Genomic DNA, 60,948 nt, shown 5'->3' on the forward strand with positions numbered 1-60,948 from the left:
ACTGTAGTTGTGAACTCCTCCAGAATCTTAGATGTCCTTCTTTAACACATTTTCGTTGGTATAAAGATGCGTTCTTGATGAAGGTCATGTAGTGACCTGATGCTAACAGTGACCATTGGAAAACGAAATTTATTGACGGTCTTCGTACCATTTTTGCAGAAAAGGTCCGAAAAAAATTTAGAGATCATCATAATCGTATGGACATACCTTATGACCAGTATACCTATGGTCAACTTATAGGCCTTATCATCGAAGAAGGTCTTTCTTTATGTAATGACCTTAAACTTCAATACCAGGGGAAAAAACAGAATCTTACCAGTAAAAAAGAATTAGTTGAATTTTGTGATCAATTTGCTTGTGACACCAAAATCCAGTATACATCTAAGGCCAAAAAATCTAATCATAAAAGGCTTTCCAAACAGTATTGTAAAAACTATAAAAAAAGAAGGGTATAAAAAAGAATTAGTTGTATTTAGCGCTTACACTATGATCTTGCTTTGGCTTGGTGCTCCTTATTTTGAGCTTGGTCTCATCGATTTGGTGTCGGGGTTACTTCTGGAGGTTACTGCATACGCTCAACACCCCTTCATGCGAGTGATTGCGATTCTGATGTTTATGTTCCTTGTTATGCTTCGGGCACTGGTTCGTTGGCGTGAAGAGAGGGCTGAATGAAAAGGTTTCTTACTTACTACACATACATACATACATACATACATACATACATACATACATGTATGTATGTATATATATATATATATAGAGAGAGAGAGAGAGAAGGGTATAGACTTGTTGATGTTCATATGGTAGGAGGGATGTAAATGCAAAAATTTAATACAAGAATGAAATAAGTTGTACTTATCTTATTTGTGAATAGTATATGAATTTGGGTTTACTTTAACACATGCAGTCATGTCCTGATGCCATCCCAATTGAGTTATTGGATAATGTTTCATCTATGTATTATCATTGTGTATTGATCAGTTTTATTTTTATTATTTATTATTTTTTCATTTTATTTTTGTGTCTGTGTGTTTTAAATACTAAAAAATAATTAAAAATAAAAGTAAAATAGCGGCAAAGAGGTCAAGTGTTTTGATTTTTCAAATGACACTAATTAACTAGATCCAAATAATTATATACTTTTTTTTATAAAGTTACATATCATAAATACATATATATATATATATATATGTATATATATAATAAATTTATTAACAAGATCCAATATCATTGTGTTTGTTGAAAACCAGTCAGCTTGTTCATATTAATTTCATGTATAAAATTTGAACCAGAATGAAACTAGGAGAAAATTATGAGGTTCGTGGCTCTCTTATTTCAGTAAAAAAATTTATTTGTAATAGAATTTTTAAATATATATATATATATATATATATATATATCTTGTTTCATAAATAAAATAGCCTCTTATTATTTTTCTATCTTGCGTTCTCTTTTTACTTTTTTATAAAAAAAAATTTATTCATCCTATTAAAGATTGTTTGTATTGTATTTGAATTTTTTTTATTTGTACATATATAATTGATATATTGTATTGTATATATATGTGTGTGTGTGTGTGTGTGTGTGTGTGTGTGTGTGTGTGTTTGTTTGTATATAAGGTGAAAAAATATTATTCATTTTCTGACCCCTCTAATGAAATTCTGATTTTGTCCCTGAATTTGAAGATTGGTTCGAATCTTTTCAATTAATGAGGAAAGTAAAACTTATTAGCTATTTTCATCCAATTAATAGCAATAATTTTATTAACATCAAGAGATCCATAACATACTATATTTGTTAACTCAGATGTTAATGAGGACAAGATCAATATGAAACTCACATTTGATTGTGAAATGTGAACCACTTTTTGAACCAAAAGAGAAAATGAATGGATCCATCATTTGTCTGTGAGATTTTCTGTAAAATATTTTTTATGAAAGTATAGTTTTTGGGGTTACCCAGGATTAGCCACAATTGAATTATGTATGAAACTTTTTTAGGTGAATAATTATGTATGAAACTTTACATACACGTAGCTGCCTTTCTCTCATAATTCCCTTTTCTTTTTTCTTTTTTATTTTTTGTCAAAGATAGTGTTAGTATGTTAGTATAGTTAGATTACAACTGAAGGGTTCGTGGCTACTCCATCAACTCAAATTGTTGACCTTTCACCCACCACTTCCTAAGGTATGACTACAAGACCATTGGGTCACACCCCAATGTCTCTCATAATTGCATTTCTTATATTCTTTTTTGTAATTTTTATTGTTTGTCAATTTTTGGTGGTTGAACTACGTATGAAAAACTCATACCAAAAAAATGTTAAGAATGTTGTACTAGTGACGCCAATAATTCGTCAAACCCTTGATGGTGTTATTCAGACACAAGGAGATAATGTTTATCTTAAATTTCAAAGATCCCTCAGCAGAAGTCTGTCCAGTATGAGTCATCACTCTTCACATTTGCCTTATCGGGTAGATTTACCAAAATCGTCTAGACACTCTTTGTCTGAACCCATAGAATCCATCAACCAAGGGATATCTTCAGGACCTCCTAGTCAACCTTCTCCTGATCCTCTTCCAGAAACCCTTATCCAGGGCATTCACATATCTGAAAACCAAATTCCTCATGGAGTTGATGAAACCAGAATGCCTGAAAGCCCAACTGCTAGTGATATGAATTTTAAAATTTTATGGATTTTACCAGTAAGTGAAATTAGAAAACAATTAAACTAGGATTTTATACAAGATAATTATCAGGAATTCAGATTATGGTATTTTAATAACCATACTCAATATGAACTTCAGCATTTAAAAAATCAGTATTATTATCATTTAGAGAAATATCAAACTCTTAGGTCTTTTCCAGAATGGTACTATGAGTTTAGTACAGTAATGAACATAATTCCGAAACAGCAAAATAATGTCTTGAAACAAAACCAAAAGATATGGACAACAGTTAGTGGTCAAGCTATAGTTTCTGTTCATCCACCACTACAGTCGTTAGAGTTAGCTCCTAGTAATGTCTCTCATCAACCGTTAGCCATCACAGCTTATGTGGAGACTCCCTCCAGAATAACTCAGAAAGAATCTTTAAAAATTAAAGATATTGTACCATTAATAAAACAGAATAATTATACTAATTTATGTTTTCAAACAGTTGGTAAACAATTAATTAGAATTGAGGAAACCATTAAAACTTTTAAAAATCGTCAATTGGTTGAGTCTTCGGCCTCTCCTCTTCAACCTGTAAACGTAAAACCACCAGTAGAAGTAACCAAATTCCGGCTATGCTCTACTAATCAGGATAATGAATTCATGGATACCTTATTAAGAAAAATGACTGATTTTAACCTGGGAAAATCAGCACCTGGAAGTAGCTCTATTCATATATTGTCTACTCAAAATCCAGAATTAAATCAAAAGGATGAAGAAATTACCACTTCTCTCATTTATGAGATTCAGAATAACTTTCGGGATATGCAATCTGTAAATTGTACTGTCTTCTCCAAATGAACAGAACGAACAACCTTAACAGGATCTAGTCGGTATTATTATCATAGACCCACTCCTCAAGATCTTCTTTATGAAGAAGATTCTTTCATAGCCAGGATTCGTATCACGGAAAAACCATCTATGAATGGAATTTAGATGGTTATTGAATATCAAATATTTGAGTTAATACACAAAATTCTTATGTATGCTACAAAATGTAAACAGAATAATAATATGTTCATCAGATAACTAAATTCGTCGTTAACGGCTTTACAGGCATCCTTAAAAGATGGTGGGATAATGTTATCACCTCTGTTCAACAGAATGAAGTTTTAAATGCTGTTAAAATTGAAATTGATCCGACCACTAATACTGCTGTTCACAAAGAAGATGCAGTATATACTTTAATCCAGACAATTATATATCATTTTATTGGAGCACACTCTGTTAGCAATGATTGTCGTCATGAACTCCTCCAGAATCTTGGATGTCCTCCTTTAACACATTTTTGTTACTATAAAGATGTGTTCCTGATGATGGTCATGCAGCGACCTGATGCTAACAGTGACTATTGGAAAGCCAAATAAGGTCTTCCTACCTTTTTTGCAGAAAAGGCTAAAAAAAACTTAGAGATCGTCATGATCGTATCGACATGCCTTATGACCAGTATACCTATGGTCAATTTATAGGCCTTATCATTAAAGAAGGTCTTTATTTATGTAATGACCTTAAACTTCAATACCAGATGAAAAAATAGAATCTTATCGGTAAAAAAGAATTAGGTGAATTTTGTGATCAATTTGCTCATGACACTCAAATCCAATATCCATCTAAGGCCAAAAAATCTTATAATAAAAGTCTTGCCAAACATTATTGTAAATACTATAACAAAGAAGGGTATAAAAAAGAATTAGTTGTATTTAGCGCTTACACTATGATCTTGCTTTGGCTTTGTGCTCCTTACTGTGAGCTTGGTCTCACCAATTGGTGTCGAGGTTACTTCTGGAGGTTACTGCATACGCTCAACACTCCTCCATATGATCTTGCTTTGGCTTGGTGCTCCTTATTTTAAGCTTGGTCTCGCCGATTTGGTGTCGTGGTTACTTCTGAAGGTTATTGCATACGCTCAACACCCCTTCATGGGAGTGGTTTCAATTCTGATGTTTATGTTCCTTGTTATGCTTTGGGCATTGGTTCATTGGCGTGAAGAAAGGGCTGAATGCAAAGGTTTATTGCTTATTACACATGCATACATACATGTATGTATATATATATATATATATATATAAAGAGAGAGAGAGGGGTATAGACTTGTTGATGTTCATATGGTAGGAGGGATGTGAATGCAAAAATTTAATACAAGAATGAAATAAGTTGTACTTATCTTATTTGTGAATAGTGTATGAATTTGGATTTATTTTAACACATACAGTCATGTCCTGATGCCATCCCAGTTGAGTTATAGGATAATATTTCATCTATGTATTATCATTGTGTATTGATCAGTTTTATTTTTATTATTTTTATTTATTTTTGTGTGTGTGTGTTTTAAATACTAAAAAATAATTAAAAATAAAAATAAAATAGCGGCAAAGAGGTCAAGTGTTTTGATTTTTCAAATGACACTGATTAACTAGCTCCAAATAATTATATACTTTTTTTTATAAAGTTACATATCATAAATATATATATATATATATATATATATTAATTTTATTAACAAGATCCAATATCATTGTGTTTGTTGAAAACCAATCAGCATGTGCATATTAATTTCATGTATAAAATTTGAACAAGAATGAAACTAGGAGAAAATTATGGGGTTCATGGCTCTCTTATTTCAGTAAAAAAATTTATTTGTCATAGCATTTGTAAATATATATATATATATATATATATATATATATATATATATATATATATATATATATATATATATATATCTTGTTTCATAAATAAAATAGCCTCTTAGTATGAAAGGCATCTCATTATTCTTCTATCTTGCGTTTTTTTATAAAAAAAAAATTATTCATCCTACTAAAGATTGTTTGTATGGTATTTGATTTTTTTTATTTGTATATATATAATTGATATACTGTATTGTATATATATATATCTGTGTGTGTGTGTGTGTGTTTGTATATATGGTGAAAGAATATTATTCATTTTCTGACCCCTCTAATGAAATTTTGATTTTGTCCCTGAATTTGAAGATTGGTTCGAAGCTTATCAATTAATGAGGAAAGTAAAACTTATTAGCTATTTTCATCCAATTAATAGCAATAATTTTATTAACATCATGAGATCCATAACATACCATATTTGTTAACTCAGATGTTGATGAGGACATGATCAATATGAAACTCACATTTGATTGTGAAATGTGAACCACTTTTTGAACCAAAAGAGAGGATGGGTGGGTCCATCATTTGTCTATGAGATTTTCTGTAAAATATTTTGTGAAAGTAGAGTTTTCTAGGTTACCTTAGATTAGCCACAATTGAATTATGTATGAAACTTTTTTAGGTGAATAATTATGTATGAAACTTTACATACACATAGCTGCCTTTCTCTCATAATTCCCTTTCTTTTCTTTCTTTCTTTTTTTTTTTTTTTATGTCAAAGATAGCGTTAGTAAGTTAGTATAGTTAGATTACAACTGAAGGGTTCACAGCTACTCCATCAACTCAAACTGTTGACCTTCCACTCACCACTTCCTAAGGTATGACTACAAGACAATTGGGTCACACCCCAATGTCTCTCATAATTGCATTTCTTATATTCCTTTTTGTAATTTTTATTCTTTGTCAATTTTTGGTGTGTGAACTACATATGAAAAACTTATACCAAAAAAATGTTAAGAATGTTGTACTAGTGAGGCCAATTATTCGTCAAATCCTTGTTGATGATATTAAGACATAAGAAGGTAATGTTTATCTTAAATTTCAAAGACACTAAAAAGAAATTTCACTTTTGGCGACTAAAATTTTAGTCGCCAAAAGCCTTGTTTTTAGTCGCCAATCACCTTTGCCGACTAATATATTTGGTCACCCATTTAGTCGCCTATAGTTTGTCGGGGAAACAATCGGCGACTAAAATTTTTTTGGTAGCCAAAAGTGGCCTATTGGCGACTAAAACCTTAGTCGCCATATTTTTTATAAAAAAAATTAAATATATAAATATATTTACTTTTAGCGACTAAATTATTTAGTAGCCAATTGAGCATGTATGTTTAGCGACTAATTATTTGGTAGCCAAAAATTTTACTTTTTGAGAATTGGCGACAAAAATAATAGTAGCCAAAAGTTTTTTTTTTACAATTGGTGACTAACAGTTTAGTAGCTAAAAGTTTCACTTTTTTACAATTGGCGACTAAAGTTTTAGTAGCCAAAAGCCAACCCGTGACATTTGTTTAGTCACCAAAAGGTCTCATTTAGTTTTTATAATTTATTCTGTAATATTTTTTGCGCCATCTATAACCTATGCATATACAAAATTATTCATCTATTCATTCATTCATTCAATTCTTAACCATTCAATAAACATATTTCTCCACAACTTGTACTATTCAATTTTCAACCACATACAAAACTTAACTATTAACCGTACATATCAAACAAAATAAAAATCCATAAATATAGTATAATCCAACAAATACATATACTATCCAATCCAACAGACTCGTGATCGTAACTTGTATTCCCAGCACAAATCTCTCTTTTACTTTGGACAGTTGTGCATGCACAACATAAATTGGTTCTTCAAGTTACTAGAATTAAACACAAGCAAATTTCATTTTTATCTATCAAGGAATCTTTTCTCCAGAACGATTCCATCTCAGGGCAGAAATTTCCTGCAACAACAATACTCAACAATGTTATGCTTTGTTTGGTAGGAAGGAAACGAAAAGAGAAAAAAATAATTGAGAAAGTTATTAAATATTATTCCCACGTGTCATTGAACACAAATTTGGAGGGAATTCAATTTAATTTAGGTACAAACAATACTCAAGGAACAACAAAATAAATATATTTTCCCCTCAACTCTTATCTACTTTGTTCTCAACTAAAACAAAGGAAAATTTACTAATTCATTTTCTCCCATCTCTCTTTTCTTAATCTCTTCTCTTCCCTAATCATTCTCTCCAAATAAACACAACTTCACCAAACTAGGGAAAATCAAATTGGAATATCTCATGCAAAGAAGATTGAAAAAACATAAACAAATGGACGACGTTTCAAATATTATTGCATCAAAAATCTAAAAATACAAAACTGATCTACACCATTTCTAATTAAAGATTAGATGCACCACTTTAGATATAACAGAAAAATATAAGAAATTAACGAAAAACTTTTCAGTTAATAACCAAAATAATAATCCAAGAGTTATAAATAAGTCGTAATTTATATATTACAGAATTTTTTGTTATTTTTATTTATTTTTTAAAAAAAATATTTTAATACAAGTAGAATTCATGTTTTTTGATAAATTTGATTAACACAAATGAGAATTTGATTTAAGTTGAAAATACACATTTTTTTTAATTTTTTTTTGAATATTTTTTATAAACCTTTTACAAAAGATCATACACATAATACAAAAAATTTCATCAATCATTAACAAATATATTTATATTTGTATTTAAGGGGTGGTTTGGCATCCCCTAAATAATCCATCTTTTTATCTTTTTTCCATCACATCACCTCTCTAATTTTCTACATATCTTTTCATAAAAAATCAAAAAATACATTTATTTAGATCATCCCAAACAACTCTTTTAAATTTCAATTATTAAAATTTTCTTCATATCTAAATTAGCCCTCTAGTAATTAATTATATGGTACATACACACACCAATAGTCTCTCCCTTGTATTGAAGCCTTCTCACCAGCAAAACTAAAAGACAACCCAATCAAATAAAAAGAACCTACAAAACAGAAATAAACTTAAAACTAGAGCAGATCAACCAGCCACAAAATGGAGTTAACCTCATGGATTCAAAATGGCAGCAACAGATTAATCAATTTCAGCTAATTTCCATTCATTCATAACATATATAGTGGTTTTTCTAGTGGTGAAACTCATCAAGTTCCATTCATCTTTCTGTTTCTGAAATTAAATTCTGTGAAGCGACAGTTATTGAGAATCCTTATTTAATACCAAATGCTCTAAAACATAATGTTTTCTGTTATTGTACTATTTCTAACTTGGAAACAAAAAACAAAGAACAAAATATTAGCATTCTATGTTTCCTAAGATTTTGTTTGTTTAATTTAAACTCAACATTTAAAAAAAAATGATAACCATATGTGCACTTATTGCATCCAATAAACAAAATTACTAGATGATAACTAGGGCAGAGAATGTAAAAATGTTATCAATTTTTGATGAGTTCATTGCATAGTTCAAAACCTGAAAATTTTATGAAGCTTTCTGCTAAATGATAGGTTGGGAGCTATTAGATTAAGGACATCAAACCTTGGATTAAGAAATCTGAGTTTGCATAGGATAGTAAAAGGAACAATTTTCAAACTTCACCTCAAGCAATTTTCAACTTCAACTCATTTACGTGTGACCAACATATACATATTTATATATAGATCAATATAAGAGAAAGGCCACAAAATTTGATGAATCAAAACAGATCGATAAACAGATATGAAAATAAGATAAAGGCCACTAAAATTGATGAATCAAAACCGATCAACGAACAGATCTGAGGAAAAAAAAATGTGAACAGAAATCTATATCTATCAAATAGATCTAAAAAAATAGAGAGAAGCGGCAGATTAACAAACAATGATATCTAATATAAAACCAGAAAATCATAAACAATAGATCGACGAACAACTAGATCTAATAAAAACAGAAAATCAAAGAGAGAAACGAGATCTAAGTTATAATGTTTATAATCTAAAAAAAAAGGGTGAACAAATTGAAACTCACAAAATCAGGAGAGAGAAGCACAGATCTGATAGAACGCCTTCAAATCCGTACTTGCGAGCCTCAACAGCCTTCAAAATAAATCTGATGGAGAGAGCATAGCGAGAGAGAATTCAAGCGAAAAATTGAACGCACATTCAAAAGAGAGACAGAGTTTGAATTCGAATTATGGTGAGGGTGAAGGTGAGGGTGAATCGATGCTCCGGTTGCCCGCGACGGCGACGAGGAGCGTTGGTGGAGCTGCGGTGAAAGAGGGGGAGAGCCGCAAAGGAGAGGGAGAGTGAGAGAGAGAAACATAAAGAGAGAGACACAGGTGCTGTTTGTGGTATAGAACCATATATATATATATATATATATATATATATATTGCACCATTAGCGACTAACCAATTAGTTTTATAAAATCCCGCCAAAATTTGAAATAAATCCCTCCAAATATTTTAGTTTTTGACGACTAGAATTTCTTTTTGTCGTTGAAAATATGTTTTTGGCAACTAAACTTTTAGTCGCCAAAGATAAAAAATAATTTTTTAATTTTACATTCGACGACTAAATTATTTTAGTAGCCAAAACGCAACATACGGCGACTAAACTAATTTTTTGTTGCTGAAAATATGTTTTTGACGACCAAACTTTTGGTCACCAAAGATAAAAAAATAATTTTTTATTTTACATTCGGCGGCTAAATGATTTTGGTAGCCAAAACTCAATATACAATAACTAAATTTTTTTTTGGTCGCCAATTCTGGTATTTTTAGCGACTAAATTTTTTTTTAGTCGCCAATAATCAATATATCCCGACTAAAAAAAATTAGTAGCTAAATATTGTACTTTTGGCGACTAAAAAAAATTTTAGTCGCCAATTCCATAACTTTTGGCGACTAAATTTTTTTTAGTCGCCAATTTTGGTCGCCAAAGGTGTATTTTGTTGTAGTGAGACCTCTCAACAGAAGTCTGTCCAGTATGAGTCATCACTCTTCACATCTGCTTTATAAGGTAGATTTACCAGAATCGTCTAGACATTCTTTGTCCGAACCCATAGAATCCGTCAACCAAGGGATGCCTTCACGACCTCCTAGTCAACCTTCTCCTGATCCTCTTCTTGAAACCCTTATCCAGGGCATTCACATATCTGAAAACCAAATTCCTCATGGAGTTTATGAAACCAGAAGGCCTGAAAACCCAGCTGCTAGTGATATGAATTTTGAAATTTAATAGATTCTATACCAAGAAGTGAAATTAGAAAACAATTAAACCAGGATTTTGTGCAAGATAAATATCAGGAATTCAGATTATGGTATTTTAATAACCATACTCAATATGAACTTCAACAGTTAAAAAATCAGTATTATTATCATTTAGAGAAATATCAAACTCTTAGGTCTTTTCCAAAATGGTACTATGAGTTTAGTACTGTAATAAACATAATTCCGGAATAGCAGATTAATGTCTTGGAACAAATCCAAAACACATGGACAACAGTTAGTGGTCAAGCTATAGTTTCTGTTCATCCACCACCACAGTCGTTAGAGTTAGCTCTTAGTGATGTCTCTCATCAACCGTTAGCCATCACGGCTTATGTGGAGACTCCCTCCAGAATAACTCAGAAAGAATCTTTACAAATTAAAGATATTGTACCATTAATAAAACAGAATAATTATACTAATTTATGTTGTCAAACAGTTGGTAAATAATTAATCAGAATTGAGGAAACCATTTAAATTTTTAAAAATTGTCAATTGGTTCCGTCTCCAGCCTCTACTCTTCAACCTGTAAACATAAAACCACCAGTAGAAGTAACCAACTTTCGGCTACTCTCTACTAATCAGGATAATAAATTCATAGATACCCTATTAAGAAAATGACTGATTTAAACTTCGGAAAATCAACATCTGGCAGTAGCTCTATTCATATGTTGACTACTCAAAATCCAGAATTAAATCAGAAGGATGAAGAAATTACCCGTTCTCTCATTTATGAGATTCAGAATAACTTTCAGGATATGCAATCTGTAAATCGTACTGTCTTCCCCAAACAAACTGGACGAACAGCCTTTTAACAAGATCTAGTTGGTATTATTATCATAGACTTACTCCTCAAGATCTTCTTTATGAAGAAGATTTCTTTCACAACCAGGATTCGTATCATGGCAAAACCATTTATGAATGGAATTTAGATTGTTATTCTGAATATCAAACATTTGAGTTAATACACAGCATTCTTATGTATGCTACATGATGTAGACAGAATAATAATTCTGATCATCAGATAGCTAAATTCGTCGTTAACGGCTTTACAGGCATCCTTAAAGGATGGTGGGATAATGTTCTCACCTCTGTTCAACAAAATGAAGTTTTAAATGCTGTTAAAATTGAAACTGATCCGACCACGAATATTGTTGTTCACAAAGAAGTGCAGTATATACTTTAATCCAAACCATTATATATCATTTTATTAGAGCACACTCTGTTAACAATGACGGTCGTCGTGAACTCCTCCAGAATCTTAGATGTCCTTCTTTAACACATTTTCATTGGTATAAAGATGTGTTCCTGATGATGGTCATGCAGCGACCTGATGCTAACAGCGACGATTGGAAAGCCAAATACAGTCTTCCTACCTTTTTTGCAAAAAAGGCTGGAAAAAACTTACAGATTGTCATGATCGTATGGACATACCTTATGACCAATATACCTACGGTCAACTTATAGGCCTTATCATCGAAGAAGGTCTTTCTTTACGTAATGACCTTAAACTTCAATACCAGATAAAAAAACAAAATCTTACCGGTAAAAAAGAATTAGTTGAATTTTGTGATCAATTTGCTTATGACACCAAAATCCAATATCCATCTAAGGCCAGAAAATCTTGTCATAAAAGGCTTACCAAATAGTATCGTAAATACTATAAAAAACCTAAACATGTTCCTTTCACTTCTCACCAGAAAAAGTTTTCCCCTCCAAATAGAAAACCTTCTACTAAAAAATCAACATCTAAGAAAGATGTTAAATGCTATAAATGTGGCACCACCAGTCATTATGCTAATCGTTGTAGATAGAAACTAAAACAAAAAATCAATGAAATGTCTTTCGATCCTATTAATAACTCAACAGCTATTACAAACATTTTTAGAAGAAGAAATTTGCACTTGCTCTAAGTCAATTGGACCGTCAGACGAACTTGCTGAGCTTTACTCTTCATCTACCTCTAGTGATGAGCTAGATACACCAGCACCTAATTGTTCTTGTTCTACTAATCTAAATCAGATTTTTGAAATAAATTATTGGAAATCCATCGTTGAGACGAATGGTTTGGACCTTGGGGGTCCTAGTATTCATGTTTTGACAGATGATTAGAAATCTATAATAGATCTTGCTGACCAGATCAAGGATCCAGAAATGAAACTCAAATTTTTAGAAACGTGTTATCAACAACAGAAGGATGCTATTGAACCTCCTTTAGTTCCCCTTCAATCTTACAGTATGAAAGATGTTTTGAATAGAATACAATCTTCACCTGTTATTGAAAAACCAGTTACTATTCAAGATTTAAAAATGGAAATCAATTTTTTAAAAATAGAAATTCGGTATCTTCAAACTGCCAATCAAACCATACAAACCGATATAAGACAGCTTAAAGCTGCACAACCAAAAGGAAAAGGTCCTGCTCCAGAAACTTCTGAACAGAAAGATAATCAATATTTGATGCTTATTAATCAGGTTACATTTCAAAAATGTTATATTCGTATTATTTTTGTTATTCAACCTGATTTTATTTTCAAAGATGCAGTTGCTCTTGTTGATAGCGGTGCTGATATGAATTGTATACAAGAAGGATTAATTCTAACTAGATATTTCCAAAAAACTACCCAGTCACTTACTAGTGCTAGTGGCAATTCTATGCATACCAAGTATAAAATACTTGAAGCTCTCATCTGTAACCTGGGCATATGTTTATCTATATCTTTAGGTTTAGTCCATTAGCAGGGATTGCATATAAGACGTTTATCTTTTAAACCGTTGACAGACGCAACTTAGGTGACATCCTACTTCTCCTAGCTCCAATCTACCCTTATTTGGCACAAACCCAGGAATATAAATACACATAATACAAGCATATAATAAATAAATTACAACATATATGGTCTCACAAGTTACTGTTGAAGTGGAGGTGGCCTATTGGCCGCTGTCTTTCAATGTCTAATATGACCTGATCAAGGGCCTGAAGGGGTTTCTGTAAAGTTTGCCAAACGTTATGATACTGATGAAAATTTAATAATGCTTCTCGTCTCTATTTACACCAAATTAATGCATCAGATAATTCAGCAATTAATTCTGTAGACATACATAATTAAAGAAGGGGGTACTTACAATTACAATCTTCAAAACAGCTAAATTCTTCAACACTCTTAATTTATATATAGGGGAAATGTTTACAAGATGGGAAAGAGAGAGCGCTCACACCGCGAGTAAATAAAAGAGAGAAAGAAATACGGATTGGAAGACATACACCACTATTACATATTTGTCATCATGTAAGAGGGTCTGAATAAGTGGCCGAGTGTTCGAACCCTAATGCATGATAAATGCTAAGTAAACACCATTATTACATATTTGCCATCATGCAAGATGGTCCGAATAAGTGTCTGATTGTTTGAACCTTAATGCATGACAAATGCTAAGTAAACACCATTATTACATATTTGCCATCATGCAAGAGGGTCCGGATATGTGAATAAATAAAAGGGAGAAAGAAATGGGGATTGGAAAACATATACCATTATACCATTATTACATATTTGCCATCACGCAAGAGGGATTGGAAGACATACACCAGCATTCTTAAAAAATGGAACCACTAGCATTATTACATATTTGGGTTCGTCCATACTCTGTATGCATTCCTTAGTTTAGTTCACATCACTATTCATCCATACTCTGTATGCATTCCCTTGAGAATTATATATAATTAAGCTTCAATTTTCATTCAATATTATCAAGAATTATACATAGCAAAAGAAGATAAATTTGGTCATGAACAACTCCAAAAAAAAAAAAAGAAAAAAAAAAAAAAAAGGAGCATTAAGGACAAGAATGAAAATAAAACTTTGAAGAATGTAAGGGGAAAGAGAAGTATATGTTAAAAATGAAAAAATATTGGTTAGTTCAGAAACATCACGTGCCTTACTCTTGGCCAATTACAAACTCTCATGTCTCCTCATGTTTATTAATCATCCAATACAAAATTGTAAGTTTTACCCTCTCCACCAATTAGAATACATATGAGATATCACGTGACGATATCTTAGAACCAACCAATAACTTCTCGTTAAAAAGGATCATATCCATATCCATGTGCCACATTTGATTATATTTATCATTGTTTACCATCTTAACTTAAATAGATATGCCAAGAAAATGAATATTAAATTAAATAAGAAACTATCAATATAAAAAATTATCAAAGCACCGCGGTGAATTTTAAAATAAAATTTTCTTCTTTTTCATAAGTCTAATACTCTGATCTACAACATAATTTGCCTTATCTAAAAAAAAAAACTAATAAGATTATGGAACACAAATTATTAAAGGGAAATAGAAAAATAATGATGAAAGATGGAAAACAATGTGAAGAGGTCATAACGAAAAGTTGCTTAGTTAATAATTAAGCAATACAATAAATATTTCAAAAGAATATGAAGATATGCAATTATCAATTTGCTTGCCTATTGCTTTTCATTTCCACTCATACATGACCAGAGCACACATTTGGAAACTGTTGCAATTATCAATTGTTGTTTATCCACAATTTTGTAACAGTCGCTAACTACAAATGTTGTAAATTACTTTACAGGTTGCTTTCCCCATCTTGGAGGAATTGGTAATTGGAGGAAAGAAATGGAGATCGGAAGATGTACACCAGCATTCTTAAAAAATTGATACTATGATTTAAACTCTCCAAGTAAATTTACTCAGTCATGCTTTCACTCTATTTAAATATTTTATAATAACATTATTCAGATTTTTGTGTTTTGTAAAAAATTGATACTATGATTTAAACTCTCCAAGTAAATTTATTCAATCATGCTTTGACTCCTCGAAAATTAAAATTCAGAATTGGTCTTTTTTTTCCAAAAAAATGTAATAAGAAATAAAAATTTCTAAATCCAAGTGGGGGTTCACCTTGGTTGTGTTAGAATAGTAGAGAGAAAAGAGAAAAAAGAAACTCTATATTGAATTGTATTGAAAGATTGTAGAGTTGAATGTATTCTATACAATAGAAAGTCTGTATATATAGGCTGAGAAAGAGTATCCTACTAGAAACCTAATTATGAGAAATAGTATCCTACTAGAAACCTAACTATGGCTATTCCTAAATATATCTAGGAAATCAATACCTAATATATTTAGGAATACCACATATACATTAACATCCCCCCTCAAACTCAAGGAGGATAAACATCTTGAGTTTGGAGAGAGAAACTAAAACATGAAATAAAACTAAATAAAATAAAAGGCAAATAGATTGCAAAATCTGAACGGGAGCGCAAGAGCGCTTGAGATATATTAGAGGGCAGAGCTAATACCGAGAGACAGTTTAAGGTCATGCCGGACTGTTATAGGAGCTGGCCGGAACTAATGCCGGGACAGTTTAAGGTCATGCCAGACCGTTGTAAAGATTGGATGTTGAACCAGCAAGCGTGGCACACACATAACTTATGACGTTGTGCTGAACGATGATGGCAACGGATAACTGAGTGCGCCAAAGGGAGCGGCTTGGGTGGTGCGCCAAAGGGGGCGGCTTGGATTGTGCGCCAAAGTGGGCGGCTTGGGTTGTACGCCAGAGAAGGCGGCTTGGATTTTGGATTGTGCGCCAGAAGGGGCGACTTGGATGGTGCGCCAAAGGGGGCGGCTTGGGTGGTTCGCATGGTGTATAACCATACTCACCATAACATAGGTATAATACCCCCCCCCCTCAAACTCAAAAAAGGTTGAAGATAGAAACCAATTTGAGGTTGAAGTAGAGGGAAAGAGAGAATGGAGGGAAAAAAAAATCGCGAGTAAAAAATATATATATATATATATATATATATGATAGAGATGTTTGGGTAAGGAATAAATAACGGACAAAAAGAAGATATCACCACGAAGCGATACTAATAGGAAAATATGACAACGGAATAGGTTGAGGTCTGGCGGGCGGCCAAGGCAAGGCTGCCGCCCGCCGATGAAGTGAAATTACTAGGTTCTTAACTTAGCTCTGATACCATGTTAGAATAGTAGAGAGAGAAGAGAAAGAAGAAACTCTATATTGAATTGTATTGAAAGATTGTAGAGTTGAATGTATTCTATACAATAGAAAGTCTGTATATATAGGCTGAGAAAGAGTATCCTACTAGAAACCTAATTATGAGAAATAGTATCCTGCTAGAAACCTAACTATGGCTATTCCTAAATATATCTAGGAAATCAATACCTAATATATTTAGGAATACCACATATACATTAACATCCCCCCTCAAACTCAAGGAGGATAAACATCTTGAGTTTGGAGAGAGAAACTAAAACATGAAATAAAACTAAATAAAATAAAAGGCAAATAGATTGCAAAGTCTGAACGGGAGCGCAAGAGCGCTTGAGATATATTAAAAGGCAGAGCTAATGCCGAGAGACAGTTTAAGGTCATGCCGGACCGTTATAGGAGCTGGCCAGAACTAATGCCGGGACAGTTTAAGGTCATGCCAGACCGTTGTAAAGATTGGATGTTGAACCAGCAAGCGTGGCACACACATAACTTATGACGTGGTGCTGAACGATGATGGCAACGGATAACTGAGTGCGCCAAAGGGGGAGGCTTAGATTGTGCGCCAAAATGGGCGGCTTGGGTTGTGCGCCAGAGCTTGGATGGTGCGCCAAAGGGGGCGGCTTGGGTGGTTCGCATGGTGTATAACCATACTCACCATAATATAGGTATAATACCCCCCCCCTCAAACTCAAATAGGGTTAAAGATAGAAACCAATTTGAGGTTGAAGTAGAGGGAAAGAGAGAATGGAGGGAAAAAAATCGCGAGTAAAAAAAAAATATATATATATATATATATGATAGAGATATCTAGGTAAGGAATAAACAACGGACAAAAGGAAGAGATCACCACGAAGCGATACTAATAGGAAAATATGACAACGGAATAGGTTGAGGTATGGCGGGCTGCCGCCCGCCGATGAAGTGAAATTACTAGGTTCTTAACCTAGCTCTGATACCATGTTAGAATAGTAGAGAGAAAAGAGAAAGAAGAAACTCTATATTGAATTGTATTGAAAGATTGTAGAGTTGAATGTATTCTACATAATAGAAAGCCTGTATATATAGGCTGAGAAAGAGTATCCTACTAGAAACCTAATTATGAGAAATAGTATCCTATTAGAAACCTAGCTATGGCTATTCCTAAATATATCTAGGAAATCAATACCTAATATATTTAGGAATACCACATATACATTAACAGGTTGAGTTCGGTCTAGTACACATTCAATTTTTTAAACACTTTATACAAATAATGCCAATTCATGAAGGTGTGTATACATATATCATATTACAATTGCAAAGCCACATTTCAAGGATTGAATCTTCCCTTATCTAAAACCCCCTCTCAAGAAAAATCAGGCTCATCCGGCTTCGGCCGCGGACTTAAAATGCCTGAATCCGACCTGTACCGCTTACTCCTAATATTCATCATCAACCTTGCCGCATACACCGCTAACCCTGACCCGGTCTGGGGCACCAACACGTTCTCCATGTCCCGGAATAACCCTGGCCCGTATTCTCTCTCATGGAGCTCCGTCATTTCCTTCCGTTTCTTATACCGCTGCCACGAGGCCTGTATATAACACGCGGCCCATGTCCGCCACTGATGAGAGTGAAATCGGAACTTGTGCCTAATCTGCTTGCTGTGGAGCCGCCGAAACTGCGATGCCACGTATTTCAAGTCCTCCGATCCGAGTGCAAATGCCTCGACATCCGAGATAGCTACCACCGTCCTAGTGGACGATGGTAGAATGCCACTCGGATGTGGGTGTAGGGCCCATGTCAGCAATTCTTCGCCACAAAATGCACCGGGACCGATCCGGGAGGAGTTGAAAAACCCAGTTCGGCCACCGTTGGTGGTGTAGGAGTCGAGGTGGCCCCGGATTATGAAGAGCATTTCGTTGACGGGGTCCCCCTCGCGGACTAGGAATGTTCCTTTGGTGCATAGGGTGGGCTTGAGCCTCTCGCATATGGAGTCTAGCATTCGATCGTCCATTTGATCAAATAATGGTACCTGTTTTGGTTTTGTTTAACAAGTCAATGCAACAATGTTAGATGAGTGTTGTAATAGTATAGTCATAATAATCAACATGGCTTTGCTAACTTGTATCTTATGGTCCATAAATTGGTTTTACTTGTGGTCCAGTATGAAGGGGACTACAAGAAAATTTAAAAATTGTGAACCTACTTCATATACTGAATTTAGGAATATGATTATGGAATTAGTGACTCAAATAGAATTACAAAGATTATTAATGAAATACTAGAGAATAAATTGAACTTACTCGTCGAACAAGATTGAGACAGAGGTGGCGTTTGATTTGTCGACGAAGGTCAGTAGGAAGGTCTTTGAGAATAGATTCTTCATCAACTCCTTGAGTAGCTACCCACTTGTATTGATCATACTTTCGGACACAGTGTCTTAGGTCCTGGGGAAGTTGTCTGTGATGCATCCATTGCTCTGTATCAGCTCTCTTTAGCCTCCACTCCTCTAACCGAGCTGTTGCCGATTGTATATACATCTACCAGTTCAAAAAAATTACTACTTTTTTTAGGTGGGTCGTATGTCAAAATTGAAAAACATGAGAATTATTTTAGAATTTTTGAGATATCAAAATGGCTCATAAGACTATCCAACACCTAAATATTTTATGTCAGAATTTTGACAGCATCTTCAATTGTGTACTAAAACACCATCTAAAGTTAAAATTTTGCAAGATTTTTTCCCAAAAACTATCTCAATAGTGTGTAATTCATCTTGTCAAATTATAATTCAAAATTTGACAAAACATGTTCAATCTGCATTGCGTTGCTAATATTGGGATCACAAATAACATTTTATTTGACATTTTTGTAAAAAGATTGAAGGAACTGACACTTTTACCGTCGGAGTAGGATTGTCAAATTTATGGACGTACGTTGTTCTATTTTCTGTTTTCATTTTAAGAACAAACATAGAAAATCTTGTTTGGCGAATTGTTTATGAAAACTATTTTCAAATATTTGTAAAAAATAAAAATAATTAATTTTTTTAGGAAACATGAAAAAGTTGAATAATTATTGAGGGCTCTCCTAGAGCAAAGGTCAATTGGTGCTCCAATTTGATACCTAGTGGTCTAGAAAATATGACTCCGCTTTTGTGTTGAAATTTTAATAATTGGAATGGAACATCACTTTTAATTATCTTGGAAAGAGGAGGTCAGTGACAAACCTGCATATTTCCAATGAGCAATGCAAGGATAATGAGTCCAATAGTTGCAACAAGGGATGCAAAAACAGTCTCTCCAATGTCAATGCTTGTCGACAGATTCTGCCCTGTTGAGCTGCACATATCATTACAAGTTAATACTACTAAACAAACTGATGCTAAACATGTAGACACACATTTATTTATTTATTTTGTACCTGAGATTCCTGAGGCCAAACCAGAGACAGTAGAAGAACTTGTTAAAGAAATGCCCGGACGTAACGCCAAACCTCATAGCATCACCATAGATGCCCCATGTGTAATAGGGGTTACTAGGGTTACAAAGAGTAGTGACATTGCTAGACAAGATCCAAGAATTCCTGTTGCTGTCATCCATGGTGCTGCAGTCGAAGAAGTTGTAATTACATGTGGTGTTATATTGGTCACAAAGGCTCCTCCAGCATGCTTCTTCTCTCTCTATTGATAGAAGGTACCAACATGTTCCCACAACCTATACATATGTCACAAGCACAAGCAAAGTGAGTTGCTCTATGCCTTTTGGTTTTTTAGACTCTGCCCCCTCAATGATAAAATGTTGTGAGAATCTCAAGATTTGATCGTACAATTAAAAATGCATTGGAAAAAAGGGATAAAAATTTTGAGACATAGGATCTTGTGGTGAGAAATATTTTTTTAATGATCGAAACTCATCTAAGACATGGTGATATTGGACACACTCACATCTACAGAGTAAATACTGGATACATGTAACCACTCAAACAATTGTGTATCAACTAATCGCCCACAATTTAACCTTGAACGTCTGAACTTATTACCAATGGGATATCCATGTGGGTTGGTACTAAAATATATTCAAAAGAGATATCTCCGTTTGATAGAGCTGTGAGAAAGTAATTATAACTTATAGCCTAACAAAAAAATTTATTTTTAGATGTGTTTTGATTATATGATTTTAAAATGTTAAAATCAAAAAATAGAAAAAGATATTCTTCAAAAATAGGAGCACTTTTTCATAAATCTCTTTTCACCTACTTGTATTCCATTTAGTCCACATTATTTTCTTATATCTTAATAAGTCCTATGAGTGACATAATTACCGAAATACCCCTAATAATATTCACATTTATAATGTGAATGTTCTGTAATGTAAATGTTCACACTGTCAATGTGAATGTTATGTCAATGTAAATATTCACATTGTAAAATATGAATGTTCATATCACCAAATTGTTAATTGTTCAAAAAATATTTGTAAGGATAGAAATGTCCATAAAATATTTTAAATATGAGAATTAGGATTTGGTAAATCAAATGTTCAAATAATAAGATTTATTAGAATACAAGAATATCTTATAGACTAATTGAGATGCAAATACTTGAAAAATGATTTTCTAATAAATCTCCCTAAAAAATATACCCTCGTTTGGCAAGAGGCTATTTTAGCCAATTAGCCAAAAAGTTACTAAATTAGCCAAAAAGCCAACAACCCATACCAAAAAGTCAAAGATTCTCTTTTCTCTCTACTTTTTGCACATCTTTTCGTAATTAGCCAAAAAGTCATCCCAAACATACAAGTTTTTTTTACCTACCTTTTTAGCCAAATAGCCAAAAAGTTACTAAATTAGCCTGTTCCCAAACGAGGCCCAAAAAAAATTTGAGCCTTTTGACATTGGTAAGACAAATTGAGTAAAAAAAAAACATTAATTGAAAAAAAAATTACTAAAAATCAAAATAAAAAAAAATAAAAAATAAAAAAGAAGGAAAAGTCAACTTTTAAACTAAATGGCAGGACTTACGTGGCTAGCCAACATGTAGAACATGAGGTTATAGGCAGCCCCAACCCAAGCTGTTGCTGTTACAATTCCTGTGGCCTTTGATATTCTTATTGACAGTGGATATGCCATGAATAGCCTTTGCATATACTGTATTAATATTATGAACCTTATGGCTGTGTTTATGTTTGATATTGTTGGACTTTTTAGATTAGGTAGTACTCCCCAAATCAATACCTGCAAATGCATTACATAAATTAGTAATTCTAGTTGACTTAATTAATAAAATGATAGTTGAGATATTAATGATTCTTGATGATGCTTGGCATACCAAAAAAATTATTACAAGTCAATGCATTATCATGTGTTTGAAAATTTTGAAATGCTAAAATTTTACAAGACGGTCTTTTAACGGAGTGAATTGGATACATGGGAACATGAAAAGAACTGAGTCAAACTTGAGGTTGAGGTACATGGGAACATGAAAAGAACTGAGTCAAACTTGAGGTTGAGGTTGAGGTTGAGCCTATATCTAGCTATAAAAGAATTCTTGAAACCCAAGGCCACTTTTCAATCAATAAATATGAAATTTTCATGAAATACTTAATTTCTATGACAATGACCAAATGATGCAGTTAGGTTGGTTCCACCCCAAAGGCTATCAAGTATCATTTCCTAGATGTACTTTTCTTAAACTAAAAGCCAAAAAAAAAAACAAAAAAACAACTAAAGAAAAAAAATGGTTGTCACATTGCAACCTATAACATTTTGATTACACATTTGTAAATGCTTATTGTCAACTATCAACCAAGCAAAAAAAACAAAGTTGAAAACATTTACAATATTAAGATTATTGCACATTAACATTCTCATATGATTCGATGATTATGAATATTTTGAGACAGTGAGATAGAGTAATTTTACGTACCTGTGGAATGGGCAGCGCGGCCATGAGATCAATCCAAAACCCTGTGTTGAGGTACTGCACCGCGATCTTCCACGAATCTATGATAAGCTCTCCTCTCCCAAACACGCGTGACGAAGGAGCAACGTAAGCTGTCCGAAAGTGCACAAAAATATTGACTGTGTAAAACAAATCCGTCACTGATCTCAAAACCGTGAGGACTATTTCTAAGGGCACCACGGTCTCCACGCACACCTCCGGCCTGATCTGGAGCACGAAAAAGAAGAGAGGGTCCACAACAAGAGAAGCTAAGCAGGCTGCCAAGAAAACCCGGTTCCATTGTCGTGCCCCGCGACCTCTGGGGTCCATTACTGAGTATTGCTTCTTGGCCTTTTCATAGTCCTCAGAGAAGACTCTTGATAGTACTCTACCTTTGCTGTTGTTTCCATTGATTTTGGAATTGGATGTGGTGTGATGATCCTTCTTGGTTGTTGTTGGGAGATTTTTGAGCTCAACTTCAAACTCATCTTGGATCCTGAAATCCATGTAAATTTTGAAAGTTATGGTTTTGAAAATGACAAAGTAACATAAAGAAAGAGAACAAAGTTTCAATCAGGGTTTTAAATATCGAACCGATACTGATATATATATATATTCCAATTGGGTTATTTAAAAACCATGTTTGGATTGAAATTGTGATTCCCTCTTGATAAGTAGCACCGGCATTTTGTAATTTTGTAATTCTGCACTTTTGAGTCCGACAAAAGTGCGAAACAAAAAAGGGCACGTTAAAGTTGAGGAAGAGAGTAATTATTGATGGATTAGGAGGACAGACCTTTTGAATCTTGAGTTCCAAAAAGGCATGGCGTTGGCCGGAAGTCCGGTGATCAGATTCAACCGGTGGACTTGGTTCTGGTGAAGAAGGAAAGCTAGAATTGTTGAATGTCAAACCATATGGATTATTCTTTTGAATTGTGGATTTCAGTACATTACATAACTTGTTTGGTTACGCAATTAGGGAGCCAATATAATAAAGAGCGGGTAATTTCGCTGCACTTTCGGCTTTTTTTGACCCCCCAAAAGTCCCTTCATGTGCAAAGAGGGAAGTTAATATAATAATGATTGGAATGATTAAGAAATTTCTAAGTGTTCGTTTAGAAACTCACAACTCCAGCTCAAGAGCTAGGATTGGAAAAGCAATCAAAAGTTGAAACACTACTTGTGAGTTTGTGACCCCCACCTTGTTTGCAAATTCCATGGTTGACTCTGATAGGATATGACAAGAAATTCCAAGATGGAGAAGTTATTCTATGCTAATCAAGGCATGGTCAAGGAATGTTCCGTGAAGATTTTGATTGGTGGAGAATGTGAGATTCAGCGCTTCATGTTGGCGAATAGAGAGTGTTAAATATAGTATATTAACCCCCCCCCAAGCTCAAGATGGTAATGCAGATATCAAGTTGAGCTTGGAAAGTAAATCAAAAAATCGTCCTAGAGGATGAGCCTTAGTGAAAATGTCAGTTGTCTAATCGGCAGAGATAACAAAGATAAGACGAACAATGCCACTAGTAACATGTTGCCGGATGAAGTGACAATCAATCTCAATATATTTGGTGCGATCATAGAAGACATCATTATGGATACTTATTAATTACAATATCGAAAACTTTTACAAAAATATTTCACGCAAGTTTTTACGATTGATTTCGAGAAACGTTAAAAAAATAATGTTATTTATAATTAGTGTATCATGGATAAAATAAAAAAAATATAGATATAAGTCTTAAAATAAATTATATAATGATAAATTATTTTTTTATACAAAATTTGATTAAAAATTCAATATAATAGTAATATCACGTTATCATTAGTATGTGATATCACCAACTAATAGTAAATAAATGCATAGAGAGTAAACCTCACATGTCAAATGTAATTAACAATCCAATAAATTATATATATTTATAGTGAGATTACTTATACTTAGATGTCAATAATAATGACATCACCGTTACATTCGAAAATTTTCATAGATAATATGATTTATAGTAGTCTTTTCATTTTCAATCAAAATAACCATTATTGTTCTCATAATTTTTAAAATGTCATTGACATTTTACTCTAATAATATTTTTGTAATTTTTTTATTTAAAATATTTTTTATATTTGCAAAAAAAAAAAAAAAAACCTCAAAATCCAGGGGAGGCGCGTGACCCACATGACCCCCCTGGTCCCTTCTTCCCTCCGCCACTACCCGTAGACATACCTCACACTAAGGGAATCACGTAAAAATTCTTGTGTCGTTGTTTATTTAATTTTTTCACATTAGTTTTTATTTCCATTGATTGATTTATTTGTGGGAAATAATATATTTTTTCTAACAACTGATATCAGAGCTTACAATTATTTGGATTTATTTATTTGTGTAAATCAATGGAGGGGAATATGAGTTATGTGCCTAGCTTCAATAGAAGCAATTAAGAGATGGTTTTTTTTCAAAGAAAGACATTGAGTGTCATTATTGACATGAGAAAGGAAACATGAAGCGGGAATGCTAAAAACTCAAGAACAATGAGAAAACGTATGACAAAAGTGTGGATAAGAAGCAAAAAGATACAACTACGGTTACTATCGATGGTGATCTCATGATTGTTTGTGAAGATGATTGTGTTAATTTTGTGGGCTAAGATTGATTTCGATGCTTCTTTTCATGTGACTTCATGATTACAAACGAAATACAAATGGTCTTACAAATCACTCTTAGGTAAATTCCAAATAATCACAAATAAATAAAAGGAAAGACATCACCAAATAGATGAACAAAAGTCTTCAAAACAAATTGTAGAAGACCCAAAATAATAGATAAACAAAACTTACAGCCCCTTTTCACTCATGTGCGCAAGCCGCTTGTGTCATAATTCAGTAGAAGTATCATCCTCAAGTGCATTATTGATAACACATTTACAAATTTTTCCTTGCATTGAATAAAGTGTGTGAGTCTTCTTGCATTTAGCCACCACCAAAGAACCTTTTGTGAGCTTTCATTTTTCATCACCAAATTTGTTGTTGTACTCTTCATTATCTAGCTTCCCGATAAAGATCAAATCAAGGCGAATGTTTGGAACATGCGCCCAAGAGAGCAATTGGGTGATTGATTCCGGTGCTTTTTTTTCATATAACTTCTCAAGTTTAATTTTTCACTACCTACACCAAAAAAAATTATGGTTGTGTTCGAATAGGTAATAAAGATTTGTCCAAAATTATTGGCATGGGTGATGTTTCCTTGAAAATAAATTTGAGCCGCAAGTTATTGCTTAAAAATGTGAGGTATGTATAAGTTCATACCCAATCCTTTAACATGAGGTAAACCTTAATAAATGTATAAGTTCTATCTTATGTGAAATAGTTGTGTTTGATTATTTTAATAAATTAATATATGGAAATACTTAGGTTTTTTGGGATGTGGGTCATAAATGAAATTTGTACGTGAAGGGAAAGACTATGAAGAGAAGTCTTGGGTAACTACATGCATGTACGGGGAGCAAATATTCAGGCAAGCCCGTACTCCTTTCTTCCAAGCTCTGCTTCTATCCGATCACCTGCGAGCAAATAATGGTGAGCTACCCGGCGGTGTGTGGCCGGAAAAACCCTCCGACGATCAAGTTAGCACACACCTTAGGATAGAGAGAGAGAGAGAGAGAGAGAGAGAGGGGTTAGAGTGTAGGAGTTTTCTTACAAAGTGTTCATCTCTCGCGTATGAGGGGCGCAGACATGCTTATATACCCTCTGCGCCCCATATCCACTCCCAGTCATCTCCTGACACGTGGCTCTGCTATCCCATCTATCAGCGTAAACCTTGCTGAACATCACCTAATCTCAACTGCCTGCCTTCTCAGCTGGAGCTCGGCAGCCGAGCTGCTCCATCCACGGTCGTGCTGTGCTTCAAACCCAAGCACTTCACTGGCTAAGTCCAAGGAGGACCGGGCTAGGCGGCATCTCGGCAAAGCCGAGCCCGGGGCACCTCCTGTGGTCGGCCTTCCTGCCGATCAAACGATCACCTCGGCTGACCACGCCTTCCCGGGCGCCGGTCACTCAGCTTGATTGGCTTCCTCCATCCCCTGATCAAGCAGCTAGGTTCAACCGAGCACTGCCTTGCCGGGCAGCTTCTTTACGGTCTGGGGCGGCACATACTTGGCCCAACTCCTGCCCGGCCCAAGTTCTGGCAGCCCATCTCTGGGTGGATCGCCGATCATCTCGGCCCCATGCACCATTAGGCTCTCAACCTGCTCGGCCGTTACCTCGGCCCAATTCCAGATCATAAATCTCCCTCTCAATGCACTTCAAAACTTTAGATCCATATTTCAATTTTTTTCTCTTCCAATTTTATAATGTGTAAAGTCACATAATGAGCATTTAGGTTCATTGGTTGATGTGTTTGAAGAGAATATTACTTAATTTTTATGTTGTTGAGCAGGGTTACTATATAAGTTGGGAAAAATTTAAAAAGTCTTAATGTTATGATCTGTTTTTAGTTTTTTAAACTAAGGAATTGGTTCACATCACTATTCATCCATACTTCACTACAAGAAATTGCACTTTTAGCGACTACTTTTGGCGACGACGTCAATTTTTCATAGCCAAAACTATATTTTTGGCGGCGCAATGATGAATTTCGTTGGTAAAAGTAGACCTTTACCGACGCAATTTATTACCGTTGCTAAAAAAACATAACATTCACTAGGCGGCAAAATAATTGGTAGGCGCCAAAATTTCAAAAAATTTAGCTACGAGGCTTATGTTTTAGCAACACAATATGCGTCGCTATTAGTGTGCTTACTTTTGGCGACGACAAGTTAGCATGGGCAAAGAGTAAAACATTTGGCGACAACAACACTAATCGTTGGTAAAAGTTTTGCTAGTGAAATAAGGTGATTTAGTGATTTGTGTTTTTATTATAACTTTTTAAAAGTTTTAAATATTCTAGTTATTGAATTGTAAAATTAAAGTGATTATCAAATTAGATCGCAAAATGAACCCATCAAGACCAAACACACTCTTAAGTTGAGGTGGCTAATTTGAGATAATTTAAACTTTTCCAAAGAATGTGGTTAGATTATCAATTTCAATATGTTTGGTTTTACTTTCAGAAACTTGTTTCAGAATTTTTTTCTTCTAAAAAACGAAAAAAAAATTTGGTAAAAAAATTTAAAAAATACTTATTATTTTTGTACAATTTTATCTTTTAGGAGGCCATAAATAATTTTTTAAATTTTAAAAATATATTTTTGATTTTTATAATTTTCAAATTGGTTGTAATTTTTACAAATATATATATATATATATATATATATATTTTATTTCAATTTTTTTTTTTTTTTGCCTCAAAAAATTGAGGCAGTGGAAAGTTTGCCCTCAAAATTCCCCTCCTTTTTTTCAGGATGGGTAAACCCTTGTCTTTCATTCTTACACAGCCTTCTCACGATTTTTTTTGTTTATTAGCTAACACTACAAGATTTTATTTTATTTTATTTTTCAATCAAATACAAACTCTTTGGGTTCGTTGAAAATTGTATAAGTTGCAAAACAGAAAAAGGGAGGGTTCGAAAAGGGGACTTCGCAGCGGCGAGATTTCAACCTGGAAACTGTGCTTTCTCTTCGGTGGTGAGACTGCTTGAGCGGCGGCGATGATCGACGGTTGGAAGGGGAAGGGTTTCATTCTCTTCTCTTCGATCTGAAAAAATATTAGTTCGATTCTTGAGGTATGTTCGAATTCCACCATTCTCTTTCTCTCTCTCTCCCTCTCTCTCTCTCTCTCTCTCTCACACACACACACACATTCACTCCATATTTGTTCAATTATTTGGTTTTTTTAACTGCAATTTTGATTATGTGTTTGTAGAATTTTGATCGATGGATTAATGTTATGGATTGTTGGATCTATTTGAGTGTTGGGTTTGTTTGGGTGTCTACATTGAGACTCTAGTTCATCAATTGTTTGAAGGGTTATCCATCAGAGTCCATATCATACTTCCACTATTGTCGATCATACTTTCAAGAAGGTCAGACCCTCGAGGTTCTACTTGCTAATTCTTCATCTATATTCTTATGGATGGCGTGTCATGTAAACATTCAGATAATGATAAAATCACTTTCATATCCTCATCTAAATCTGCTATAACCGCCCCTGCCCACACAATGCATTCATCTTCATCTTCATCTTATTCTTCTTCTTCATTTTTAATTTTTATTTCTTCTGGGTGGGCTTTCCCTCTTATATTTTATAATCCTAAAATGCAAATGAGTAAAAATGAAATGAATGTAATATCGGTCTCTGCTTCGAGCAACCAGAGCATAGAAAAAAAAAAGGTTCAATGAGAGTGATTTTGCGGTTAATTTAGGAAACTATGAAGACGAACAAAATTTGAATTGGATGAATTTGAGCCTTTAAAGGTGATTGGAAAGAAAAACAGTTGCCACATGTGGGTCTTTAAGTGTTCAAGCTGATAAGCAGAACTTGCCTGTCTTGAAAGAATGGAAATTGATCTAGTTAACAAATCAAAAGGGTTGCCGATTCAACAAGCAGTCAAATGATTCTAGATTTCAAATTTCAAAGCATGTCTTTTATTTTTTTTTATTTGCAAACACTTCAAAACCTGTTAACTAATAATATATAAAGCTTGAACACAATTCAATTCACACAATCCTTTTAAGTGGTCAAACAAAGTGTTTCAACTGGCAGTTGAACAATTCTATTTAATTTGCCAAAAAAAAAAAAAGAAAAAAGGAAAAATAGCTTTGGGGTTTTCAATGAAGCTTTACTGGTTATGGTCAGGGTTGTCCAACTACTGAGTGGGTTTTGGTTTCAAATATTGCATTAAGTATTGATACCAAAGTCAGTATCAGTTTTGTTCATGATCTTCTGCATGGAAGTGAGCATGCTATGTTTTTTTTTTTGTAATTGTTATTATTGTTTCTGTCATTTTTATTATTATGATGATTTTGTTATTGGTGTTTTTATCATTACTATTAATGCTATCACTGTCATTATTTTTCTTTAAAAGAGAGTAAGTAGTTAGTCAACAATCTCATATTTATGTGATGGAAATACTAAATGTTTGTTAACAGAGTCTACTGTTTTATTAGGCTTTGAGTCAGCAAAGTTCATGTTATAATGCCATATGATAGGATCATTACGTGCAAATGTTGATATGCATGCATACATAATTGTCAAAAACTCAGATTTTATTGTATAGAAGATTAGTTGAGTTATTTATTTATTAATTCTATTAAATTTGACAAGGGATATTTATAATCTCTAAATTTACAAGAGACAATATGTATTTTAAACAAATTTCATAAGGTATATTTGTAGTTTATTCTAAAAATAATATGGAGGTCATCCACTTGAATTTTATTATTGATGTTCTTATCTTCAATTTTCTTTTCTTTACACAGAGAGAGAGAGAGAGAGAGAGAGAGAGAGAGAGAGAGAGAGAGAGAGAGAGAGAGAGAGTATTGGGATATGGTCTAGCTCAAGCATTCCTGGAAGTTTGCAAGGGCCGAGTTTGGACACAACAGAGGTGAAGTTCTGTTGCACCTCAAAGAAAAGGTGAATAAATTTTCTTTGCCGCCAAACTTTAATATCAGTGACAAAGCCCCCAAAATTGTGTTTGCTTAAAGACTAATTTGAACAGATGTAGCCTTGAACCTAATCAGATCTCACCTCTGTTGTGTCCAAACTCGGCCCTTGCAAACTTAAATCAAAGATTGGCCGCATAAAAACCTAGTTAAATCATAAAGCTGTTCCAAGATATATAACATCCCATTTGTATGTTGATATGCTACTGTTATTCCAATTTTGTGGCAGTTTTTTTTTTTTGGTGTGCATGCCTCTGGCTATTTTTGGATGCTGGTTATGAGTTATTTCTTTATTTCTTATTTGGCATTTGTCATTACATAATTTGATGAGGTGAAAATGTTAATCATTTGATGGATTTATTTTTCAATGGACTAAAGCAAGTTATATAGAGTCTTATGTTGATGCCATAGTGTTAGACTCCACTTTCAGCTTTTTTTGGTAAAAGTTTTCGTATCATTTTCAATAGATTTTGCTAGTTTAGTGAGCGATCCATTGTTTTCACTGTAGAATTGGTTTTATTTTTGGCATTTTAAAGTTTTTCAAGTATGTGGATCGGATTTCGTTGAATCTTTTGATTGTTTCGTCTCGAAATTCGACTTTCGGGAGCAGAGTGTTTGAACCTTGTTTTGTTTTTTGCTAGAAATATCCTGTTTAGATCTTTGCCTCATTTGAATTGTTTTCAACACTCCTTTCGGGTTAGATTTTATTTGAATTTATCAGTATCGTGAAGATTTTTATGTGTTTCAGTTGAATTTCAAATCTCACTTGATGTCATACAGTGTTTGGTTCATGAAATGCTTAGAATTTAATATCAATTTGCATATTTGATTGCCTAAGCCTATTTAGATGTAGTTTCTACTTATTTAGAATTGTAACAGTGGTTAATGAGTTTTCACTGACTGATCCAATTTAAATTTTGTTTGTTGCTCAGACATTGGACGGAATTTTAGGTGATAATAAAGGAATTAACAGTCTCTTGCATTGAGTGATCGTTTACTGCTTTCCATTTGAAGCACTTTCCTTGTAAATAGAAGTGATAGTAAAGTCTAATTGAAGTGTGTCCCATGTGAGAGGAAACATGGATTTTTTTAGGAATTACTCTAATGAAACGGTTTTGCAGAGTGCCTTGGATGACAGAGGCCAGGGACAGACGATGACTTCACTACAACTGTTCTGTTCTTAAACGTGATTTCTATCCCAGATATATTACTTACTCAAAGGAGGAGGAAGCGGTTCGATGTATTCAATCAGTGCATGGGTTTACCTTGGATGGTAGATCATTTAGGTGGGAAATGGCTACATTCAAGATTTATGTTCTATTCTATATTCTGTTATGTAGGTGTTGGGATTTCATTTTGCAGGGCATGCTTTGGAACCACAAAGTATTGTCATGCCTGGCTGAGAAATGTGCTATGATTTCTGAATTATTGATTGGAAATTAGACTATTGGTTATAGGTGAGGATTGAAATTTTTTTGGTGCAGTCTTGCAGCAATCCTGATTCTGTATTTGCATGAGATTGGCACACAAGAAGATAGTTTCACTAAAGATGAAATAATATCAGCATACACAAGGTATTTTCATATTTTGATTACCCTCTGCTTTTCCTCTCATTTAATTAAAATATGGCCCTAAGTCCATACTATAAGATTTTGAATGAACGTTGTGCATAACACTTGAGTTTGTAGTGGTAGACTTGGGATTATTTTTCTGCGAGCTAACTAAGAACGTCCCTGATGTGGATTTTATCTTTTTAAGCAACGTAATTGGTCACTGATACAACTATAATTAGCATCATTGTTGGTGGCGGTGAGGCAAATCAGAAATACAAGATGTCCTTGGAAAATTTGTCTTAAAATGAAAAGGAATATAAACCTGAGACTAGGCCCATCAATGGATTGTATTCTAAGCTGAATCTAATCCAATAATTTGTGGTTGAAATGTAATTATTCAATTACTATCAGAATCTAATAGGTCTGATTGTTAACAGATCAGACATGGATTTAGTTGATCTGATCTGTTAATCATTCTGTTCAATTATAAAGATGAATATGCTAGTTATAAAATGTTTCAGCTGTCAAATCCTAATTTATTGGATGGTGGCTTTTCCGTATACTGCAGAACAACAACACTTATTTGACTATAGGATTTTTTTTAACAACACTTGTTTAGAAACTTATATATGATATAGTTTTTGGGTAGTTTATAACTTTTTGGACAATTATAACTTAAGGATAGTTCTTTTTGGATGGTTTTGAATTAAGGCTAGTTTTTAGATGATTGGAATGTATAGACAATTCTGAATCTAGGTTGAGAGAGGAAGACAATAACTGGACCATGATTTTGTGTTCACTGGCTGCCCAACTACATAATGACAGCAACCTGTATTCAGTCAGTATTAGAGAGTAGTATAGTATAGTGTAACTTACCCAAAAACTTTTCTCCATAGTCACAGATCCATACCCACCATAGCTACCCATCTTCCCTACAGCAAGCACTCTAGGTGATGAAGATGAAGATGGCGATGGAACTGCTGCAAAAACACACACCACCAAACTAATATTAAAAAAAAAAAATTAAAAATTAAATGGTATGAAAGTACATATATTTTTTTTCCCGAGTGTCAAAATTAGTTGGTTAGTTAATTAGTTAGTAGTAAGTTAAATTACTACTAATAACATTCGATGCTTCAGCATAAATTCAAACTTAGAATCTCCACCAATTTATTTCTTAGAAATTAAGGAGTATAACCACTTGAATGTTTGAAAAAAAATAAATAAATAAAACCCAAGGATCTCAACTGCTTGACCTAGACTTAAGTTCTTCATAAAACTATTAATTGATCCACATTAAAAATAGAAAAACCAGCTTAGTCTTTAGCATAATTTGAACGAAGTAACAAATGTAAAGCAATAAATATATACATATCATAAGTACATCTACAAAAGCATTGTGGAGAAATGAACAATGAAGAGAGAGAGAGAGAGAGAGAGAGAGAGAGAGAGAGAGGTTGCTGACTGTTGATGCTTTACCAGGGCTGATGTTAGGGTACTTGTTATAAACAGGATCTTCAGATCTCCAACCTCCTCCTCCTCCATTTCCACCAACACCACTTCTCTGCATGGGGATATTAGTGGTGAACCTCTTCTTCTGCCTCTCTCAAGCTTTATGGTTCTGAAACCAATAAAACACATTCTTCCCTTCAATCTTTCGATACTGTCTCAACCTTGCAGATATCCTCTGAATCTGCTCAAAGACATTAGCAGTAGCAGTAGAGGATTCAATTTGCCCGACACACCTCACAAATCCCATGTGGATGATTCTCTTCAAGTGGTCCTCTTTGCTATTTGGAGAAATGTAGTGGATGCTAACAAATAATGGGCAAATCAATGGCAATGATTTGAAAGCAGTATAATTAACCATTTCATGGGACTTTGTTTGATTCTTGTTTGAGTTCCTCCCAATTATACCCATGAATGATCAACACTTTTCTGCTACATTAACTTTGAATATGATTTTTTAAATTTTTTATTTTTGCTTTATTTCTGGGGTGATTAGTCAAGGCTAAATACCAATCAAGGTCCACTTGAAATAACTATTTCCCTTTAGTAGTAAATTCTCAATCTCTTCTTATTCTTCTATTTTTTGATCGATCGCTTATATTAGTTTTTTACCTGCTGGTTCAGTCATAAACAGATCTTTACAACAAAGCATGAACCTAATAATTCCAAAGGGATCTTGCTAGATTTTGTTTGTATTGGCACTGATTTTAGACAAAGCTTCTCCCAAACCGGGGGGGGGGGGGGGGGGGGGGGGGGGGGAATTAGAAAAAACTCTTATTTCTTCCTAAATTACGCATGCTATTATAAATAATATTCAAGGGGGCTGATTATTTTTATTTTCTATTTTTTCAAGCTGAGGCCTTGTCCAGTCTCCATATTGGTTTGAACAAGCTCATTAATCAATAACCTAAAACAGTCTGATTGTTTAAGAAACTTTTTTGATTGAATGATACCCATAGAGAAAACAATTCAGAGTGGCAAGCACCTCCTCACATAATTCACCATTAGACAGCAAATTGTATGTACTCTGTGTTGCTAATAGAATTCAATTGAGAAAATGGACATGAAAATACCAATGCAATGATGCTTTTGCCTTTAAATGTGAGAGAATTCCATAACTGTCTAATTATAACATTCTTTCCTTCAGAGATTCTCTTGTTATTTGCTCAAAGACATTAGCAGTAGAGGATTCAATTATGTAGGCTTACGTGACAGATGCATTTCCTCATGAAGTGTTTTTTGTTTGAATCTTCACAATCTTTGCAGCCCAATCTGCTGGTTGTTGACCTAAATCTTCCAGTAGCATCCAGTTTAGTTGGCGAACACGAACTAGAATTTGCGTTGGGATTGCACGGGGACTTGCCATTCTTCATGAGGAAGTGCGACCACATATTGTTCATCGAGATATCAAAGCTACCAATATTCTCCTTGACAAAGACTTGACACCCAAAATTTCAGATTTTGGTCTACCAAAACTTGTCCCAGCCAACATGACTCATGTCAGTACCTGTGTGGCAGGAACAATGTAAGTTCTAACAATAATGCATCCATTTTTTTAATCCATCTAATCATAAGAGTTCATCTTCATTACGTTCTTAGAGAAATTACCAAAAACATACATTGCATTTGTACTCGAGATAGTGACTTGCACAAGATGAGTTATTGGTTTGATATCAAATAATCCCCAGTCATGCACATGATGTCTACAAAGAAATGGCAACTTAATCAGTCGTCTTTAAATCATGCTACTTTTTGGTTGTTGAATTGTCTAGATAGTAGATAGTTATTTTCTGTTGATTTTGTTGATGAAGGAGATTCATTGTGGAATCTTTTGGGTAGAATTATGGATGGCAATTAAATCCGAACCCAATGGAAACCCACCCTGCCCCGCTATTATTAGCGGATTTCCCCAAATTCCCCCCCCAATGATTAACTGTTTTTCTTCTCTCATTTTTCAGAGCACTGTTGGCTGATGGTTGTTGCTTGTTGGTCCGTTGCTGCTGCTGCCGGTGTGCTGCTGCAGAAGTTTGCTCTGCTGCTGCTGCTGCTGCTGCAATGTTATTGTAAAGCGGGCTGCTACTAGATGATGGTCTGCTGCAAATTTGGGTTGTTAGTTTCATGTTTTCATTTTTTTATTTGTTGTTTTTACTATGGGTTCATAATTTGGATGAATTTGAGTATTTTAGTGAGTTTACCTGTTCAGATTTTATACACCGCTTCCAAAAGGATATTTTTCAACAGTGTTTTTTGGCCTACACATCAACTTTAGGTGATTTAATATCAATATTATTAGTTTGTAATAATAGTGCCTGAGGGATGCCTCTTGTAAATATGTACATCTTATAAAAAAATATAAATGATTTTCAATTTTTTTTGCCGCTACAAATTTGTCGTTGTCAAAAAGTAAAGCTTTCTTGACAAACAACTTGTCGGTAAATGTGTAGCCAAAAGTTTATTTTTGCCCACTCATATTGTGTGTATTTTTTGTCAATGTCAATTTGTCGTTGCCAAAAGTAAAGCTTTATCGACAACCAAATCGTTGGCAAATGGCAACATTTACCAACGTAAATGTGTCGTTAAAAGTTTACTTTTGCCCACTCATTGTGTTGGTAGAAGTGTATTTTTTGCCAATGTCAATTTGTCGTTGCCAAAAATAAAGCTTTAGCGACAAACAAATCATCGGTAAATGGCAACATTTACCGACGTAAATGTGTCGCCAAAAGTTTATTTTTGCCGACGTATATTTTGTTGCTAAAAGTATATTTTTTGCCCATACAAATTTGTGTCGCGAAAAGTGCCACACAATCATCATATTTGAATGACTTTTACCGACGCAAGGTAAATTGCCAACGATGGATGAAGGCTTTTATCGACGACTATGTTCGTCGCTAAAGGCATTACTTTTACCAACGCAATGATAATTTCGTCGGCAAAAATTTTTGCCAACTCACTTTTGCCTACGGGTTGCCAACGTAGCTTTGTGTGTCGGTAAAACTCTTTGCCAACGAATTTTTCCTTTTAGCAACATATTTTGTTGCGTTGCGAAAAATGCAATTTCTTGTAGTGCTTGGTATGCATTACCCCAAGAATGATACATAATTAAGCTTCAATTTTCATTTGATATTATCAAGAATTATAACAGCAAAAGAAGATAAATTTGGTCATGAACAACTCAAAAAAAAAAAAAAAAAAAAAAAGAAGAAGAAGAAAGAAAGAAAAAAAGAAAAAAAAAATTAAGGACAAGAATGAAAATAAAACTTTGAAGAATTTAAGGGGAAAGAGAGGTATATGTTAAAAATGAAAAAATATTGATTGGCTCAAAAATATCCTGTGGTCTTATTCTTAGCCAATCACAAATTTTCATGTTCCTTCATGTTTCATCCAATACAAAACCGTAAGCCCTACTCTCTCTATCAATCAGAATACACATGAGATATCACGTGATGATACCTAAGACCAACCAATAATTTTTCGTTAAAAATGACCACATATTTATCATTGTTTCTATTTTTTTTTTTTTTTTTTTTTGTAATTTAATACAGACTATAAAATGTGCTCAATTCATGATCATATCTTTATACTCAATTATGTTAATAAGAAATTTATATTTAAATATTTTATAGTAACATTATTTAGATTCTCGTGTTTTGTAAAAAATTATTACTCTGATTCCAAGTAAATTTACTCAGTCATGCTTTAAACTCTCCAAGTAGATTTTTGGTTCTGGTGAAGAAGGAAAGCTAGAATTGTTGAATGTCAAACCATATGGATTATTCTTTTGAATTGTGGATTTCAGAACATTAAATAACTTGTTTGGTTACGCAATTAGGGGACAATATAATAAAGAGCGGGTAATTTCGCTGCACTTTCGGATTTTTTTTGACTCCCCAAAAGGCTCTTTGTGTGCTAAGAGGAAGTGAATATAATAATGATTGGAATGATAAAGAAATTTCCTCTAGCAACTCACAGCTACAGCTCAAGAACTAGGATTGGAAAAGCAATCAAAAGTTAATACACTACTTGTGAGTTTGTGACCCCCACCTTTTTGCAAATTCCATGGGTGACTCTGAAAGGATATGACAAGAAAGTTCCAAGATGGAGAAGTTATTCTATGCTAATTGAGGCATGGTCAAGGAATGTCCCGTGAAGATTTTGATTGGTGAAAAATGTAAGATCCACTGCTTCATGTTGGTGAGTTGAGAGATAGCAGGGACATGGCACGAACCAAGTGGTGTCTCGTAGAATAATTTTTGTTGTAGAGGTGTTTCGCCAAGTTTTAATCAATAATAATGCTACAAATGTAGATAGATTTTTTTACAGCAAAACCCCCCCCCCAAAAAAAATAATAATAATGCATTGTTGGTGGTATTGCATTTTGTGCATTTTTGTTGACAAATTTTTATGTTTATATTGTTTCTCTTAATTTGCTCAACGATATTGGCAAGGCTAACTCAACCTCAAGGTAGTTGGGACAGTTGCCTAAAACCTCATTTGTTTAAAAGTCTCGAACACTTGAAAGTTGTTTGGGAAGTTAGCTTTTTGATTAAAATTAGTCAAATAGTCAAAAAGTTAAAATATTCAATCACTTCACTCTCTTTATTATTATTTTTTTTTTATGTCTTTTTGTAAAAAAATAACTAAAATAATCAATTCTCAAATGAGCTCTTGGTAGATAAAAAATAAAAAATAAAAATCCTTGTTGAGGATGGTATATATAAAAAATAATTTGATGTACCAAAAGCCTACCAAAAAAATAAAAAAATTGTCCTTCGAAAATATGGGTAAATTGTTGGGAGGTCCAGCCAGAGTGGACTTGTTTTTCATTAACATGAAATATTTACTTATATGAATTGTTTGGTAGCTTAACGTTGTGTTTGGTTGGAAGACTTGGAGATGAATTTGGAAAGGAAAATAGAAAAATATGTGTAAAATTAGGTGAAATATAGATATATTTTATTCACATTTCACGTACTTTTTCTATTTCCCTTTCTAAATCCCTCCTCAAATCGCCAACCAAATGCAGCATAAGTCTTTTTCTAAAATTTCCTACAAACTTTTGAAAATTCTTAGTTATGAGTATAGAAGATGAATTTGAGTTTTACATTAAAAAGAGGGGGGGAGGGGGGGAGGAAATTAAATGTAAAGAAAGAAGGAATTCATTAAAATTCGGCTAAAGAACAAGTTGGGGTAGCTCTGGTGTGGGTACTTGGTGTAGAGAGACCCGGGGGAAATCAAATGTAATGAAACTCTTTGCTTTGCCAACACATAATAATAATAATAACATATATATATATATATAATGTTAAATTGACCAATTATAATACTAATATGTGAGATTCGTGTGTATTAGGTGTGTCAAAATCAGGTTGTTGGTGTTGGTCTTCTTTTTTTTTAAAAAGCAAAAGTCTCTTTATTTGGAATCTCCCTTTTCATGATAATCAATCCATATGTTTCAGTGATTTCCTTTCTTTTGAATATAAATAGTAAGCATAAAGCAGAGGGCCACGCTAATTTGGATAATAATTTTTTTTTTTTGAATAATTAGCACATTCTCTGTCATAATAAAAGATTAAGAATTTTTTGTGATGTTAGTTATTAGGGTTGAGTAGAAAAATCAAAAAAAAAAATCACAAATTCGTCCAGTTTTGATTTGATTTTTTAATATTTTATTCAGTTTTAATTACAAGTTAAGTGAATCGTGGGCTCGATTTGCGAATTTAAGGGCACAATTTTTTGGCTTAAAATTTGAATTGAACCTTGTGGAGAAAAAATTATAGTAATTATGTTGTGAATATTAAGAAATTACAAATTATTGTGGTGAAAATATTATAAACCATTATTACCATTTATGTTCATTTCATCAAACTTGTAGGGAAGCAGTGGCGAAATCAAGAATTTAGCTCAAGGGAAGGGACATTGTTAAAGTAAATCACTAATGCTGTGTTTAGTTGAGGAATTTGAAGAGAAAAATAGAAAAAATAGGTGAAATGTGAAAAAAAATATACCTACATTTCACATTGTTTCACACACCTTTTCCCTTTCCCTTTCTAAATTCATCCCCAAATCCCCCAACCAAACAGAGCATAAGCCACATCAATTTGGGACATAAAGTTTAATTTGGTTGGATATGACAAAATTTTATTATTAATATTTTAAAATTATTCTAGTATTATATATATCATTATCATAAAATTATTGTACCATTCAAATTCATAGAACTCCCAAACAATAAGAAATTAAAATTAAAATAAAAATTGCTAATAAAATACACATAAGAGGGGGGAAAAAATTTAAATTGTGAAACAAATAATTAGTAGATCTATCTATGTCCATATTCTTGTTGATGATGAGTTGTGCTTATTGCTAGGGCTAAGTAAGGAATCCGTGAAATTCGTAATCTGATCTAGTCCAGTCCAATCCAGTAGGTTTGGATTGGTTTTTTGAATTTGTGGTTCGGTTTCGGATTGAAAATTAAAAATCTGTAATTCACGGATTGGTTCCAGATTGGAACTGATCTGAACCGTATACAAATAGTCTATATTTTTATTATACACCCTCCTGCATAGTATCTTCTCTTATTTCATATAAAACTTAAATCCAAACCTAAACTTGCATGGTATCTTCTTTTATTACTTTTGTTTGCTAGTTTTTAGTGTTAATTTGTAATGGTCTAAATACTTATGGTGGAACTAGTTTTTTTATGGTTGTTTAAATTCTAAAACAGTTTGTCGGTATTATGAAAAGACATGTTGCTATTGTGAAACTAATATAGTACTATATTTATATTTTTATGAAATTAAAGTATTATATATATATTTTTGTTATTTAATTATGTAAATCCGTGGTCCTAAACCGATCCAATCCGTGTTTAAATAGATTGATTCGGATTGGTTCCACGATTAAACGGATTGGATTGGTTCCAATTTTTCAAGATCCGTAGATAACAGATTGGTCCTGATTTTACTCCAATCCGGTCTAATCCGGACCATGCTCACCCCTACTTATTGCAAGAAGAATGAAATAAAATTCAAGGGGCCATATACATAATTTTGGAGGAAAATTTGAAAAATATTTTTTAAAACGTTAGGATAAAATATAATTTTTTTAAAATTGAATAGCGGAACCAGAAATGTTAATAAGTGGGATGCATATAAGTTGACTATGCAATTTATTTTACTACAAACATTTTTTACATGAAAAAAGGTTCATTATTTATTTATTTTTTTACATGAACTTATTTTTTTATTTTTTTCTGTCTCTCTCATGAAAAATAAATAAAGTATTGGGAACAGTTAGGCCATATTTTGAGCATGGTGAACCACGTGAATTTCAAGGAATTGACACACGAAGCTTCAATGATGGTGATGATTTTGTAATGGAGTTTACTTTTAATTTCAAAAGTTTTTTTAATTTTTTTTTTTTTTAAACTCAATAACTGCCTTCCTCTGTTCTTCACTGTTCTTCTTTCAGTCACCAACTGCATAACAAGGCATCATAATGTTTTTAGGAATTTTATTATTAATTGTGTAAAAAAAATTCAATTTAATTTTTAGGAATTTTAGAAACTAAACTTTGCTCAAAATTCAATTTAATTATTAATTGTGTAATGTTTTGGGGTTTTTTTTTTAGGGTCCCTGGTATTAAGACTTTATAGTATAAAGGACATCTAATATTTTCATAATGTCTAAGGTCCCTCAACATTGATCCAGAGAAATTTTAGTCCAAAGAAATTCCAGCCCAGAGAAATTCCAGTCTAGAGAAATTTTTTCCAGAGAAATTCTGGACTGCACAGAGAAAAACTCACATTTCTCTGAACTTTCCAGAGAAATTCACTTCAACCCAGAGAAATTTCCATCTCCAACTTAGAGAAATTCACTGAAAACTAGAGAAATTCTCATCTCCAATCTAGAGAAATTCACTTAACCTAGAGAAATTCTCTCCTTCCAACCCAAACCAGAGAAATTTTCCTTTTCAATCCAGAGAAATTCCAATTTCTGTGATTAGGATGCCAGAGATGGAGGCAAATTTCTCTGCTTTAACATCATGGGCAACTTTGTATACATCAAGAAGATAAATACAGAGGGGAGAAAATGCAATGGGATTTATACAAATTAAGCATTTCAGGTTCCAGCTCGAAACCAAAGAATTTCTCTGGACTAACCCAGAGAAAATTCAGTTAAAAAACCAGAGAATTTCTCTGGTTTCAATCCAAAGAAATTCAGCTCAGCAATCAATTCAGTTAACTAAAAGGTACCTCCTGTAGATGAACCGATGAACTTGTAGGTGAACTTTCTTGATGAGGAAATACAGCATTTGGATCTCCTGCCAAATTTCCATCTCTAGCACTGTAAGCTAAATGTTCATCTGGAACAAAAGAAGATTGCTCAGAATTGATGGATATAGACTCCTGCAGATGAACAATTTGTGGCCTATGTGAGGGTGCAGCTGGAGGTGGATACTGTTGATAGCTCGTTGCATGAAGTGACGGTTTAGCCACATCAGGATAATGAGGATCAGCAGTTTGTGTATATTGATCATGATAATGACTCTATTCTTTCGGTCTGCCAACTGGTGTATACTGTGACTGTGAATGCTGATCATCTGTTGCAACTTTGGCTGCTGCCTATGCTCTGGCCTTGGCAGCCGAATCTTCTTCATTGAAGCTTTAGCACGATGAGTAGCAGAGACGGCGATGAAGACGCTGGTGTGGCCGACTGGAACGAGGCCGAGGCGGTGAGCGACGGCGATGGAGTGAAGATTCCAAGAGGAACGAGCTGATGAACAGATGGATTTGGTGCAGCGAATTGCCATTGGCAAGTAAGCTTCGTGTCTGAGCTCTAAGACTTGGTTACCATCGAAGGTGTCGCAAGTAAACTCTACGTTCAGCTGTTCAATCAGAAATTTACAGAGAGGCAGGCCGGGTCGCGGATCTGGGCGGCGCGAAGGTCTGCGATGGTGGCAGAGCGGAGGAAGGAGTCGGAGGAGAAGGTGTTGAGGAAGAGGTCGTAGAGGAGGGTGGAGAAGAGGGTGGAGGAGCAGAGAAGAAAGAGAGAGAGAAGAGACAGAGAGTCAAATTTCTCTGGTATATGTTTAGGGACCTTAGACATCAAAAAATAATTTTGTGAATCTCTTCCATTACGAAAAGTGAGAGAGGGACCTAAGACTAATTATCCCTAATGTTTTTCCAGGGTGGCTTTTTTAACTTTTTGCATATGTTTTAAACAATCCGATACGTCAGACTTATGCTAGCAGGTGGTCAGTTGTAGACAAGTTTTATTTCTTAATTAAAGGTATTTAGGAATTTTTTTTTTTTTTAGTCCATGTTTAGATGCGTGCACGATAGGTCATTCGATTTTATTTATTTATTTTTATAATAAAATTATTTTCTAGTACGATGTTGTCTCATGATTCATTTGTGCAGTAATTAATGAGATATTTCCAAGTTAAATGCCCCTTTTCATATATATTTTTTCTCTTGTTTGGTTTGGATGAAAACTAGAAGATTAATTGTGTTTGTTCCTATTTAAGTTTTTTTTTTTTAAAAAAAAGAAATGTATGAAATGCAATACATAGAGGAAGATTGAAGGTCTAAATAGACCAGTTTAGGAGGGAAAAAATAAATAAAAAAAAATAAATAAATAATCTCTGCATAGGATATGAGCCAGCATAAATTCTCAGTTGTCCATTTATAAAAGTGTACCATATCTCTGTATAAGTAATTATTTAAGTTCATCCAGACCATTTTATGCCGCCAAAGAAAATTTAAAATTAAATTATTGTATTTTTGTTTTCGTTTCTGGAAGGTGTTTATCATGAAAGATAGAAACAATAATTTGGAAGCGAAAACAATGCTTGAGTTTGTTGGTTTTTCAATGAGCAATGAGAACCCAATCTGCTAACTATTTATAAGCATCATGGCAACCTTTGCCAAGAGTCACACCCCTTGGAATATCTCATAAAAGGCAACAGCCACAATGCTAAATTGATTTTGGAAAACTCTTTAGAGATGCAAACAGTTTTTGGATTCTGGGATACTCTGAAAAGTTGGATGTAACAACAAGCCTTAAAGCAGAAATATAGGCTATTTATCATGGAACAACCATCATTCATGAAAAAAGTTAAAGAAATGTGATAATTGAAATAGACTGTCAAGATGCTATCAACTTCATCAATGAAAGAGCTCATCCAAACTGCCCTTACCGTGTTCTTGTGGAAGACATTAAATTCCTTACCTCTCATATGGCCTGCATTATCAAACACATTTTTCGAAAAGCCAACCAGTGTGCAGATGCCCTTGCTCATATGAGAGAAAACCAAGTGGAAGACTTGAAAATCTATGAAGACCCCCTTATTTTGTTAGGGCCCATTCTAATGGCTGACATAATTGGAATTGTGTATGAGAGGGATTAACTCTCTCTTTTCTTTTTCTTTTTGTTTTTCTCTTTTTTTTTTTTCTATTGTTTAAGTTTCCTTGTTACCTAAAAAAAAAAAAAAGACAATGCTATGAAGCATTGTGTATTTTAATGTTTAAACTCAAACATCAATGTTGCCAGATCATTCCATTTCCTTGCGGGAAGATTTATCCATCACCACTTATGTGTGCTATGATTTGGTGTGAAAGAGGAACCATATTATGGTGTGATCACTTCTCATCCTTTTTTTTCATCCATCATATGATTTCCTGCATTTTAGAATAGATTTCACTTGTCAACCATCTACTAATTGGATTGCACCATTCAGTTAGGTTTGTGAAACATATCACGAGTTTTGTTTTACTGATTTAAATTGTTCATTTTATTGATAATTATGTGCAGATCACCAATAAAAATAATTAGATTGATCTAATATTCGCAACCATATAATTTTATTATATTTGTCTTTTAAGAAAAAAATCAAATAATTTATTTTATAAGCATGCTTATCGTTAATTTTTTTAAAGACAAATATAATAAAATCAAGTAACTTAAGGCTGGTTTGGGAACTCTTAAAATATCTAAAAAGTCAAAAGGTTACTAAAAAAGTTAAAAAGTTATCACTATTCACCAAAAAAAAATATTAAAAAAATATTTTTCACATATTAATACAAATAAAAAAAATACAATTAACAAGGTACTGACATGATGGGAACGTCAGTGACCGGGGAAAAAAAAATAGGGAGTAAAATATTCATTAAATTGGATGATAGAGTTGGGCCCGTGGGGGCCCACCATGGGTCCAATTTTGATAATCTGAACCGTGAATATGTAGAACTCGTCTAGCACTATATGCCTGTAAAAAATTACGTCTATCGGATATCACTAAATACATGATTAAATCAGTTTTGTATAAAAATGGATGGTGTTATAGTTAATAGTTAACAAAAAAAACTAACACGATCAGATAGCTATCGATATCTAATCAAAATGATTTTTAACAAGAATATAGTACTCGACGAGTTCTACACATTGAACGGTTCCGATTAGTAAAACGGGACCCATGGTGGGCCCCTATGAGCCAAACAGAACCGACCAATTTATACCCGAAAAGTAGAGAATCAATCTATTCCAAAGTCCTCTACCTCGCTGCCCTTTAGGCTGCCAGCTGTACGGCCTATTCATCACTTTATTCCCCTATACACTTATTTATAATTTTTCAATATACATTTTTTCATAAAAATTCAAAAAGTTAACCTAAACATCCATATTTTTTTCCTCAACTTTTTAGTCTAAAAAGATAAAAAAATGCACTTATTTGGGACACCCCAAACAACCCCTTAATTTAATTTTTTTTTATGAACAATTTATAAACAAATACCAACTAAATAAACAATCTAGATCACCAGAGTGAGATGTCTAGTAGATCTCACAGGCCCAACTGTACTATTAAGTCCACCTATGTAAAATCAAGAATGGCTTATATTTTGATGATTTCATTCTTATGTTTGTCAATCTTTTAAGTGGATGATGAACTTGGACAAATCAGGCATGCTTTTTAGCCCAATAAGCCCAAACTCTCTCTCTCTCTCTCTCTTTCTGTGATCATTTCCAGCTGTCAAATTGTTGTAATGTTTCAATGCAACATTTAGGCATAAGGCCTGTTCTGATAGGTCTTGGTTAACGAACAACACAAACTAGTCAAATTTATTATTTACTTTTTTGGGACCATTTTGTTGGCCCTCAATCTTAAGGTTGTTTCATGTCTGCAATGCTCAAAAATATTTCCCATCAACTTATAATATATAAATATATAGTTTAATAAAAAAAAAATCATTTTAATGAACACAATACACAACTCCATCATACAACTTTTTTCTTTATAACTCAGGTGTCCGAGCCAGCTTACACGCACCTCGACTAATTAAAGTCAGAACAAAACTCCGTATGAACTGGTCCAACATAAGAATTGATAGTACCTAAAAGGTTTTGAACCTAAGACCTACAAAGGAGCAAACTCCTAAGTCCCAAGCCTACACCACTAGGCCAACCTTGGGGGTTATACAACTTATTTGATCATACCTCATCCACAAGAAAAATCAGGCTCTTCTGGCTTCTTCAATGAGCTAACGACACTCGAATCCAACCCAGAAAGATTCTTGACACCCCTCCTAGTGGTTGCAGCCAATCTAGCTTTCATAACAGCCAGGCTTGAACCGCATAGAGCCACGTCCAGCTCCAATGGTCCACCCAAAAGCTCAGACTCATCAGGCATCAAATACTCCTTGGCCTTGCGCTCAGCTGCAATCTTCCTCCTCCTATAGTGACGCCACACTACTTGTACAAAACAAGCAGCCCACAATCGCCACTGATGCGAGTAAAACCTGAACTTGTGCCTCAATTTCTTGCTGTGAAGTCTTCGAAACTGCGACGCAACGAACTTCAAGTCCTCTGCTCGAAGAGCAAATGTTTCTACTTCAGAAATGGCCTTAACTGTGCGCGTGGATGATGGAAGTCTAATACTTAGGTGTGGATCAAGGGCCCACGTCAGCAGTTCCGCGCCACAGAAGTCACCCGGACCAATGCTGCATGAACTGAAGAATCCAGTGCATCCACTGTTAAATAATATGATGTATATTATTGATTGATTGATTTTCTTGTTGATGTATATTACAATTGGTGAGGGGTGCATTATATAGGAGAGATATAGGTGTAGTAGGTGAAGTGGTGGTTGGTGAGGATATATTTTAACAGCCCCCCGCAAACTCAAGGAGGATAGAAACTAACCAACTTGAGTTTGGAGAGAGGAACAAAACAAGAAAATACATAAAAATAAGAAAATACATAAAAATAAAAATAAAAAAGATAGGGGACACTGTATGGTCGTGTCAGACCGTTGGTGAAGATACTGAAAGGTGGTGCCATAACGTGGTAGAGGACACTGGATGGGTGTGCCATAACGGTGTAGAGGACACTGGATGGTGGTGTCATAACGGTGTAGAGGACACTGGATGGGGGTGTCATAACGTGGTAGAGGACACTGGATGGGGGTGTCATAACGTGGTAGAGGACACTGTATGCTAACCGGAATCAATGTCGGGACAGTTTATAGGGTCATGTCGGACCGTTGTAGATGCTAACCGGAATCAGATGTCGGGACAGTTTATAGGGTCATGTCGGACCGTTGGAGATGCTAACCGGAATCAAATGTCGGGACAGTTTATGGGGTCATGTCGGACCGTTGGTGAAAGTTGCACCCTCAAAAGGTGTGCCCAATTTTATCAAAAGGCGTGCCATCAAAAGGCGTGCCCACTTTATCAAAAGGTGTGCCGGATTCATCATGGCGAGGCACGTGAGTGCCTTGGTTGGCGTGCCCGTTTGTCTGGCGTCAAGAGGCGCGCGATGCGCGTGGCTGCCTCGGCTATAAGACGGAGGCTGAGGCGGAGGCAAAAACACCTGCGAGAGATATTCTGAGAGAGAGTTCTGAGAGAGATTGTGTAACACTCTGGTGCCCAGAAAAATGGCTTCGTCTTCGTCTTCCCGTGGACTGCTCACCCTCTTTCCCGACCTCAACGAGTCAACAAGAGAGAGAACTGGTGCGGTGGCACTGGAAACTCAACCAAGCGCCCCGGAGTTTACTCCGTTGAACTTTCCGATGCGGTCTGTGGAGCAAAGAATGGCAGTGCTGTCAGATGTGGAGGCCAATCAGTATACTCTGAAGGCATGTGTGGAAAGCATGACGGCGGTCACAAATTTGTCGAACCGGCTGCAGAGTAGGACAAATGAGGTGCAGCATGTAAATTCCCAGCTGGCTCTGCTCCAACGCATGTATAAGGATGCGCGAGCAGAGATCAGTGTGCTGAAAGCAGAAAATAAGGAGCTGAAGCGGAAGGCCACCGTGATGTTCCGATTTGGAGGTCCGCCGTATGATGCAGTAGAGGAGCAGGGAGGAGGCAACTGGCTGGGTGGTCGAGGAAGCACGGAGGCAGTACCGTCAAGGACCGCCCAGGACGGAGGCAAGAAGAAGAGACCGGCGGCAGAGTAGATAAGAAAAAATCCCGCCTGTGGATGTGTTGTTTGTTTTTGTTGTTTTTTTTTTTTTTTTTTTTATGTAAAAATGTGATCAGGGTTGATCCCTGAGATGAATAAAATATGGTTTGTTGTGCAAATTTGTAAATTGTTTTGTGTTTTTTTTTTTTTTTTTTTTTTATGAAAAAATTATGGGTTAAAATAATATATTATAACAAACATATATATATATATATAGTAAAATAAAAGAAAGTGCGCTGGATGATGGCTCCAGGGCTTGCTTTTTTTTTTTTTTTTTTTTTTTATATATATGAAAAGAAGGGAATCGAAAAATAAAATAAAATAAATAAAGAAAAAAAAAGGAAATGGTGATGAAATGATGAAGAAAAAAAAGAATAAAGGTGGGAACAGACTGTTCGATAAGTTAATGGGTCTAAAATAATATATAATAATAATAAAAATAATAAAAAGAATTGGACAAAGTGGGAGTGTGTGTGGTGGTCCTCCGTGGAGTGATGATTGAGTTGCAGAAGGCATTGGTCTTGTCGGTCTGGAGCTCTGTAGCTCCGGACGTGAACTATGGCGGTGGCGGTGGATCTGACCTTCCTCTTTACCAACCTTTCAGAGTCATTGAGAGTCCGGTGGTCTCTCTCCGGCGTCACGGCGTCCTCGGAGATCGAACAGAGCGAAGGCCGCCACTCCGCTCCGCCGTCGTCGGTCAATTTGCGGCGTTTAACGACGCTACTAGGAGTACAACTAGTCTCGCCATCTTTGGGGTAGATCAGACGCAACTGCTTCTTGAGATCCTTGTAGGTCAAGAACTTGTCTCGTCATTCAGGAAAGGTTTGATCGATTAGTTCGCAGAGATGCTTCCAGAATTTCATGTTCGTCGCGTTTGGATTCCAAAACTCGGTCTTTTCGTGCGTGGTGTCGCAGAGATGAACATATACAGATAGATGTCGTGTATTGTATTGTATGTACAGGACAAGGGTTGTTTAGAAGAGAGAGAGAGAGGGTTCAAGATGGAGGACACAAAGTAGAGGACTATCGCAACACATTTGCCAACCTAGCACTCCCTCTGTTCTCCATGGATTTGCACCTAGGACATGGTATGATCTTGTCTGGTCTCTTGTCTGCTATTGTTTGATCAGGATGATGATGATCATCAGCTTTGTTTGGATGATCATTTTGTGTTGTTTGATTTGTACTGCAATTGTTGTGCCAAATAGCTTGATGCCTTGTGCTCCTCCATGATGAACATCCGCCATGGAGAGAGAGAAAATGTTGAGAGAGAGAGCAGCGGAGTGAAGGTATGGGTAGAGGTCCGGCGGGCGGCCAAGGCGAGGCTGCCGCCCGCCGGTGAAGCAGAATTACTAGCTTCTCAACCTTGCTCTGATACCATGTTAAATAATATGATGTATATTATTGATTGATTGATTTTCTTGTTGATGTATATTACAATTGGTGAGGGGTGCATTATATAGGAGAGATATAGGTGTAGTAGGTGAAGTGGTGGTTGGTGAGGATATATTTTAACATCCACCATTTGTGGTGTTGGAATCAAGGTTGCCTCGGATGATGAAAAGCATTTCGTCAACAGGGTCACCTTCGCGTACTAGACACATGCCTTGAGTGGACAAACCCGGTTTTAGCCTCTCACATATGGCATCTAGCATTTTTTCATCCATTTGATCAAACAGTGGAACCTGTTTGTCGATTCAAAAAAAATGGGTACAAGAGACTCAAATTGATCGTGCAATGTTTTGACATTTGAGGAATTAATGAAGATCAATTCATAACACTGCCCAAACAAGGCCTTGTTCCAGCTACTTCAGGCAATAAGTTCTATTGAATCATTGCCCATCTCATGTGTTCTCAAAATAACAATCTTTTAAACCTCTTTGTATTCTTCTGATGCAATCAACTTCAAAATATAGCCCACACTAATGTGGTCATTAGCCTTTCGTTTTACATGACTGAACTGTTTTTCTTGATTCCATTCAAAATGATGCATGAGACTAAAAAAAAAAGATCAATTCACAACACTGCCGTTATTCCCGTTACTTCAGGCAATAAGTTCCAATGAATCATTGGCCATCTCATCTTTTCTTTCTAAAAATAACAATCTTTTATACATCCTCGTGTTTTTCTGACGCAATCAATTTCAAAATGTAGATGGGATTTCAATTTCATTTATATCTAAAGTTTTTTTTTTTTTTTCCTTTTCTTTTCTCTTTTTCCTTTTTGAAGTCATATTGATTGAATTTCACCACTGAATTTTTTTTTTTTAAAAAATTATTATCAAATTAACAATCAAAATTGGATCATGAATGGGAAAAGAAAGAGAAGAAGGTATGATCTTGTGACTTACTCGCCGGACTAGATCAAGGCAGAGGTGGCGTTTGATGTCCCTCCGGAGATCCAATGGCAGGTCTTTGAGAAGGGCTTCTTCATCAACACCACGAGTAGCCACCCACTTGTACTGATTGTATTTCCTTACAGCCTGCCTTAGTTCTGGAGGTAGCTGTCTGTGATGCATCCATTGTTCTGTATCTGTTCTCTTGATCCTCCATTCCTCTAATCTTGCTGTTGTAGATTGTAGGTATGTCTGTAAATGAAATCAGTATCATCGGTATTCGGAATGACCAAAAAATTATTCAAATTAAAATTCTTACAGTATAGGACTTACTTGCATATTTCCAATGAGCAATGCAAAGAGAACCAATCCCAGATTAGCGATTATGATGGCGAAGCTTATTTCTGCAACATTAATACTTGTCGAAAGATTTTGCCCTAGAGAGCTGCACATTTGAACAAGAATGAGTACTTTTTAAATCAAACTACTAAATTTGAAAGGAGGATCCATCCCATAAGAAATGAGAGGCATGTTTCCAAAATGCGTTTTTGTGCCAGTTTTGAGAACAGATTGCATCGCACCATTTCATGGAGATAGAATCACAGGATGCTATTCGTCTTTTTCATTTGAGGGTTTTCACTTCAAATAAAAGTAATATGAGAGCCTGTTCCAATTCATTGATGTTAACAACAAAAAACACATTTGGCAACCACTTTCGGTGACCAAATCAGTATTTCGTCACTCAAAGTCCACATTCCACATTGGGAATTGAATAGTCATCAATAGTTTACACTTTCAGTGACTAGATGTGCAAAAAGGGTCTGGTGAGACTCTCACTGTGAGAGTTGCAAACTTATTAGTGACGATTATAGTTGGTGGCCGAGGAGATAAAGAAACCTTTGGATATCCCGTCCCTTTTGAATGGAACATTCAATTTGTTTAGAGGATATAAGACAAAAAGGATTCCCCTCTTCCTTTCCACCTACTGACTAAGCTACTGATTCGATAAATAACATTGAATTGAGTGTTTGTGTCCATGTTATGTCACGTGTATGTTTCCGTGCTTCTCAGAAGTCAGTTATTTCATACCAGTAAGTTCAAGAACCATCTCACCTTAGGTTGTTCAAGCCCCACCAAAGGCAATAGAAGTACTTATTGAAGAACATTGAGGATGTAACGTTGGATTTTATTGCATCGCGGCACATACCAAAAGGGTAAGAGCTACTATTTGGATCACATACATTTGTGATATTAGTTGATTGGAACCAGGTGTTTCTGTCAGGGTCACTGACCCTGCGGCAGTCAAAGAAAGCGGACTGACAAGATCCTTTTTCGAGCTTGCACACACTTATCCAGCATGCTTCTTGTCTCTCAATTGATAGAAGGTACCAGCTAGCTCCTAAAACCTACATTTGGACCCACCAAAAAATAAATAAAAAAATAAAAGAGAGGAAATTGATATCAATGAAGAAAATGTTTTCTCTTGTGCAGGACTTGAAATCAAATTAGCCTTCAGAAAATGCAGTTTATGCTTAGTTGCTAGGTATGGAACGTGGGTAGTTAAACAAATTCTGAATCTTGCAAAACCATTGTCTCCTTTGGCCGTCTTTGTAGAAGCAAAAAGCTTAAGTTTCATTTGAATACTGTGTAAATCCACCCACCCCACTTGAAACACCTTTTTGAATCACCAATAGCTTGACAAAGTATCAATTTGCAATCCTCTATTTTTTTTATTTTTTTTTATTTTTAATACTAGACCTAAGTTTAAGTTCATTTGAATACTGGGTACCAATCAACAAGAATAGACTGAACTATACAGTGTTATTACAGTTTTCACTTGCCACTTAGGCCCCTATGTCAGCATGCAAATCAGCACCTATTAAACTAAATACCAGAAAAATGAAAAAGATGAGGTACAATACATAAAAATCAATCTAACATATTAGCATAAAACAAACAGGAATGATGGAAGAAACTACTACCCATTTTCACAAATGATGAGCTCAAAACTAGGTGCAAGTGGGTTTCTTTGTACTTACATGACTTGCCAACATATAGAGCATCAAGTTATAAGCAGCCCCTTGCCATGCCGTTTTAGTCACAATACCGGTAGCTTGCACAATTTGCGATGAGAGTGTAAATATGAGAAAAAGTCTTGTTAGGTACTGGAAAATGATAATGAATCGAAGCACACCTTTCGTGTTTGCCATCGTTGAACCCCTTAGATTGGGGATAACAAGCCAAATTAATACCTAAAACAAAAAAATGAACAATAGCCTTAATAAATGACAAGATTGTTGAACAACTAGAAGGTTAAAATTCAAGGAAACTTTTACCTGAGGAAGGGGCAGGGCAGCAATGACATCAATCCAAAACCTCTTCCTTAAATACCTTGAGACAATCTTTGAATAGTCAATAACAAGCTCTCCTCGCCCGAATGCACGCGAAGACGGCGCAACATAAGCCGTGCAAAAATGAACATATATCTGAATAATGTAAAACATATCTGCAATTGATCTGATAATTGTGAGCATAACTTCAAGTGTAGATCCCATATCTACACAAATATTATCTTGGACCTTTGGCAAGTAAAAGAATAGAGGATCTACAAATAAAGAAACTAAAGAAGCTACTAAGAAAATCTTGTTCCATCTTCGAATAGCCGATTCACGAGGATCCAATATCTTTCTATTCACTCTCTCATAGTCCTCGGAGAAGACTCGGGATAGTATTCTCGCTTTCAGTGATTTTCTTGTCTTTCCAGTCTCCTTGGCCCTTCTAGAGCTAGGCTCCAAAATTTGTGATCCATCAATCTTATACGTGACCTTAATCACTTTGTCTCCATTAGTTTTGGGCAGTTTTGATATTTCAAGATCATCTTGAAATCTGTAATGTTTTCATTTAAAACATAACAACAATAACATATCAAACCTATGAAATTTTTTTCATTTAAACATAACATCAAACCTATGAAATGATCATAAACATGACAGAAACAATTATAAGCCTAATTAATGAGGGCATTGTTCAAATTAAAATTCAGAAAGAAATGAGAATATTAGTGAAGAAATCAGAGGGACAGACCTGACAGATATTGAATTACTGCAAGTCATGGAGGCGTGTGATCGAAAAATTGACCTCGGCTTCAATAAAAGGGTTTGATCAGCAGTACAATGAAAACCAAACTGTGAATATGAGGCCATGAATCAATGGAAAGCGATTAGTGATGAGTTCAGAACCACAAATGGCTTTTTCCATCAGAAATCATGTGAAGAAACTAAAAGATATAAATCAACTTTGTTTGGAGTAATGAAGAATCTCTACTTTTTGGTCCAAAAGGGGTCAATTCAAGTCAAACATGTGACCAATTCTTTGAATTTCTTTTCAAAAAATTCTTAGGATTTTCAACATATCATTTGAAAAGAGAAGATTTCAAAACCATGAATTGTTTTTGTATTGTTTCAGAAATTAAAATTGTGAGCTATAGAAACATGGTTTGGAACTAGCTAACTATGCACATCATTGGAAGATTTTAATTTAACAAGAAGACATTAAACCATCACTGCTATAAACTGGATATATCCAGAGATAAAAGCAAGTGGGAAGTGTTTTGGGTTAAGGGTTGCACACAAATTTGCTTAAGTTTTTATAAAAGTACGTACGGTATCTTATAAAATCGCATAACTTAAACATAGATTTGCATAAATTAATTCATAAAAATTTAAGAAATCACAACTTTGACATAAGTTCTTACAAACATACGTAAGTCCTCTCAAAAACCGCACAAGTTATATAGAAATTCATGTAAATTAACTGATAAAATTTTAAGAAATCACAATTTGACATAAATTCCTGCAAATATACATAAGTAATCACGCGTAAGTTAACCATGAAAATGTGTCGTAACTTCCCACAAAATGTGTAACTTAAGTCCCAAAAATTTGTAAGTAAATGGCATTACATATATCTTGCACAAGAATTATCCACATATTAAACTTTAGCAAATTGGAATAAAAAGAAGAGTACACAAATGGGTTTTCCATACAATATTAATCAATAAAAATATATATATATATATATATATATATATGAATTTCTAGGATTGTTTCTTATCATGATTCCAAGAAAAGGGGGAAAAGCACTACACACACACACACACACAGAGAGAGAAAGAGAGCTTACAAACACTTTATTTTGGCCAAATTGAGCAAACCCATAAACCAATCTCTTCTTTTCTGAATGTAAGCAAAAACTTTCTGATTCTTCACTGTTCTCAGCATAAACTAAACTCAAAAACCATATATATATATATATGAAAGAAGTGGAAAATTGGAAGTAGAAAAATGTTTGGGAGCACTAAAAAGATATCACTAAAGGGAGCACTAATGATGTGGCAATGGGCTCCGCCCACTTTTTATGCCTTGTTTTTATTTTTTTATTATTTTTTTTGTCATCCCCAATGTATTAATGCTATTAATAGTGTATTTTTTAGTGGTCTAAATAATTGTTGTTGGAAGTATGATAAAATGGGGGGCGGCAGATGCAACATATATTTTCATAACATGGGGGGCTCTTTCTCTCTCTCTTGTTGTTGTCACACGAAAAAGAACAATATGACATTGTCAATTCAGAATTCATAGAAGAAAAATGCTTGGGAGCACTAATTAGTGCTCCCACTAATTAGGTGGCAGTGGGTCCCGTCATTAATGATGTGATGTTTTGGTCTTGGAGTTGTATTTTTTTTTTTTTTTTTACTTTTTTAATGCATTAGTGCTATTAGTGGTAGTGTTTTTAGTGGGATGAATCATTGTTGTTCATAGAAAAGGAAACAGAGCTAACAAAAACAAAGATAATAAAACAAAATGTGTACCTTCTACTCCACCAGCTATATATGTATAAGAAAAATGATTTAGACCTCTAAAAAAAATATCTTTAATGGAGTTTTAATTTGTTTTTTTCTTTTTTCTTTTTTGTCTTTTACTTCACTGTTTGTTTGTTTGTTTTTTTTTTTTTTTTTTTTTTAATTCCTAGACAGCTCATTAGAGCTGTATAGCAGAAGCTCTAATTAGAGCTCTGCAGCAGCTCCCTATGTATAAATAGAGGCTATGTTACTGTAATTTAGGTCTGTTTAGGAACAGACTAATTTAGTAATTTTTTGACTATTTGACTAAAATATGAGCTAAAAAAATTAGTATGTTTGGGATGACTTTTTGACTTTTTACGAAAAGATGTGTAAAAAGTAGAGAGAAAAGAAAATCTTTGACTTTTTGATATGGATTGTTGGTTTTTTGACTAATTTAGTAACTTTTTGACTTTTTAGCTAAAAAATTCAGTTGCCAAACGAAGTTGAGTTATTTATAAATATAAAAAAAAATTATTTTAGAGAGTTTTGTGTTAGCTATCGCTTTTACTTATTGTTTATTGAGTAGAAATAATTTAAATAAATTGAAAATAGTTGATTGTCTTAAAATTGAAGGAAGGATCAATTTTTTTTATTTTTAATGTTTAATTTATATTAAGTTATACTAAATATACCTGTAATCAATAATAATTTATAATATTATAAAGTTTATAAGACCTAAAAGAATTGTTAATTTGATATTATAAGTTTGACGATTTAATACCAATTGATTATATTTGTTTACTACATGATTAATATATCAATATCAATCAATCAATCATACCTACTTTACAAAGATTGAATGTATATAAAATTTTATGCAACATTTTATTATACATACCTCTGGTCATATTCGTTCTTAAGTTATGTCTAAAAATGTAAGAGAAATTGAAAAAATTGACTAAGGCCTTGTTTAGGAAGGTTCTGTTTTAGTCAAAAAGTCAAAAAGTTACTAATACTCAAAGTCAACAACCCATACTAAAAAGTCAAATATTCTATTTTCTCTCTACTTTTTGCACATCTTTTCGTAATTAGCCAAAAAGTCATCCCAAACATACTAGTTTTTTTTAGCTCATATTTTAGCCAAATAGCCAAAAAGTTACTAAATTAACTTGTTCCCAAACGAGACCTAAATTGATTGAATCGAATCAAACCAGCTATATTTGGTTTGTTTTTTAACAAGAATTGGTCTGTATGATTTTTTTAATTTTTAGTTCGATATCAGTTCAAACACATTATTATAAACCGAAACTGACTACTTCATTATATATTATATTTATATATATATAATATATATATATATATAATCTAATAATATAATGATATTAATAAGTGAGAGGGTAATTTTTGGTAAAAATTGGGCCGAGCTATGAGATGGACTATATGGCCCAAAGTATGAAGGACTGGGTAAAAAGGCCGAAAAGTTATTCCGGCCCAAGAGAGATAAAGTTACTCCGGCCCAAAAATTATGTTAAGTTACTTCGGTTTGGACAACTTGGAGTTAGTCCGGTCTCAGAATTAGTCCGGTCATGACGTATTCTGGATAGATCGGTCAGAACCTTGCTACTCGGTAGCTCGGTCCAAACACACCATGGTTCATACAAGGGAGAACCGAGATAAGGTGTAACTAGAGACAGAACCAAACCAATGATAGCACGGCTTATTTTGTGGCTCGGCATAGCCGTGGGTACTTCGGTCAAATGGTAGTTCGGCCGTGGTAAAAACCATCCCACTTGGTTTAAGCAGGGCGGAGGTGTAAAAGGATAAACATTATCCTTTAGGAGTATGAATCCTAGGAGGACTCTGCATGGAGAAATGAAAGTCCTACTAGGATTGTGCCATTCGAAACCTATAAAAGCTCACAAATATCACCTTGGAGGAGGTAACACAACACACAACTTTGCTTTCTGAACACATTGAGCTTTGTCTATTTGTCAAGTTTGCTGACTTAGGCATCGGAGAGGTTTCCGGCACACACCCGCCGGCTAGCTCACGTTTGTGTTTTCAGGTGACAAAGCGACGTCGTACGGAGGAGCACAGACTTAGTCAACAGGATTATACGAGAAGAATTATTTCTTTCCCGTACAATTGGCGCCGTCTGTGGGAAGTAACAGACAGAACAAAACCTCTTGATTAAAAGCTTCTCCCCTTTACAATCAATGGCACACATTGAAGAATTGCCGCAGTCCGCCGTCGACGGGCTTACTCCAGATGGAGGCGCAAGGCATGAAGGATTACCTTTTGTCCCTCCCATGGCGGACTTGGAGCCCCAACGACATAACTCCAGGAGGGATGCTAGGGGGAGGCGGACTAACAGCCCCCGTCACTCTCACTCGCAAAGTCCTGATAGGCAAAGACGGAAGATTGATCCTCAAGCTCTGGAAGATCGCGTGAAGGAACAAGACGAATTGATAAGAAAGATGGCGGCGGACATGGAGGCCTTGAAACGCCAGATGAAGAAAAAAGAAGTGGCGACATGAGAGGGGTGCAAAAACAAGACACCCCCTTGCCACTCAGAAAATCGTAGTAGGAATACCACACCCTCGTAAGGAGAAAGCAAAAGCCTCAGGACAGGCGACACTCAATCCTGGTCTTCCAGAACTCGTCACTCCAGGTCTGAGAGGACGAGATCTGAACGATCATACACTGAAGGAAGCACGTATTGGCCCTCGCATTCGCACCAAACCAGATCCAGACAGACAGAATTACCCAGATCATCCGACTTACGAACTATGCTCGAAGAGAAAGCACGATGCAAGGAGGATGCTAAGGCGCGGGATCCGCACAGAGTTTCTGCCTTACAGCGGTTGGCTCCTCGGACGCATGGAAGCGTCGAGGTTGGAATGCCAATACCGCGCCCTGCCTACGAACCAACGGACAAGGCATTAGCCAGGCTACAGACTTCACCGTTTGTTCCGGCGATTGAAAACGCGCCCCTACCATCAGGCTTCCTTCAGCCAAAATTCACTATATATGAAGGGAAGACGGATCCTTACTCACACTTGAGCCACTTTCGCCAAGTCATGGCTGTATACAGGCGAAACGAGGCCTTAATGTGCATACTCTTCCCATCAAGTCTTGGCGACCTAGGCTTGACGTGGTTCAAGAAACTACCAGAAGGCAGCATAGCCTCTTGGGCACAATTGGCAGAAGCCTTCGTGACAAGGTTCCGAACATATACTAAAACCCCGGTGGAGATCGACCAGCTACTCTCCATCGACATGGGCGATAAAGAGACCCTAAGATCCTACAACAGTCACTACTGGGAGACATTCAATCAGATTGGGGACTGCCCCACCAATCTCGCCATCGCACAGTATAAAAGAGGCCTTCCAGTCGGGAACAGGCTAAGGGACTCGATCACCATGACGCCACCTCTCACCATGGAAGCCCTGATGGAAAGAGTGCATCAGCACATCAGGGTAGAGGAGGATAGCGCACGCGCCAAAGCAAAATCTTGTGCGACCGCAGTACCAGAAAAGAAAACCTCAGCAAAGGTCAATACAGTGGATCGTCAGAATAGAAACGGACGTGGCACACGAGATAATGGAGAAGACCCGGATAAAAGATGGTTGAGAATCCGCACTGCCATAACCACGGTGTTCAAAAAACCGATATATCGGATTCTGAGCGAAATAAGAGATGAGCCTTCCGTCAAGTGGCCAGCCAAGCTAGGAGAAACTCAAAAGGATTATGACGAAAGATCGCGGTGCACCTTCCACAAAGAAAAGGGGCACCGAACTGAGAATTGCACACCATTGAGACAACACCTGGAGGAGTTGGTGGCGGCAGGTCACTTGGACAAATACATTGAAGGAGGGACGCAGCCAGCCCCCCAGGATCACAATAACCCCAACGGAATGCCAATCGACGCCCCACCTCAAGGCATTATCAATGTGATACATGGAGTCTTTGAACCTGAGCGTGTATGCGAGCTCAGGGGATCAATCAAAAAGGCTGAGCACTTTAGAGATGTGCTAAGTACCCAACCTGCCATCAAGAAGGGGAAAACAGAGGCAACAAACGTCATGTCTTTTTCAGATAAAGACTTGGATCGAATATACTGTCCTCACAATGATGCCCTAGTCGTCACTCTCCGAGTCAAGGATTTTGACGTCAAACGGATTCTGATTGACCAGGGTAGTTCATGTGAAATCATGTACTACGAAACATTTAAACAACTGAAGCTACAAGACAAAGACTTGGCGCCGCAGTATCTCCCCTAATTGGATTTAACTCCATGCCAGAATGGCCCGTCGGCAAAATAATTCTTCCATTCAGAGCAGGAAGCGCAACAAAACAAGTGAAGTTCTGGGTATTGAAGGTCCCCTCCACCTACAACATCATCTTGGGCAGAACATGGCTGCACACCATGCGTTCGGTGGCGTCATCCTACCACCAGGTAATGCGGTTCCCCAACGACACCGGTATAATTGAAGAAGTCTATGGAGATCAGATCATGTCAAAGCAATGTTTCGCCACGGTAAATGGCAGCCGCGTTGCCAAAGGATACGTTCATTCGGTGGAAGAACCTGAAAGCAATGAACTATTCGCAGATGTCGGCAAAGAGGCTGATCAGAAAGCGGTGGAGGACCTGGTGGAGGTAAAAATAGATAAAAAGAACCCGGATAAGTTCTTCTTGCTCGGCTCGTCGTTGTCCAGCACTGAGAGATTAGAGGTCTTGGAATTCTTGACCTCTAACATCGAAGTGTTCGCCTGGACACCCTACGACATGCCAGGCATTGATCCAAACTTCATCAGTCACCAACTCAATGTCCACCCATCCGCCAGGCCAGTCATTCAGCGCACACGCAGATCGGTACTTCACCATGCCGAAATAGTGGCAGAGAAAGTAGGAAACCTGCTGGAGGCAGGAGCAATTAGAGAAGTGCACTACCCAAGATGGATCTCCAACACGGTCGTAGTGCCAAAGAAGAATGGCAAATGGCGTGTCTGCGTCGACTACAAAACAGTCAACAAGGCATGCCCAAAAGACAGCTTTCCTCTACCACGGATAGATCAACTGGTGGACTTAACGGCGGGGCACAACCAACTTAGCTTTCTGGATGCATACAGAGGCTACCACCAAATCGCCATGCATGAGCCAGACCAGGAGGTCACATCTTTTACAACTCCAAGAGGACTATACTGTTACAAGGTCATGCCCTTTGGCCTGAAGAACGCAGGGGCAACATTCCAATGGATGGTCACCAAGATGTTTGAACCATTGTTAGGCAGAACAATGGAGACATACATCGACGACATGGTGGTCAAGAGTAAGGATGAGAATGACCATCTCAAAGACTTAGGGGAGATGTTTGAAATCTTGAAGAAACACAAGTTGCGCCTCAACGCTTCCAAATGCGCATTCGGAGTAGGATCTGGAAAATTCTTGGGCTTCCTGGTGACCAACCGAGGTATAGAAGCAGACCCCTCCCAGATCAAAGCAATCCAAGATTTGGAGAGACCCAACTCTGTGAAAGAAGTGCAACATCTCACCGGCATGGCGGCTGCACTCAACCGATTTATCAGCCGATCGTCAAACAGACTACGACCATTTTTTCATGCCTTAAAGACCAAGTTTAAGTGGGATGAAGAATGTGACCAAGCTCTGGAAAGCTTGAAGGAATATATGTCTTCCCCACCACTGCTTGTTACCCCAGTACCTAATGAAGAACTCTTCTTATACTTGGCGGTCTCTCAGCACGCAGTTAGCGCAGTGTTGGTTTGTGCAGAAGGAATCCAACACTTGCCTATCTATTATGTCAGCAAGACGCTGCTGGGAGCCGAAACAAGGTATTTGCCACTGGAAAAACTGGCATTAGCCTTGATGATGGCCTCCAGGAAATTGGCACACTACTTTCACGCCCACACCATAGTCGTCCTCACAGCTTTCCCACTAAAAGCTTTGTTTGAGAGGGCG

General features: G+C 35.2%; 2 protein-coding genes and 1 long non-coding RNA gene across 3 annotated transcripts; 1 reads left to right on the forward strand and 2 right to left on the reverse strand.

Annotated features, from left to right (window-relative positions):
* Positions 1-17,964: 17,964 nt before the first annotated feature.
* LOC114273050 (protein CNGC15b) lies at positions 17,965-23,715 on the reverse strand. The gene is made up of 7 exons (XM_028214790.2): positions 23,464-23,715; positions 22,653-23,163; positions 21,749-21,961; positions 20,150-20,442; positions 19,956-20,067; positions 19,030-19,266; positions 17,965-18,758 (listed from the first exon to the last, which is right to left on the reverse strand). Exons 1-7 carry the CDS (start codon positions 23,490-23,492, stop codon positions 18,090-18,092), a joined length of 2,064 nt encoding a protein of 687 aa, XP_028070591.2. The 5' UTR covers positions 23,493-23,715; the 3' UTR covers positions 17,965-18,089.
* A 7,679-nt stretch (positions 23,716-31,394) lies between these two features.
* On the forward strand, positions 31,395-35,709 carry LOC145807655 (uncharacterized). Its single transcript, XR_014350918.1, has 4 exons — positions 31,395-31,552; positions 31,629-31,840; positions 34,595-34,853; positions 35,287-35,709. It is a non-coding gene; the product is annotated as an uncharacterized LOC145807655 (long non-coding RNA).
* A 9,970-nt stretch (positions 35,710-45,679) lies between these two features.
* LOC114273051 (protein CNGC15b-like) lies at positions 45,680-53,366 on the reverse strand. The gene is made up of 8 exons (XM_082904006.1): positions 53,210-53,366; positions 52,462-53,011; positions 52,165-52,377; positions 51,239-51,531; positions 50,459-50,570; positions 50,141-50,377; positions 49,313-49,475; positions 45,680-46,356 (listed from the first exon to the last, which is right to left on the reverse strand). The coding sequence occupies exons 1-8, from the start codon at positions 53,326-53,328 to the stop codon at positions 45,824-45,826; spliced, it is 2,220 nt and encodes a 739-aa protein (XP_082760132.1). The 5' UTR covers positions 53,329-53,366; the 3' UTR covers positions 45,680-45,823.
* Positions 53,367-60,948: the final 7,582 nt, after the last annotated feature.

This window comes from Camellia sinensis, chromosome 14, assembly GCF_055761805.1.
Source record: "Camellia sinensis isolate YWXY chromosome 14, ASM5576180v1, whole genome shotgun sequence".
In the NCBI taxonomy this organism is placed as follows: Eukaryota; Viridiplantae; Streptophyta; class Magnoliopsida; order Ericales; family Theaceae; genus Camellia; species Camellia sinensis.

Bases quoted from the DNA above. Each gene is read 5' to 3' on its own strand.
- LOC114273050 (XM_028214790.2), bottom strand. From the start codon at position 23,492: ATGCCTTTTTGGAACTCAAGATTCAAAAG. The intron at 20,443-21,748 runs GTAAGTCCTGCC...ACATATGTATAG, and splicing joins TCTACATGTTGGCTAGCCAC to GTTGTGGGAACATGTTGGTA. The intron at 18,759-19,029 runs GTAAGTTCAATT...AAACCAAAACAG, and splicing joins GTCTCAATCTTGTTCGACGA to GTACCATTATTTGATCAAAT.
- LOC114273051 (XM_082904006.1), bottom strand. From the start codon at position 53,328: ATGGCCTCATATTCACAGTTTGGTTTTCATTGTACTGCTGATCAAACC. The intron at 51,532-52,164 runs GTAAGTACAAAG...GTCCAAATGTAG, and splicing joins TCTATATGTTGGCAAGTCAT to GTTTTAGGAGCTAGCTGGTA. The intron at 50,571-51,238 runs GTGAGATGGTTC...TCAAATGTGCAG, and splicing joins TGGGGCTTGAACAACCTAAG to CTCTCTAGGGCAAAATCTTT.